The 72,089-nt window shown below is 39.7% G+C and overlaps 4 protein-coding genes across 4 annotated transcripts in view; all 4 read left to right on the top strand.

Moving 5' to 3' along the window:
• Positions 1-14,021: 14,021 nt before the first annotated feature.
• On the top strand, positions 14,022-15,541 carry LOC110161791 (shaker-related potassium channel tsha2-like). Its single transcript, XM_020926623.2, has one exon. It carries the CDS (start codon positions 14,056-14,058, stop codon positions 15,496-15,498), a length of 1,443 nt encoding a protein of 480 aa, XP_020782282.1. The 5' UTR covers positions 14,022-14,055; the 3' UTR covers positions 15,499-15,541.
• Positions 15,542-37,387: 21,846 nt separating this feature from the next.
• LOC110161793 (potassium voltage-gated channel subfamily A member 1-like) lies at positions 37,388-38,878 on the top strand. Its single transcript, XM_020926624.1, has one exon. It carries the CDS (start codon positions 37,388-37,390, stop codon positions 38,876-38,878), a length of 1,491 nt encoding a protein of 496 aa, XP_020782283.1.
• Positions 38,879-50,196: 11,318 nt separating this feature from the next.
• LOC110161794 (potassium voltage-gated channel subfamily A member 1) lies at positions 50,197-51,891 on the top strand. Its single transcript, XM_020926625.2, has one exon. The coding sequence runs from the start codon at positions 50,206-50,208 to the stop codon at positions 51,889-51,891; it is 1,686 nt and encodes a 561-aa protein (XP_020782284.1). The 5' UTR covers positions 50,197-50,205.
• Positions 51,892-67,570: 15,679 nt separating this feature from the next.
• Positions 67,571-72,089, top strand: part of LOC110161587 (CCR4-NOT transcription complex subunit 2) — a 7,145-nt gene continuing 2,626 nt past the window's right edge. The window contains exons 1-6 of the mRNA XM_020926353.2: positions 67,571-67,654; positions 68,801-68,932; positions 70,236-70,308; positions 70,485-70,632; positions 70,710-70,922; positions 71,171-71,250. Of these exons, the coding sequence (XP_020782012.1) occupies positions 68,813-68,932; positions 70,236-70,308; positions 70,485-70,632; positions 70,710-70,922; positions 71,171-71,250 (634 nt within the window). The 5' untranslated portion in view covers positions 67,571-67,654; positions 68,801-68,812. The remainder of the gene's footprint in view (positions 67,655-68,800; positions 68,933-70,235; positions 70,309-70,484; positions 70,633-70,709; positions 70,923-71,170; positions 71,251-72,089) is intronic.

Genomic DNA, 72,089 nt, shown 5'->3' with positions numbered 1-72,089 from the left:
ATGTGTGTGTGTGTATGTGTGTGTACATGTGTGTATGTTTGTGTGTACATGTATGGGTTTGTGTACGTGTGTGTGTGTGTATGTGTGTGTGTGTGTAGGTTTGTGTAGGTGTGTGTACATGTGTGTATGTTAGTGTGTACATGTATGGGTTTGTGTATTTGTGTGTGTGTGTGTGTGTGTGTGTACATGTGTGTACGTGTGTGTGTACATGTGTGTACATGTGTGGGTGTGTGTGTGTACGTATGTATACATGTATACATGTGTATGTGTACATGTGTGCGTGTGTGTGTTCCCTCACAACATTCATCATGCTTCTTCCATCTGAAAGTCTTTTTTCTCCAGTCCCTGCAGGACCAATAAAAAGGAAAAAATAAATGGGTCTATTTTCCACAAACTTTAATAACTATAGTTTACTTAAAAGTTAATACTGAGTGGGATCCACGTACAGTGGAGCCAACAAAGCACAGGTGCACTGTTTCACACACAGTGGAAGGAAATCGCATTTTCAAATGTTCATACAAGTTATAGTGAATTTGAAAAGGTGTCTAATTATCTGAAAAGATTCCTGCTTTGACCATTTAATACTTTTAGTGTGTCTTTGGGAAAGACACTTCAGTCTTACCCATGGGGCTGTGACTCATAAAGAAAAATGCACCTCTCTCTGTTGCATGAACTAATTGTAATATTGTAATATCTCACTGCCACAGCTCCATCAACCATAAAAGACATAAGAATATACCCTGCCACTTAAAAGCAACTGTCTCAAAGTCTGAAGGAAAAATGGCAGCTGTCCCCAAGAATACAACTTTCTGTTGGTGAGTGGACAGCCAGTTGTGTTCACTGCTGTTCAAGCAATCGCCACAATGCATATACAAACTGATCAAAGAGTTGTTGTGTGGTTATAATTAAATGCCTTGATTGTATTGGAATGAGGGCAGTTTTATCAGAACAGCTCCTGTGTTTCTTTGCCTTAAACCTACTGTAGACATGAATAGAGAATATCCAAAGGTTTGTTGTTGCTGTTGTTTCTGTGACAGTGGCAGGTGCGCAGGATGTTTTTCTGTATTTCTCGTGCTGTGGGTGGCGCTGCCTGTCTCAGTCTGACAGGGCCATTGGCATTGTAGCTGCTGGATACTTTTTAGCATGTGTCATCTGATTGGGCATTGTTTTCCCCACACTGAGAGGCACGGCAGGAATGCTTCAGTATAAAGTGGGGGTAGCATGGCTCTAAACTTAGTGGATTGACTACATGCTGCACCTGTCCCCATCACACTGCTTACAAAGTCCCGAAGAGAAATTATTTTTTCTTGCAATAAACTTAAGATTAAGATGGAGTGAACAGAGGGAAGGTAGTGGCACAATGGTGAAGAGCACTACTTTGCAAGAGTCTGGACTTAGACTTGAATGCCAGTGACTCAAGACTTGAATTGTGACATGAGATGATTTTATGCTTCTCTGTACATCTGATAGTTGGATAAACTTTCAGTGCATAATTTCACCGAAACAAAACAGATCATGTCTCTCCCCTCACCACATGCATAACTTTTAAACCAAAAGGGCCTGGAGGAGGGCCTTCACCTGCTTGCCTCCATGGTAATGTTGTTCCTTTTATAGCATGGCATAAAAATTATCTATGTTCCAAAGTACAGTTTTGACTTTCTGTTTCCATGAAATTATGATCTGCCATTTCTAGAACATTATGCAGTTTCACTTTAGGATTAAGGATCATTTACAAGAATCATATCAATTGTTGTAAATAAGTCTGAGGTTTTGAGTTTGATCTCTGTGCAAAAGCATGTCAAAGGATTGGTACTAAAAACTGTCCCAGACTTTACCATTATCATTTATCACAGCTGCATGACTGTTGTTTTTTGAATCAGCAGCAGATGACTGACAGCTTACACACTTCCCATAGTGCTACAGGAAGAGCCAATGACAGTTGTGACATACAGGATATAATGGACAGTAACGGACTGTAAAGACTGCAGCTCATGTGTGGTACTATAATGTAGTGAGGTGTGTTATTATAGGCAGTGGAAGTGCTATCAGCGCAGGGGCTTCGTGTCCTTGTCAAGGGCCTAATTACCTGCAACAGAAACCAGCAGCGCATAAAGACAGGGGAGAAATAACACCAAGTCTTCTCATATTCTTAATTCTACAGCCAATCGAGAGTGCGGCTCGTCTCATCACTTCTGTGAAATTTTATTATTATTTATATCTATTATTATTATTATTATTATTATTATTATTGTGTTCTGTATCAAGTCATCAGACAAATCTCTACACAATTGCTATTTCTTAATGTCGACTACTGTAAATACTGTTTGGTAATGACTCATAATGAAATATTTATTTGTTAAAAGAGTGTATGACCTGTGTGGACATTATAAGAAATGAGGGTTCTTATCACATCCTCGTTACATTTTAACCTTTTTTATCTTCCAATCAATTTTATTCAAATATAGCATCACAAGCACCAAACCTCAAATGATTAATGATTAAGTCAGAACATATCTCATTACTCATAGTCACAGTCCCACTGCAGCCAAAGCAGTCAATGTCAACTTCATCAGGCCTTTGTAAAAACTGAAAATAAACTAAAATCAATCATTGGCATTATCTTCTAAATCAGACACCTGTCGGGTCACAACAGGGGTTCCCCAACATTTCACAACTAGACCCACCAAGTGTAAAATGCAATCGGAGAGTCATCCATCCTTGACAACCAAAGCACTAAAATGCCAATCACATGAGATTTTACAAAGAAAAGTCCTGAACATTCAGAGTAATAAGGTTGTATGGAAAATATCTTAACAACAAGTTGATCCGAATGAAACCACATTGTATGCCAAAGTGCTCCAATCAGGTGGAGATTATGTAATGGGCACAGCCTGTTTTTATGTTATATATGCAGCAGCAGTACTGTATGGGAAGCATTTGTTTCTGTAGTGTCCATCAGATTTTGTGTCCTATTTACAGACAAGGAATACCCCCGGCTCACGCATGGATCAGTGGTAGTGGTATGACGAGTATGAGCTAAGTATGAGCTGAGTGGATAGTAGCTTGTATGTTGACATGGCTTCATTCCTGCATGTCTTTTCATCGTCATGACTGTCTCGTACATTTATTTTTTGCCTTTCCCTCTTTGCATGAGAAGACTGATTAGTGGCCAAGTTTGGCCTGTTTCTGCCCCATCACTTTTGAAGGACACTAGGCTGAAGAACACCTCACACTATAGGATAATTTGCCCGATTTTGGCCAATTCTCTTCTCCCCAACTTTGGGGAAGTGTTACCCAACTTTGAATCCTTGCATTCCTCATGTGTAGTGTCTGTCACATTGTAACTACAAAACATCACCACCACTGCATCAACGAATAAAACAAAGCATCAAGGGCAAAAGAGAATGACGGATACAGGAGCAAGATACCAACTCAAGAAATAGCAAAAATAATTGGGCAACTTATTATGCATCTCTCATTAACAAATTCTAACATTATACATTAGGATGTGTCCTCCATAAATAATGACACCCAGTCCACAAAACAGCAGTATCAATTCAGTTTGAGTTGTTCTTTAAAAGTAAAAAGGTGGGAGTAGATCCTCACATGTGTATTTTTACATAAATCCACACAGTGAGGATCAGGGTGAAGCTGCTGCTACAGTAAACATGATTCTACTTCATTTACCTGAACTATTGCACCACATTTCAGAAATAATAATAATAATAATAATAATAATAAAAATTGCCATACATTTTAAAGTAGAACTGCAGTGCTCTGATTTTTGAACACTTAAGAGTCTCAAAGAGAGTCACTTTACAGTAGACAGGAAGCAGGTAATGTGGGGTGTGCTATACTTTTGATAGCTCAAAACGATACAGTTTTTGTGCTCGGAGGATATAAGATTTATATCCTCATTCATTTCTCTTCACGTCTGTGGTCTGCGATTTTTGTTGCATGCTTAAAAATAGTTTATAACCGAAAAAATATATAGTAGGTTTTGATGTTTGATAAACAAAGAATTCAAACAATGTACTTTTGGGCATAATAAAGAGTAAAAGCAAAGCTGATGTTTGTGGCACTTGTAGCACTTTGTTTTTCTTTCTATTTAAGACCTGGTTTAGAACTAGGACCAGTTTAGATTTTTTATTAGTCATCCTTGGAGATAAAAAAAGTAAAAAGTTTGAGGTATGAGTAAATATAAAAGTATAAAAATGATGATTTTGATGCAGGAGTAATGCTTTATTACACAGAGGACATTGGGCTTGAGTTTCTGCCTGTATCCTGCTACTGACCACAGGGTAGACAAACCCAATGAGGACAACCTGAGAAGGAAAGAAATATGTTTGTTTTTTTTCTTCCTTCAAGGCGACCTCTACAAACCATCAGATACATAACCATTCACTCAATACCTTCTTGAGGAAGCACTCGATAAACTGTAATCTGTACGTGGGTATTGGCCGCAGCTGTCAGCTACTATTCTGCTTTTCGTTCATGCCTACAAAGACCTTGCACCAAAGGTATGTACTCAGTTCTCACACCAAGTGTCTTTGTCAGCTTTTTTTTTTCCCAAGTCTTGTGTTAAAATACATTTGACTAAATGCTATGTTTTTGTTTTTGCAAAAAACATCTAATAAAATGTAATTTATGTAGATAAAAAATAGGAAGTTAAAAATGTATGCAGTACTCAGCCACTGAATTATATCAGGTGAGACATAACCCATATTTGGGAAATTGTTTGTTTGAATGTCAATAATGACAGATTCACAGTCTGAAACATTATATATATATGTATTCTTCCAAAAATGCCAAAATGTATTTATATGAATTACATTACATTACATTATATTTATTAATCTGATAACTTCATCAGACTCATTACAGTGTCACTTTTGGCTGTATTCCATTAACTTCAGCCTTCTTACAGTAAAGTGTTATTTATTCTGAAGATGAGACTGGCCCGGCAGGGGCCCCTTACTCCTGACCTATAAAATGATCAGTAGATGATGAAACCACAATGCAGCAGAGATAGGGGTCGTAACATGTTGTCAGTGGTGACCTCTTGTGATTAATGTCACTCCAGACATGAGAGAGAACATGGGACACTAGAAGAAATGGAGGTCATAGTGCAATGGTTTATTGAGTGCGAAACAATACTGTATACAATTTCTAAATGTAGGTCTGAGTCCTTGTATATTTCTAATTTTTGATATTTGTTACATGAGTAAATACACAAAGTATATATAATATCAGGTTTGGTATTAACAGTGCTTCCAGTGAAATGTTTCAATTTGTGTACATTTAATTGAAGATGTCTGGGGCAAAACAGATACAAAGATATATGATTAGTCTACAGTATGTTGAAGGAATTTGTTCAAGTTTATTTCTGTCCTCTCCTACCCATTCCTTTTTATATTGCTGGTATTTCAGGATAATTACTTCTATTGAACAGCTTGATTGGGGTCATCTCTCTGTGGGTAATTGCAATAATTGTGGTCTCCTTTTCTCATTATGTTAGAGTAGAGAGGTTGCAGCAAGGTAAAGAGAAAACCTTCAGCAGGAAAGAATAACAAAGGATTTTGTTAAATTGGTAATTCATGGCCATTTGATTTTTTTTTTTTTAAAGAAGTAGAACAAAATTGTTGTCAATGTAAAATGAAAGTTGTATACTTAATCTAATAATTAATCTGCTATAACATACAACACACACACAAATATTGTATCACCTTGACAAGTCCCTACCTGAATAATGCTGTGACATGGTGATTTTGTGCATTTCTGTTCCTAAATACAGCCAGATGGTAATGAAAAATGTGCTCAGTGGTGCTGCATAGATGTTGTGATTTTGTTCACGATCATTACAAAATCCCAACATCGTAAAAAACAGACAAAAAAAAAACATCTATGTGTTTGTCAGTGTGACTTATTTTTGCTCTTAGAAAAAGATAGACTTCATGAGATGCCACAAGAGATCAAATATTCATTTCACAACATTCATTCTGCACATTTCCATTTATCACACGCATTACATTTATTGCATTAGGAACTCCACCTAATGTAAGACTCTTTAGACATTCTGAAAAACAGTCTATATGCTAAACATGTATTATCTTAAATTGCCTTAAGTGCACTGTGGAACTCATTTGGTGGAGAGTCCTTCAAATGCTTTTCTCCATGGAGATGTTATTGCTTTGTCTGGAATGTTTCACAGTATGGCATTAAATGGAGACCAAATGATCAAGAGACCAAATCAAACCCATGCCAAACATCCATCCATCCATCCATTTTCGTCCGCTTATCCGGGGCCGGGTCGCGGGGGGAGCAGCCTAAGCAGGGACTCCCAGACTTCCTTCACCCCAGACACGTCCTCCAGCTCCTCCGGGGGGACCCCGAGGCGTTCCCAGGCCAGCCGAGAGACATAGTCCCTCCAGCGTGTCCCGGGTCTTCCCCGGGGCCTCCTCCCGGCGGGACATGCCCGGAACACCTCCCGAGGGAGGTGCCCAAGAGGCATCCGGAACAGATGCCCGAGCCACCTCAACTGGCTCCTCTCGACGTGGAGGAGCAGCGGCTCTACTCCGAGCTCCTCCCGTGTGACTGAGCTCCTCACCCTATCTCTAAGGGAGCGCCCAGCCACCCTGCGGAGGAAACTCATTTCGAGCGCTTGCATCCGCGATCTCGTCCTTTCGGTCACTACCCAGAGCTCATGACCATAGGTGAGAGTAGGAACGAAGACTGACCGGTAAATCGAGAGCTTCGCCTTTCGACTCAGCTCCCTCTTCACCACAACGGTCCGATACAGCGACCGCATCACTGCCGAAGCTGCACCGATCCGCCTGTCAGTCTCACGTTCCGTCCTTCCCTCACTCGTGAACAAGACCCCGAGATACTCCTCCACTTGAGGCAAAGACTCCCCACCCACTCGGAGAGGGCATGCCAAACATGCCATGAAATATTCTAAGCAGAGCAATGACATATCCATAGAAACAAGCAGGTGACAGACCCTCCACCAGAAAAGTTACACAAAGGACCTTTAAATATGAAAAATATGAATGAAGTCAATAACTCTGCGATTGCTGTGTTTATGCACTAGTGTAGTTCCAAACAGGAGCAGAATCCCCCTATGGCCTGCTATCTTTGCATGAACATATTACATGCTAGATGAGATCTGACAGGTCAATCTCCGATCCAAGCCGTGCTGCGGAGAGGAGAGGGTTGCCACAGCTACCGACAGCCTGGCACTGAAGGTAGGTTTCCCTTGTCATGCCCTGAGGGAGAGAGAGAGCTGGTGAATTAATTTTACTTTTGATTTGGTTCCTTTTGGAGTCGATAGTGATGGTGATGGGTGTGATAGTGAAGCTACACTTATCCATTGTGAGCAAACTAATATGGCAGGAGCTCTCAGATATTGTCCATTGTCTGAGGCAATGCCAGTGCAGTGTATAGTATGGGAATGGGCCCTGATGACTAATGGCTGTGTACAGGGCTTCATTTATGCTTTGATTTGCTCTCACCTTGTGGCGTCCTGGAGCACCTGTCCCTCTCCCAGATAAAAACGCCCCTTTGTGCTTAACAAGGACAACTGCAGATAAGCTCCTGAAAATGCATATCATCAGAGTGCATCCGCTCCACTGCAACTGCTGTAACAAGAGACCTGCTGTGTCGGCCCAAGTAACATTAACCTGAATTCAATAGGTTATTGTAGTGACATTTTCATGAATTCAGAGCAAAGGTCTTTGCTTATAACACCGTAAGCCTCCATCAACAATCAAGCAGAGCTTTTAACAAATCTGGAAAATGTGTGAAAAAAGGTGTAAAACTGGAATCTTATACGTGAACTAATTTGAACTCATTTTCAATTATATTATCCCACTATTGATAGCAAAAAAAAAAAAAAAAAAAAAAAAAAGAATCAATTCTGTCAACTGGACAAAGGTTTTTGAGTGAAGTTTCACATCTCATCCAACCAAGTTCTTTTGCTATGGATCCTCCCTGGACAACTGAGCGATTACACAAACATTCCACTAGTGAGAGTTTTACTTTAGGATTGAATGTAGAAATCTTCATGTTGAAAATTCAGTAGTGGGCCTACTAAATGAACAGTTGCTTTTGGAATCAAGATAAAAAACAAACTAATATCACATTCTGAGACTAGACCAGGGGGAAGATAAGTCATTGTTATGTAGTATACAATGACACTATTCTCGGTTGTGTTTATGACGTGGCGTTCAGGGTGTGTAAGTGTAAAGTTTTTAAACAGGTCTTGATGATGGTGCTACTTATAGCAGCAAAAACCTGGCACAGACCAGTCCAGCTGCCTTTAGTGTGACACAAGCATCTGTCCAGTTGTCCTTAAGTTACTTTGACATAGTTTGAACCCCATGTGCACATGGAGGGGTGACATTGCCTTTTAATGGACCAATTAAGATTAGTAAGCCATTTTGTTTTCGATACAGTTAAAAGTCATGAAAGATCGGCAAGCACAAGTGTTGCTTGAACAAATGAACATGCATCTTGACTTGTTTCACATGAACAGAAAATGAAATAAAGAATTGCATGTTTATGATGAAGTCTCTTATCATTTTAATGAATGATTAAAGCCTGTCAAAAGAAAGTTTGTCTCAAAATATTGCCAAAAAAAATAAATAAATAAAAAATCCCTGTAGGGAGCACAAAATCTACCAGAAAGCGCGAACAAGGCCTCCACCAAATCATTGATGTTACTGTTTAAAAAAAATATATCATTAGCAGCATCATTTTACTTACTTCTTGTGTACTGAAGAGATGTTATATCATAAGCTTAAAATAGTATAAGAGTTAGAACAGTAAAACTTTGTTTAGACTCTTTGTGGCTGGATCCAATTGCACTGTTGACTCTTTTGGCTGCCTCATTGTGGACAATCACTAATCCCACTGGGTTTCAGAGTGATGCTATAAATAAGTCAAAACAAAATATTATATCTTTTAAAAGAAAAGCCATGAATAGTTATTTTGTATGACAACACAAAAAGGTATCATTAATTGCCCTTCAAAAAGTTCAGACATTTGTTGGCAGGAAAAGAAATGATTCACGAAAAAGATGTATCACAAGACTTCAATGTTTGTTTGTTTGTTTGATGCTTTTGCACTGATGCGTCCCATGCGTCAAGGTGACTGGCTGGGTAATTGGAGAGGCTGTGGAGAGAGGCCCGTGCAGAGGATGAGTCGAGTGTTGCTGCTGCTGCTGCATTACCAGATTACATGGTTCACTCCCAGTGTCTTAGCATGCAAACAGATGGGCTCATTTCATACGCCCCTCTGTCACAATAGCACAGTGGACCTGCTTAACACTTAAGGGCTGTAAATGCCACACTGCCTTCACCATTTAAGATCAGGCAAAGAGTCTCAGTATTTCTGTCTGAGGATTGGAAACTATATACTACTGTCAAATTTGTTGCTGTCACTATAATGCTAGTTGTGCAGTACCTTCAGAAGGCAGGGGTGAAAAGTTATTTGCATCTTTGAAGGTTTTCAAGCGGTTTGAGTATTGGCATTGAGGATGTTCATGGGTGTGTTCGATGTCTGTGAGCTAGGAATTAGACTACATGTTTGGATTTCAAGGTGCTCTTACCTGTGAGTACTTTGGGGCATTTCAATATTTTTGGCATTTGGTTGAAATGGTGAGTGGTTTGTGCAAGACTTTTCTCTTGCCATGGGTGTAAGTAATTTGAAATGTTCTATTGAGACTGAACTGGTCACTGGGTACTCACCTCATCATTCCTAATGTTTCACTCTTTTTTTTTGAAAAAGTCCAATCCATATCAATTGCAAAGGAGAATAGTTAGTGTGTCATGAAAGTAGGACATGAGTGCGCAGAGTACCTAATGAACACATGACATTTCCAAAGATGTAGGACACATCATACATGTGTCTCACATATATAATGTAATGTGTGTTTTTGGAGCAAAAGTCCATATATGCATCAGGTCCACAGAAAGGAGGGATCACCATTGTCCTGATTTTATGGAGCCTAAATATATAGTACATTGACTTGAGTCTGGGAGTCTAGTATAACCATTTGCTAACACAAATACTGTGTTTTAAAAGGGATTCTGAAACTATATATTTTTTATTCTTAGTTGATTGCACTAGATGTAGATACATAGCCGTACATGGCATACATAACAGACATGTACACTGTGAAGTTTTTCATGCAAAATTACAGACGGAGCAGCTTACTTTTCAACCACTCAAAATGTATGTGCAATTTCAGTTCCTTTAAATATTTTTTACAAAATGCCACATGACAAGTGTGTTGCTTTGAGTGTGGAGGGTTGAGTCATATGATGTGAAAGCCTTCAAAGCCCAAACTCATTACCACAGAACAAAAAGGGGGCTCCACAGCAGCTATTAACCATCAGGCTGAAAATTAAATGGACCTTTGTGGCCCTGTGCTGGAAAGGTGCTATTGAAAAATCAATTGTGCTATGGTTGTGTCCTCAGAGTGTGGAAACTATGGAGAAGATTGCAGGTTTACAATCATACCACTACAATGCCTAATCTCTTATCTCAGAAGCTAAACAGGGTCGGGTCTGGTTAATACTTGGATGGGAGACCATTCGGAATATACCAGGTGCTTTAGTAGGGCTTCAGTGGCTTTAGTGCATACTGCCATTTTGTCCTTAAACAAAACTCTTCACCCACCTTGCCTGGTATAAATGTGATATGTGTGCAAGTGAGTGGTTGTGGTTCGTTATTTAGTAAATCAAATGCATTATTATTCTTAAGTTTTATCTAATGCATTGTGCCATTTTAGTCATTTGAGAGGCTTTACTCATAGTGGCAAAGTTAGTTTTACTTTTTAAATGATAAATAAATATATTGTATAAATACATGTGAATTGAAATACATTGAAATACAACTGAGAGATATTCATGGACTCAACACAACACTCTGCAAGCTGCACTAAGAATTTTAATGTACAGTTTTATTTGCAAGCTGAACAAATCAGACAATGAAATAATAATGTCAGTCACCAATATCAGATTCAGTGCAATAACATATCAGTCCAAAATTTAGAGACGGTGGTATGGTTGACTTTTAAAAACATAAATGTCTATTGTTTTGTAATATCACTGTCCTTGTTTGTTTTAATAATGGACCATGAATCTGGAATAAAAATGAACTGAACTGAATTGAACTGAAGTCAGCAAAATATGGAGGGACTGCATTGCCCCATCTGTTCTGAAAGTGTAACATCCACTCTAGTCTGTCAACATGACTCATTTCATCAAATGAGACATTATTTCTTGCCAAAACATATCCACATAAAATACAGAAAGTTTCGTTTTGGGTTTACTCTTTATTTTAGGATGTGCAGTGTGCAATGTGTAGAGACATTAAGTTAAAGACAGGAATGCATTGGACTTGATAAAAAAATAAACAGCCGGTTGCGGTTGCCAGTTTTATGAAAATATATTTAGTGTCACTTTAATTGTTGTTCCTGTAGATTGGGCCCTGTCATGCATCAAATTAATTTATATGGTCCATGCTTCAGTGGTTGATTTAGATACCCCTCCCACAAAGCAATGTCTTTGGATATTTGATATTTTTGGCTAATCTGTAATTGCAAGATTTAAATGTGTGCACCTTTAATATAAGAAGAAACATGTCTTTAATAGTAAGATATCCATTAGCCTTTATTTAACCAGGTTGAGTTTTTGATGTTGTCCTGGCCATGTGACCTGCAGCACTTCTGCCTTGGACTGCTTGTAAACAGACTATGGGAATTCCTACTATGGGATGTCTACAGTCTAAGGGTCTAATGTCTAAGTTTTCATAGAGAGAGAGAGTGGTCAGACAGAATGAGCTGTTTTCTAACCCCAGCGTTCCCAGAGTATTTGGACAGCATTGGCCCAGTGATGGATGGAGCTATTCTCATTACACTGACCCATTACGTCAAAACACAGTCACTGGCTAAAAATAAGACCGCACTTTTTCAGACAATCGTTGTTTGCTTTGGAACAGCTCCCCCTCCTCTCTGCACACTCCCAGGCCAATACTAAATTAGTCACATTAGGGTGGGCCACATGCTCCTCAAGCTAAATGTTAGGCTATAGGCTACAACTTTGCTCAAGAGTGGAAAAAAGACTTATGGTCCTGTTCAAGAAACTGTACCAAAATGACCAGTGCCACTTGCTTGACACATGGAAATGTAATTTCTTTGTCTGAAATTTTATACAGTTTGACAGCAAAGACAAGCAGGTGATGCCACTGGCCAAGTTAGAGGTCAGACCTCCGGAGAGGCAGGCAAATCACAACAAGAACTAATGTCTCTCCAAAGGATTTTAACAATAAATTAATTGGTAACTGCATAAATTCAAAATTGATAATTTTAATGTCATACTATGGAACATTCCAGACATTTTCATCTCCATGAGGCCGACACTCCACTGAGAATATTACATAGTGCACCTATAAACAAGAAAACAGTACAATAAAAAAATTACCAGGAAAAATGAATGCATTTTTCCCAGTCTGCGTCACTCATTTGCTGCTATTCTATGTACTACAACAGCCTAAATAGTTCATAATGCAACCACTTACAAAAGTTGAGATTCAGTATACATTAAAAATAGTAAAAGTAAACTAAAGTGACCTTTCTCGAGTAACTCTTTAAAATAAAACAAAGCTTTACAAATCATTACACATCCGAATGTTCATCATTGCCTACCATCTGCAGCTAATATCTGGACTGAAACAAAGGAGGGTGCTGCCAGAGAATGCACTGGAGACCAGTGAGACTTTTGAATCTGCCGAGGAAAGACACGGGCAATAAGATCAGAGCATATTATGATACAAGATGTGTCAGGCATGTGACAGTCTCAGGGAGACCCCAATAAGAGTCCAGTAAAGGTATGACAACAAGCACAACAAGCCCCATCAAGCATGCAGGGGACTGTGTGACCTAACAGCTACATTCTCACAGATACACTTGATTTCTTGCACGGCACAAAGATGTAATTGTCCAAGCTATACATTTTTAATGAATGAAACAATGGTTAATTGTATGTCAACACTACAGTTCAAGCTAAAGTTTCCAGCCATTTGTTTGAATAATAGTTCATATGTTTCTTGTTGGAAGGCATTTTAATATTTGCTGTTCTTAGACAAATATTTTCATTAGGATACCCCTTCTCTCCATTCACATCTTTTCCTTTTTAGTGTATTTGCCTGTTTTTGGCCTTCTAGCTCCCTCCGGCCATTTCATGGGAAAAGAAACTTTGCTCTGGGAGAAATCCAGCTATTTATGGAAAACGGCAACGTCATTGCTTTAAGCGGTCCAGAAACCTCTACCTAATTTCCATCTTCCAGCTTTTTTGCACTTGTTGCACGTCTGAGTAGTTGACGTTAAAGCGAACTCTATTAGTGCCTTTATGGAGCAGACGGGAAATTGCGCACTGATTAGAGCGCAGGTCGTGTCGAACCTGTGGAAATGATGGTGTGGTCAGAGCAGCTGCGTGAGGGAGACGTCAACGGCGATTCTCCTTGAAATGTCTGCAACGTGACATTGCAAGCATCTTTTTCGTCTTTGCGCGCGCAATATACAGAGACTGAGAATGAGCCACTGTTTTAGGTTATTAATATGGCTCTTGATCAATTGTCTGTGCGTAAATCATGAGCTTATGAACGCATTCTGTGATAATGCTGTGGTCGTCACACGCGCGCAACGGATACAACAGGTTTTACGCACCATCTCTGTGCAATTGTTTCGCACCTGGAGCATTTTTCTTACCAAATAGCTGGATTGAGAATGACCTGTGCATATGTTGGTGCATGTGTGTTTTGTTTCTCTAAGTGAGAGAGCACACGTCAGCTCGGGGAGGGCAAAGCCTGCTTAAAATGCACTGAATGTGACAGCCCAGTCATAGCCCAGGCTTAAGCGGTGCATGGAGAGGAGGTGTGCGTGGAGGGGGCTGTAAACATGCCAGCCGAACCAGATCACCCGCAGACGTGACGCACGCTTCCACGAGACAGAGCCGAGACAGAGAGGACCGAGGTGCGCGCCCGGGGTAAAACATGACAGTGGTGCCCGCGGAGAACCTGGATGAGACCGTGGCACTGGCTGCTCTGTCTGCGCAGGATGTCTACGACCCGGAGCGCGCAGAGAACCAGGAGTGCTGTGAGCGCGTGGTCATCAACATCTCCGGGCTGCGCTTCGAGACGCAGCTCAAGACCCTTGCCCAGTTCCCATCCACACTGCTCGGAGACCCACGCAAGAGGATGCGCTTCTTTGACCCACTCAGGAACGAATACTTCTTTGACAGAAACCGGCCAAGCTTTGATGCCATTCTATATTACTACCAGTCTGGGGGCAGGTTGCGCAGACCCGTTAATGTGCCCGTGGATATCTTTATGGAAGAAATTAAATTCTACGAGCTTGGAGATGACGTGATTGAGAATTTTAAAGACGATGAAGGTTTTATTAAAGAGGAAGAGCGACCACTGCCGGAAAACGAATTCCAGCGTCAAGTTTGGCTTTTGTTTGAGTACCCTGAGAGCTCAGGACCCGCGAGAGGCATAGCCATTGTGTCTGTACTGGTCATCCTCATCTCCATCGTCATATTCTGCTTGGAGACATTACCTGAGTTCAGGGAGGAGGCAAGAACGTTTGAGGAACATCTCGTTGTGAACGGGACCTCGCGCGTAAAAAAGCCCAATCCGTTCACAGATCCGTTCTTTATTGTGGAGACGCTCTGCATAATCTGGTTCTCCTTTGAGTTGCTGGTCCGTTTCCTGGCCTGCCCCAGCAAACCAGCGTTCTTCAAGAACATCATGAACACCATAGACATTGTGGCCATCATGCCATACTTCATCACCCTGGGGCTCGAGCTCGCAGAGCACCAAGGCAACGGCCAGCAGGCCATGTCCCTGGCCATCCTCAGGGTCATTCGCCTTGTGCGAGTCTTCCGCATCTTTAAACTCTCGAGACACTCAAAGGGGCTGCAAATTTTGGGCAAGACTCTGCAAGCCAGTATGAGAGAGCTGGGACTTCTCATTTTTTTTCTTTTCATTGGAGTAATCCTCTTCTCCAGTGCCGTGTACTTTGCGGAGACGGACGACCCGGAATCGGGATTTTCAAGTATCCCGGACGCGTTCTGGTGGGCTGTGGTTTCCATGACAACTGTGGGCTATGGGGATATGTGTCCGGTGACTATCGGGGGTAAAATTGTGGGATCTTTGTGCGCCATCGCTGGTGTGCTCACTATTGCGCTCCCGGTGCCTGTCATCGTATCCAACTTCAACTACTTCTACCACCGAGAGACGGAGCATGAGGAGCAGTTTCAATACACGCACGTGACGTGCGGACAGCAACAACCACCTTTTGGAGAGTTCAAAAAGAGCGACAGCAGGCCATCTTTGACTAAGTCCGACTTTTTAGACAGCGATGAAGCGGACTCCATTAAATACACCAACTGCAGTCCACACAAGGCATACACCGGGAAACTCACAGACGTGTGACTCGTGCCCACTATGATGCTTGGCGCGCGTGCACAGGTCAAATGGCATCCCGCTCAAAGCAGCTCTGGTTTAAGTTGAGACTGAGCTCTGTGCATTATGACATCAAACAAAAGCGAATAGTTTCTCCTCTGTCTTCCATCAGCATAACACATGAGCAGTTTCGATAGCACTTTATGATTGAGATCCTGTCTATAGTTGTGACATTGCTTTTTTGCACTTCATATTTGACACGCAGTTACAACAAGACCAACTCTAAAACGTCATGGCACAGGTATTGCAATGATATTCCAGGTTTTACAATTGGGTTGGCTGGACTTCAGCAATGGGACAGTCAGTGTGCCCAATTGAACTACAATACAAAAGTAATCGTGTAGCATTCAGACCCATAGGCCTACTTTACTGCAATCTTATATGAGCAATTGATACGCTGTTCTCCAAATTTACATTGTGCAGAAGCGCTGGGAAAACAGATAGGGCAGGATGTAACAAGAGCGCCATCATGTGGTTATTCAAATACACCGCATCTTTACTGAAGGCAGTTTCTATAGCAACCTTCCAGACTTTTCTGTATTGTCTATGGAAAGAGCTCAGGCTGAAATAGATACCAGAAACCACCATGTTGTGGGATCCTCCATGTTGTTTGAACTGATTGTGTCTATAGACAAAAAGGCTACATCTTTAACATGATTGTAACAGTATAATTATTATACGTAGTCATCAGTGATTGATCACACTGATCTAACTAAAACTGTGATCCAGCCATCATTGCTTTAGGGATTAAGTAGAAACCTGGTATTTCAGCAATGCAAAATGAAAACAACAATGAAACACCTGCTTAAATTTAAACTTACGCTGGCCAAGACAATAACATCACACTACTAAATCTATCTACAAAACCTTGCTGACCTTGCTGTCAAACATGAAAAAAACAAAACAAAACAAAACAAAACATATATATATGAAAAGATTTAAGTTTTACACGAATCATTTCACACTTATAAAATATAGGCGTATTTTATTTCAGACAGAGCACAGACACCACAGATTGACTCTAAGAACTTGTGTGCTTTAAATGTGAATTCCCTATCCTCAGCACTATGCTCTAGCTTGCACCTTATCGGCATCTGGCTCCTGGAATAACAATATGAAACTGATGGGAATTAAAGGTACCTGTGGACATTCTGGATGTGAGGAAAACCTTTGGATTACTGCCTGGAATTTCTCCGGACTAAATCTGCGGGTTTCAACGCTCAGCCCTTCAGACGACCTTCACAGACTGTGTTTAAGTAGGCCTACACATCGACTGGTTAAGAGGTGAGTAGAAAGTGCTCTGTTTTTCAGTTTTCACAATTGTATGCCTTACTGTAAGCCTGACATTAGTTTTATACTAACACCTGACTCTGCAACACAGAAACTGCAGTTTGTATATTCGGCTCTTGGTGGCAGTGAGTCCTCTATTCACTGAGCAGATGCACGCGCAGCTGGGTGTTTGGAGGTCAAAGGAGTTGCACAACAATTTTCGACAATTATCGACGACGACACGATTTTGAACTTCGTTGTGTTCTAGAAAATTACCAGCAATTTTGTTTAAAGCCTATGTTTGTGACGGGATAGCATCCAGTCTGTAACTCTTGAATTGACAATATAGGCAATTGTGACAAGTAAAAGTACACTAAGCAACCTTTCTGGAGGAGTGCCTACCACCTGCTTGTCTCCATGAAGATGTTGCTGCTTTGCCTGTATGTTCCACACTACGACATTTATACATAGAGACAAGCAGGGGATACCATCAGGCCAAGTAACGGCTAGGTCAGATCTGTTGTTTTTCAAACTGTTTGGAAAAAATTAATGCCAAACTGTGGAACATTTCTGGCAGAACAATAACATCTCCCCCGGAGAAAAGCTGGTGGCAGGACACTTTCCAGAAAAGTTAGACAGTGTAGCTTTAAATCATTGGTTTTAAAACGTCTTAAGTCTATTCATAACTGTATTGACGTATGTAAATAGGCCTGTGATGCCTAATGAGCAAATCACCTTATGGCAGTGTGCATTCATGCTGGTGCTGAAGTTGCTTAAGTCAGCATCTTTTATCAGAGCAGACATGACAGCTATGGGGCATTGTGCTAAGTGAATGAGTGTTCCCCAGGGACTGTTTTGGTCAATGGCTCTCATGAACAGTCACCTCTGTGTATCCTGTCCACTGTGTCTCTTCTCAACATATGCAGACGAGGTAAACACAGTTGCTCTCACAGCTATTGTTAGTCTATGTGTCATTGCTGAGAGAATGTGTCCTGAGGCCTCAAATGGCCCACGGTGTTACCCCCTGTCTGACCCCCAGGTGACCCCCATAACTGCTCTTTCCACTTAGTATAAGGCCCAATGCAGGACAACACAACAGAAAAGAAGTGTGCATGGAAACTTGATACACTTATTATTGGCAGTGAAAATTAAAGCTATGTCAAAATAATTGAACAAGTGAGCTCAAATTGGAAATTTTAATCCAAAAGGATGCATTTCAAAACTAGTCTTACCTTTTGTTTTTTTCTTTCTGGCATCATTACAGAAAATCATCTACCTCCTGCAATAATTTTTTGATGTGAGATACAGTAGGTTTGACATCAGATGCCCTCAGCCCTTAGTCCTTTATTGCAATTTTTACATTCAGTCAAACTTTGAGCAAACTAAATGTAACAGATTTTTTGTAAACCTATATCATAAAGTGTTTTCATGCTAATGTTTTGTCAGTGTGTATTTGTGCACTTATGTCACTTGCACTTGATTAGTTCGAGTCATGAGACCTTGAGCGGTGCAACTCTAAACTTTCAGTGACAACAGCTGCAGGTTGCTACAGCAGAAGCATTACAATAACAGTGCACGCCACGGACAAAACATAACTCGAGACAGGGCTGCAATGATTACTGGGCTGTTTCCATGGCAACTGTGTGTGCGTGTGTGTCCGACTGAATGATAGTTAAAACCACCCTTAATAAGAGCTATCTAAACAAAACAAAAACTAAAAAAAGAAATCCCCAAATATTGTCCCTGATTGTTAATATTATGATGATTATTTCCATTGTGTTACTGGTGTGTTGAACAAAAGCATCAGAGTTCTTAAATAATGCACCTTAACATCTCCATCTGTTATAGTATATACAGTATATTGTTGATGTTTTAGTTTATTTTTTCCACACAGGCGTTAAAAATCCTTATTTGTCTTGTCAGTAACTTATCAGCCTGGATTAAACACTTTGCAGCAGATGTCATCAGCATCTCCTGGGGGTGTGAAGTTAACAGTAGACATTGCTCTGTCTGAAGCTCTGTTACTGAAGTTAGACTTTAATCTGAGCTTTGTTTTAATGCAGTCTGACCATAAAGAACTGATTTAGCTGGAAGAACAACAGGTGGGGTGATTTGTGTCACTCGTACCTTTGTTATTGAAAATCAAACACCTAAACAGGACAATGAAATTATGATAATCAAAACCACACAATTCTCTTAAGTATAATTAGGTATCTGTCTAGTTTACCCATAATAAATATTCAAATTCAAACAAAAGAAAAGGTGACCTGTGACCTCTAATAGCTAAACAAATTTCACTGGTCTTTTGACTGAATTGTAGAGTGGTGTGGATTTGCCCAATTACAGACAGCATCAGTGAATTATCGTACAAATAACAGTGAGAAGACAGCTGGTTACAGAGATTCTGTTTAGAATCCACTTCATCACAGGTCACTGGTCTGCTCTGCACTGTTTTCACCATCACAGTGTTTTTAGATTTCTCCCAAAATTGTGAATGATTGCCTTTATTTCACTATGGTTTATTTTAATCTATAATGTGAATCTCATTTTGTGTTGAAATGATGTATACTGATGACACTTTTCTCATCTTTTAGAAGGAGAACATTGAACAATCCCCTCAGCTCAGCTTAACTTGAACCAAAAGAGACCACCTCCCTCATCCACATTTCCTCTGGATTCACTATGGACACATTATTTGCAGGAACACCAGTTCAGTTTTCAGTTTTGCACAGAGCAAAGCTGCAGTCGGACCTTGAGGTACTTACTTGAATCATTGTGACATTGTTAGCACTTCACTGCAGTGACAGTATGCTTCTGTAGTATTGTGTATGTCCTGTGTGTATGTTGTGGAAAACTAAACCAAAACATGTCTGCATGCTTGGTAGAGAGCATCTGAAGTCCAGCCATAGTGTCAATGGCTCTGCATTTATTAATAATCTGGGAATAATAGTCACATGTTAGATGAGTTATTATAAATCTCTCTTAAACATATCACAATAGACCAACAAGTCTTCATGAACAGAAAGAAGAAATTGTTATAACTTGTTCTTTTTTTTTTAGATGTTTGCCTTAGTAAAAATTAACAACTGAATATGACAGAAGAGACACTCTTTGCCTGTGAAATGAATGTTGTGTGTAGTTTTAACAGTGCAAATACATAAATGCAGGAGTTACATTCTTAATTTCTTTGAAATGTTTTGAATGTTATAATTTTTTATGAAAATGCTGTAATTTTTGTGATAACATCTACCTCTTTCTGCATCATCAAAAAGTGAAGCTTTAACTGAACTCTATCACATACACAGTTGTAGCTTTGCATGGCTTTGTAAGAGTAGTAAGAAGAGATGCCCTAAAGATCACATAAACGATTTAACAATTGATTTAATTTTAAGTCACGGTTCTATACACTATCAAAGTCACCACATCAGGGACCAAATAGAAAACCCCACATACAGTTTGTTCATTGTAGTTTTGGTCATTTATCTGTCTGAAGTGTGACCATGAACAATTCATTTAGAAATTTCTTTAAAAATTCATATATAAATATATATTTGTGGCATGGAGGATGTAGTCATTTTGTGTATGATATATTCGTTATATACATTAGTATACACATATATATATATATATATATATATATATATATATATATATATATATATATATATATATACACACACACACACACACATATTATTTATTTATTTTTTATTTTTTTTCATTTTACAGCCCTTCAGTTGTTTAAGTGTAGTCAATTTTAAGATAGCCTTCATGTGTTGGTTCTACTGTCATCATTTTTGTGCCTATAAAAAGCAATATGGGGTAATGGTCACTCTTCTCCTCAAAGTATGCAATTTTTTCCTCCTTATTTTGAGCTTTGATCTTCATTTGTTTGGATCAAATAAATCTTTATCACCACATGTGATTGCACATGTACATGCATATGTTTGTGCTTCATTTATGTTTTTGCCAACATGATTTTCTGGATTTAGTCAGGAATAATGCTAAAGGCAGTGGTATCTTTGAGTGTCGTCATCTGTACAATGGATGTGCAACTGAGCAAACATCTAAATATGACTGAATAATAATATAGGACGCGTCATAAGAGATGACGTCAGTGCTTACTAAGAATAACTGTTATGCTCGAGGGCAGAGGTCCTCAAATTTGTCACCACAGAAAACATTAGGCATTTCAAGAGCTTCTTTAATATAATACAATAAACCCATGTTGATTTACTAATTTATTATCTATAATAACTATGATTTCAATCTGCAAACATAACATTTTGACAAAAAAATATATAAAAAGCATCTAATGCACACGATTTGTGTCACTGTTTATAGTGGTGTCACATAACTCTTGTCTTGAAGATTGTACATAGTGTTAAAATAATAATAATATAAAAATATAATATAAATAATATATGATAATCAAGTTTATCTTAACAAAATGAGCAATGAAGCAATGAAAAAGTCTGTTCAACAATATACTGAAAGTGAAGCACATTTTTAATATAAAATTTTGTATTTAACAATTTTTTTTTTTTTTTTTCTTGATTTTGAAGTTGGGAAAATAAAGGTTACACACTGAGTATACAGTAGAGATGAAAACTAAAACATGTGAACACACATTAAACCAGCAGATGTAAACAAATTATTCAGTTGTAAGCAATAAGAGTAATGTCACGTAGTGTGCTCATAGGTGTGTGTAGAAAACGTTCATAGTGCCTTTAACCAAACTTTCCGTAAATGCAGTTCAAACAAGAAGAAAGAGTACTTCTTTTACATTATGACATATAGTGTTGTAATCAGGTGAGTGGACACTGACATGGATGACGTATTGTAAATTAATGTATTGAATGTACAGTAAGCATGTCTTCCTAATAAGTGATGGAGTTATACTTTTTAAAATATAATTTTAGCCCATCTAAACATTCATACTGATGCATGTTTCAACTTCACATAACCAGTACATGATTATTCCAATTATCAATATTTTGCCATTACAAAAAATTGGCTGTAGGATTAAAAAGTAAAAATCTTCCAACATGTCTCACAAACTGAGTAAAGCATCTTTAACAAGACTTGAGTATTATGAATTTGATCTATGGGTTAGTGTGAAGCTCCATTTATTATTCTAACGATGCATTTATTTTTTTCTTACATAAATCTTTTTATATGCATGTTGAAGAAAACATGGAAATAGGTATTATGGACATGTCTTGTGATGTGGGTCTACGTCTTTCTATGCTGTTTGTTCTCCTAAAAACGACAAAGACACAATTCCTCTGTCTGCAAAAACTCAGTGCAAAGAATCTCAAGTCTCGATTTATTTTACCAGTGTATGCTAACCAGCTACCAGTATTACAAAGAAAACTGTATGTATTATGCACAGTCAATAGTTGTGTGACTATGTTTCATGTGGCCTTTTCTTTTTCAATGTGCTGCAATGTTGTAAATGGTTAATATCAGATATGTATATAAAAGTTAATGCTTTATGTTTCTAACACCTATGTTTAATAAATAAACTAACGTAAATTAATCCTTTTTTTTTTTTTTTTTAATTTCTATAAAAATATTACTATCTGTACTAGGGACAATATATTATATATTTTATTGAATTTGAATGTATTTGTTTGGAGGATAAGCCCCTTGAGATGTGTCACCATCTCGTTTTCAAGGGGGTCTTCATAAATACAATGCAATGTCTCCAAAATGAATTTATTTCAACCAGGAGAGACTATTAAGGTGCAATGGATGGTTAATGTTTATAGTTATTGGAAAATATAACCATGTGACCTGAAGATAGATAGACAGTCTGAAGACAGCCTGAAGAGGTGGATGGTTTTGGTGTTATGGGCGAAGGAGGGCTGCAACATGATGCTGAAATTATATGTGCTTTCCAACTCGAAGAGCTATGGTTTGAAATAAATGCTAGTCAAATCAGAGAAGAAGATACTGTCAACCACATTCACATACTTTCTTAGTATGTGGAATCTTTTTTCATCCTTTCATTTTTTTAAATTATATTTTATATTATATTTTATTTGGTTGTGATATATTAAAATATTAAAATCAAATGTAAGCTACCTCAATGCACCAAAAAAAAAAAAAAAGAAAAAAAAAAAAGAACAGATTGCAACCAACCCTTGATAACTTGTAAAAGTGTTCAAAAGTGAAAATTGTAAAGAGATTATGAATCCTTTCTGAGCTTGCAGAGTCATCCACATCCAGCAGATGACTTCACTTTAACATCTCATTCAAAAGTAATGATTTGGAGCTACGGGAAAAGGGATCCATTACATAAGAGAGTGAGAGAGTGAGTTTCAGAGTCAATGGAGACTGCAAACGGAAAGACCACAGCGAAGGAGAGCGCATTAGTCTGACCTGCAGCATCAGCACTTTGACTTCCTCTGCCTGAACTTACAGACACTTGATCCCACCCACAGCTAAACACTTAATGGTTTTTATATCGACTGCACCTAAAACCATTTTAAAGACATCACCTTTCAGGCAGCACATAGTAGGCTATAGGATGGGCTTGTTGAAGAAGAGCATAAGGCACATGTAAATCACAATAAATGGAAATTCTACATTTTTAAATTCATATTTTGTACTTCCCAATTCTCATTGTTACATATGACATGATTCTACACTACAAGCCATATGGAGTAGATGGAGCGGGGGGAAGCTGACTTTACACACAATGTCATACAACAATACATGATCACATAAATTAAAAGGTCTAAAAACATGACTTCAGATGTACCAAATTAGTATAATGCAATTTATGTATTATGTACTGGTGGCACGATGGCTAAGAGGCTGGCACTTTTGCTTCACTCCCAGAAGGTTGTTTCCTCCACACACTCCAGTTTCCCCCATCAACCAAAAACATGCTCTGCTCTGACCAAGCTTAGCTCATAACCTGGAGTTTGTGCTGCCTACTGCAACTGCAGGTTGTCACAGAGAACATATTTTCCTGTGGGAACAATAAAGTGTACCTTAATCTCAACATTTTATCTTTCTATTTTCTTCTTCTATGTAAACTGTAAAGGCTATGCAGTATATAGGGAATCCCTCCCCGTGACTGTGGTTTTCAGTGTTTTTACAGATGCTATTTTTAGCCTTGCTTTTTTCTTGGAGGGGATTCTGCAGTCTATTTTTGCAGTGGGTCTTGCTCATCTATACAATTTAACCATTGGAGGGTGACATTGGGGGATGAATAGTGCACACCAAATCACAATTTACACCAGTTCCCCAATCAAAACCTTGGACAATTACAATTAGGTAAATGGTGTGAATTAAATACATTTTGTAAAAAAGCAAAATACAAATAAAAATCTTGTATGATTAAATCTTTCCTTCAGCCCTTTGGGCTTTTGTGGAATGGTATGAGTCAAAAGCAATGATTTACAGTATTAGATGGACAATATTCAGTAGTATACAAACATGTAAAGGATAACACTATGAGTGTCCAGATAACATCCAACCACCTCAAATGAACAAGACCTGTTTGGGATTAGTGCAGATCTATTGTGAGAGTGAAGAAACATGCTCTGTAATGAAGCTGTGAGAGAAAATCACTTTAAAGTTTCATGTTATCAAATCAAGATATTTTTCGTGGGAACAAAATAAAAAAAAATTAAATATAATCACAGTCACAGTGTGAGTAAATCAGTGTTTTATGTGCATTGTTGATAAAATAAGATAAAAGATAAAATAGGATATACGAGAATACTTCAGCACAAAGAGGGAATGTGGACTGGGTGTTTTTCACAAGGACACAACAACAGTAGCACTTCTCCAGGTGCATTACTTGCCACTGTGCCATTGCTGCTACACTATAGAACCTAGTATTCCCAGTAATTTCTCATCCCAATACTAAACAGTCAACATAACATTTTACAATGGTTATATTTACAAAAGTACAACAACATCTTGGGTGAAGATTTTTATTTCACTATATAAATTGAGCAGAAAACTTTTAAACATTTGAATTTTAGGGCAATGAAGATTTTTTTGTTTGTTTATGCAGTTGTTGCTGTCTATTTTCACAAATTCTTTAATAAAACTTTGGTAGAAAACATTGGAAAAATGATAAGGCTCTGAGGTATATAAAACATTTTAGAGTGTCTACCCCTCCTTGAACCGTCACCTTATCGTGGTGGAGGGGTTTGAGTGCCCGAATGATCCCGGGAGCTATTATGTCGGGGGCTTTATGCCCCTGGTAGGGTCACCCAAGGCAAACAGGTCCTGGGGGACGAGTCAGACGAAGAACGGTTCAGAAGCCCCACATGATGAGTTACATACGGAGGCCAGTTACGTCGCCCGGAATGGCGTTAGCGGAGCCCCATCCTGGAACCTGGATTGAAATGGTGGGTTTTTCGTTTTTCTTCATACAAATTTGCTAAAATCACCGCGATATCAGCAGCGGTGAAACGCCGGAGGTTCGCCCGTGTAGACCGTGATCCTGAGCGAAAGGACCGACGCAGAAGTCCGCGCTCCACCGAGATAAACGCAGCTGACGCCCGATCGCACTCAGGGTTCTCTCAGGGGCGGTCCTAGATTCCAAGTTCTAGTCCAGGATTAGTCCTGGTTTGGTCCTGGTTTAGTCTTGGTTTAGTCCTGGTTTAGTCCTGGTTCAATTCTGGTTCAGTCCTGGTTTAGTCTTGGTTTATTCCTGGTTTAGACCTGGTTCAGTCCTGGTTCAGTTCTGCAGTTCTGGTATAGACCTGGTTTAGTCCTGGTTTAGACCTGGTTCAGTCCTGGTTCAGTTCTGGTTTAGTCCTGGTTTAGTCCTGGTTTAGACCGACCTGATTTAGACCTGGTTTAGTCCTGGTTTAGTCCTGGTTCAATCCTGGTTCAGTCCATATACGGCCCAAAAGTTCAGCATCTTAACAGTTCTTTTGGTGAGAGTAAATTAAAAGTGCTGCAATAGTCATATAATGTTTTACATTTTAAATACAGTAATATTGTAATGTAACAAATTACTTTGAAATGACAGTAACAAGTCATAAATAACACATTACAGTTTTAAAGTCACTTGTCCAACAGTGTATCTTGTAAAGTTGTTGTAAACTAGAAGTCAGTTTGAACATTAAAGGCAGCCTTTCATTTACAGATCTCATCTAAATATAAAATGAACTGAACTTTGAACTAGTTCAAAATTAAAATTGTGAACTATGAACGTGAACTATTCACTTTGAACAAGTGTGAACTGAACTTTGAACTAGTTCATGAAAAGTGTGAACTTGCACAACACTGATGGAATGTCACCTCACTGGGGGGGAAGGAGCCTGAACTTGTGCAGGAGGTTGAGCGTTACCGACTAGATAGAGTCGGCCTCACCTCCACTCACAGTTTGGGCTCTGGAACCCAACTCCCTGAGAGGGGCTGGACTCTCTATTTCTCTGGCATTGGCCACGGGGAGTGGCGGCGGGCTGGTGTGGGCCTGCTCATTGCCCCACAGCTCTGCTGCTGTGTGTTGGAGTTCACTCCGGTGAACGAGAGGGTAGCGTCCCTGCGCCTTCGGGTCGTGGACAGGTCTCTCACTGTGGTGTCGGCCTACGGGCCGAACAGCAGTGCAGAGTACCCGGCCTTCTTGGAGTCCCTGGGAGGGGTACTAGACAGTGCACCGACCGGGGACTCCGTTGTTCTCCTGGGGGACTTCAATGCCCACGTGGGCAACGACAGTGACACTTGGAGAGGGGTGATTTCGAGGAATGGCCTCCCTGATCTGAACCCGAGTGGTGTTCTGTTATTGGACTTCTGTGCTAGTCACGGTTTGTCCATAACGAACACCATGTTCAAGCCAACGGTGTCCATAAGTGCACATGGCACCAGGACACCCTAGGCCGGAGGTCGATGATCGACTTTGTAGTTGTGTCATCTGACCTCCGGCCGCGTGTCTTGGACACTCGGGTGAAGAGAGGGACTGAGTTGTCAACTGATCACCACCTGGTTGTGAGTTGGGTTCGCTGGCGGAGGAGGAAGCCGGAGAGACCTGGCAGGCCCAAGCGTGTAGTGAGGGTCTGTTGGGAACGTCTGGTGGAGCCCTTTCAACTCGCACCTCCGGGAGGACTTCACACAGATTCCGGGGGAGGCTGGAGATATGGAGTCTGAGTGGGCTTCATTCTTGGCCTCTATTGTCGATGAGACCACTCGTAGCTGTGGCCGTAAGGTCTGTGGTGCCTGTCACGGCGGTAATCCCCGAACCCGGTGGTGGACACCGGAAGTAAGGGATGCCGTCAAGCTGAAGAAGAAGTCCTATCAGGCCTTGTTGGCTCTTAGGACTCCTGAGGCAGCTGATGGGTACCGGCAGGCCAAGCATGCTGCAGCCCGTGCTGCAGCTGGGAGGAGTTCGGGGTCTCAGGAGGGGGAAGCAGTCCTTCACTAACACTGTTTACAGTGCGGGGGGAGAGCTGTTGACCTCGACTGAGGACGTTGTCCGGCTTTGGAAGGAATACTTTGAGGATCTCCTCAATCCTACCATCACGTCTTCCCAGGAGGAAGCCGAGGCTGGGGACTCAGAGGCGGACTCATCCATCACCCTGGCCGAAGTTACTGAGGTGGTTTGCAAGCTCCTTGGTGGCAAGGCTCCGGGGGTGAATGAGATCCGTCCTGAGTATCTTAAGTCTCTGGATGTTGTGGGGCTGTCTTGGCTGACACGCCTCTTCAAATCTCGTGGTGGTCGGGACAGTGCCTCTGGACTGGTAAACCGGGGTGGTGGTCCCTCTGTATAAGAAGGGAGACCGGAGGGTATGTTACAACTACAGGGGAATCACACTCCTCAGCCTTCCCGGTAAGGTCTATGCCAGGGTACTGGAGAGGAGAATCCGACCGATAGTCGAACCTCGGATTCAGGAGGAGCAGTGTGGTTTTCGTCCTGGCCGTGGAACACTGGACCAGCTCTACACTCTCCATCGGGTGCTCCAGGGTTCATGGGAGTTTGCCCAACCAGTCCACATGTGCTTTGTGGACTTGGAGAAGGCATTCGACCGTGTCCCTCGTGGTGTCCTGTGGGGGGTGCTCTGGGAGTATGGGGTCTGGGGCCCTTTGCTAAGGGCTATCCGGTCCCTGTATGCCCGGAGCAGGAGCTGTGTTCACATTGCCGGCAGTAAGTCAGACCTGTTCCCGGTGCATGTTGGACTCCACCAGGGCTGCCCTTTGTCACCAGTTACGTTCATTGTATTTATGGACAGAATTTCTAGGCGCAGTCAGGGGCCGGAGGTGGTCCGTTTTGGGACCACAGAATCTCATCTCTGCTGTTTGCGGGTGATGTTGTCTTGTTGACTCCATCAAATCAGGACCTGCAATGTGCACTGGGGCGGTTTGCAGCCGAGTGTGAAGCGGTTGGGATGAGGATCAGCTCTTCCAAGTCCGAGGCCATGGTTCTCGACCAGAAAAAAGTGGCTTGCCCTCTCCAGGTGGGTAGAGGGTCCTTGCCTCAAGTGGAGGAGTTCAAGTATCTCGGGGTCTTAATGGACAAATTAAAAAGTCCCGACGCGTTTCAGCCTATGGCTTTCCTCAGGGGACAAACAGAACTGAGAGCAAATCATGTGAATTAAATACAAAAAACCCACCAATAGGGCTGCTCCACCTGGAAGAGGAGGAGTGGAGACTCACCTGAAAATATCCCGTATGGACAAATGCAGCGTGTGCGGAGAATTTGTGATCAAGATTGTGATTTTGAAATAAAATCATGTGAGATGATGGACAGATTCCAAGATCGGGGATATAAGAAAGAGACCCTCCTAAAAGCTTACCATCGGGCAAGCCATTTAGACAGAGATGCTCTGCTTATTAGAAATCCACCAAAGACTAGCAAGGAACGTGTCATGTTTAGCACCAAATTCAGCCATGAGGCTTACAAAATCAAGCAAATTTTCAAACAACTGGGACATTATTGAGAGTGATGAGACACTGAAAGAAATCTTCCCAGAACCTCCCTTGGTTAGTTTTAAAAGAAGCCCTACTCTCCACGACAAACTGGTCCACAGCTACCAGCCACCAGCACCTAAACATACTTGGCTTGGACCTCGACCAACAGGTTCTTTTAAATGTAACAGCTGACCCCACTGCACAAACGTATGTCAAACCAAGTCATTTCTGGACTATCATTCACAAAAAGAATACACAATAAAACATTTTATCAACTGCAAAACAACTTTTGTTATCTACAGACTTGTAAGGTATTCTATGTAGGGATGACAAAAAGACGCCTACAAGACCGCTTGGCTGAGCATAAATATGCTATCCGCACAGTCAATATCAATTATCCTATGGCCAGACACTTTTTGGACTTTCATGACAGTAACCCATCAAATCTACAGATACAAGGAATTGACCATATACCAGACTCGTTACGAAAAGGAAACCGGATTGCTAAATTTAAACAATGTCAAACTTATTGGATCTTTAAATTGCAGGCAACAAAATATCCTGGGCTTAATGAAGATTTGGACTTCTCTGTGTTTTTATAACTGCGTGGCATTTTTTATACTGCATGGTATATTTTGTATATATTTTATTATTTTATTTTATTTTTTGTAAATATTTCGTTTTTATATTCTCTATGATGTTCTACTTTTTTCACACTGCCATCTTGTGGCGTTATTAGGTGGTGTCCACAGGTGAGTCTCCACTCCTCCTCTTCCAGGTGGAGCAGCCCTATTGGTGGGTTTTTTGTATTTAAAACCACTTACCATCCACCCGCCCGCCGGCGGGCGATTTTCCAATAAAAAATGTTCACTCTGTATATTCACCTTCATTATTGTTTTCACTACTGGCATGCCATACATCATTTGAAAGCTTAATTTATCAATAAAATAACCATATCATTCATTTTATGCCGTACAACGAGCCCGAATTTATGTGAATTTAAAAATTCACATCATAAACAGAAATAAGATACGCGTTTCTTACCTTTGAGCCGGTTCTGTCGGTCCAAAACGCGTTCAATCCATGAAAAGTTGTACTCAATAAATCCGTAATAATCCACAGAAAAAGAATATCAAGTTGTTTTTCCAAAAAATAATTCCATGTGGGGGAATAATCCAGAAAATCGTCGTCCGTATGAGTGGATGAATCCGTGAATGAAAATATTATGTCTCTTCTCCGCCTCTTCTCCCGCTCTCACTTCCCTTTCTCTCCCGCTCTTGGGTACGCTTGTTTTCCTCACACTCTTAGCTTCAAAATGAGACCCTCCCCGCTGTTGTCGGTGGCGGGGTTTAGGTGGGATAAGCCGCTGAAGAAGCTAACGCACTCACGTACTTCCTGGCTTTACGCACGCGTCATCAATTTGTTTACGGGAAATCTCTTCAGTCATTGGATCTCCAGAAAGTGATTGACATATTGTTTTAGCCTATCACCAGAGCTTTCAAACGGTGGGTGGAACATCCAGATTGTATTGGAAACGGACCCTGTGTTTATACGCGCAGCCGAGAGGGACCCGGAGAGAGACACAGAGAGCAGTGTGGCAGTGCAGAACTGCCAGTTGGAAGTCAATTTTGGCTACTTTTAGTTTTTTTTCTTGAGAAAACATGCCCAAAGCTCAGAAGAATTAGTATTATAATAATAACAATTATTATTATTATTATTATATTATTATTATTATTTTGGCACAAATTTGGCAATCTTGTGCCGAATTGTCATTTTGTAAACACAAAGGCTCACAGCATCAAAACCCTTTGTCCTAGAGATCTGAAATTCTACACAGTTGTTGCCAACAACTTGAACAATGAGTGTAGTGAGTCACAAATGCCTAGCATGAAGTATGACCAAGCTAAGGCCTTTATTTTTTTCAATTGTTTTTTCGAAGCAAAAAAATACAATTTTTAATTGACTGTACTGTAGGTTAGGCAGCACTCACAGTCTTCATGTACATATCTACAGAAACTAGAAGGCCTAAGCTTTAAAATGGTGCCTCACACAAGCATGTGGGTTCTAAGGTTTTCTTTTAATAAGCTATGGCATTTGGGTATGTCTTACCATTGTGCACACACCAAAATGAGGCGGGTGGTAACAGGTTAATTCACATGATTTGCTCTCAGTTCTGTTTGTCCCCTGAGGAAAGCCATAGGCTGAAACGCGTCGGGACTTTTTAATTTGTCCATTAAGACATGCCGTAAACTAATAAAGGTATTTTATTTTGAACCAGTGAGTGCCTTGGTTTTTTTGCATCTTTGTACTGACTTCCTTTCCCAAAGAGCACCACTGAGTTGGATCTACTGTGTATTATCCTCTGGAGGTCCAGGAAGCGCTTCTTCTGAAACATTTTTTATCTCGGGGTCTTGTTCACGAGTGAGGGAAGGACAGGCGGATAAGTGCAGCGTCTGCAGTGATGCGGTCGCTGTATAGGACCGTTGTGGTGAAGCGGGAGCTGAGTCGAAAGGCAAAGCTCTCGATTTACCGGTCAGTCTTCGTTCCTACTCTCACCTATGGTCATGAGCTCTGGGTAATAACTGAAAGGACAAGATCACGGATACAAGCGCTCGAAATGAGTTTCCTCCGCATGATGGCTGGGCGCTTCCTTAGAGATAGGGTGAGGAGCTCAGTCACACGGGAGGAGCTTGGAGTAGAGCCGCTGCTCCTCCATGTCGAGAGGAGCCAGTTGAGGTGGCTCGGGCATCTGTTCCGGATGCCTCCTGGGCGCCTCCCTCGGGAGGTGTTCAGGGCATGTCCCACCGGGATGAGGCCCCGGGGAAGACTCAGGACACGCTGGAGGGACTATGTCTCTCGGTTGGCCTGGGAACGCCTCGGGGTTCCCCCGGAGGAGCTGGAGGATGGGTCTGGGGTGAAGGAAGTCTGGGAGTCCCTGCATAGACTGCTGGTCCCGCAACCCGGGTAAGTGAAAGAAAATGGATGGATGGAGTGTCTACAGAAGTGTAATGCTGCCACACATGGCACCTTGAGTTTGTTAATTTGCATTTTATAACTTGATTTCTGTATGAACTAAAACAGTTGGATATTAGAATCCCTATGTTAGCAGCAGTAGAAATAAACCAGTAATATAAAATATAAAGTGGTTTAATAATGCCAATTCATCAATGCATTTGAAGTGAACACATTGTCAGTGCTGAAAAGCTGAAAAAGAAACCACTGATGACTTAAAGCTCCCAATGCCAGCACTGATCCGTCTGTTCATCTCATACTTCATCCTTTACTCTATCATCAACAAGACCCCAATACTTAAACACCACCCCTTGAGGCAGTGACTCTCCAACAGCCTGAGGAGGTCAAACTACCTTTTTACGCTCATAATCCATGGCCTCGGCAGCGGAGCCGCTTTACACTCGGCTGCACATTGCCCCAGTGCATTTGATGAATCAACAGCATCAGGAAACAGCAGTGATGACAGGCCATGGCTCCCAAAACAGTCCCTCTCTGACCCCTGGCTGTAACAATAAATGATGACCAGAGAAATAATAAACAGAAGCAGTGACAAAAGGCAGCCCTGCTGCAGTCCAAATGCACTGGGAACTGCACTACTCCTGCTCTGTTCATACATCAGTGAATGAGTGGAACAAACTTCTGGCCAGTTTGTGAACAGTGACATTATCAGCCATCTGAACAGACTCTCCACACTACAGAATCAATTTTAAAAGGAAAAAGAGAGTTTGAGAGGCCATTTTATTGTGCCTCCCTGTACATCACTGTACATCACTGCTTCTATAGTTGTCATTTATTTGTATTCTGTGATGACCTGTCAAAGCTGCCATCAGCTGCTAAATCTCTCCTGACATCAAACTGCTACTACCTGCCTTCTCACTGCCAACCCAAGTGCTCATATTGATCACAGTATTGATGAGGTGTCACACTTTGGTCAATGTTATGATGATGAAACTGATGATTGGACATGGATGTGGTCACAGTTATTAACTCTGACCCCTTGTTTTTAAATCAAATCCTACCTTCTCAAAGCCCACAGCAGGACATTTTTATTTGGTACTGAACCAGCGCGGTAAGTAACTGAATACAACATATTTTCATTGTTCTCTTCACAGTTCTCATCTGCCTTGCTCTGCTTTGTGTCCGTTACTGTATCTTCTCCCTCCCCCAAACTGTCACTTTGCTTTCCTCTCTCCTCGCTGCCTCTCTCATGACGTGACTCTAATAATAGCTCCCTGAAGTCGGCCCCGGCAGCACCCAAGGGCCCAGAGTTGGTCTTGAAGGGCACTGCATGAATTGGCCGTGCTTGTTCCCTTTCATGCTATAGGCACTATAAATAGTTCTAGAGAAATGGAGGATCTGCATAGGCATTATATACAGGCATGCATTATCCATGTGTTTATGAATGAAAGTGGGGGAGGAGCAAAGCTGTTTCATACATTCATAAGTTCTGAATCTAGCTGTTTGGACACTTTTTGTTCCAGCAGTACTCTATATGTGAAAACAAAAAACTAAATTAAGGTGTGTTTTCACAATTTAAAATAAACTGGGGGCTCACAGTCTCATACTTGATAGATGCATGGCATACAGACCATTCCCTCCTCAGGCCAAACTCAGAGCACAATCACATTTATTACGTCCGCCAAGGAGGTTATGTTTTTGCCGGCGTTTGTCTGTTTGTTTGTTTGTTTGTTTGTCTGTTAGCAACATAACTCAAAACGTTATGGACCGATTTTGATAAAATTTTCAGGATTTGTTGGAAATGTGAAAAGGAAGAACTGATTTCATTTTGGGGGTGATCCGGAAGAAATCCTGGATTCTGGATCACTTTGAAATTTTAGTTAACATTGTGGTAAATGGGGCCAAAATTTTTGTTTCTCAATATTTCTGTTAATTATTGACCAAACCCCATGAAATTTGACTCAGGGATGGACAATGGGATCCTCTTTCATATTCCAAAGGCTGATCCGGATCTGATCCAGAAGACAGATTTTATCGCAATTTATATAAAAAATGGGGGTAGTCCTTGGCGGAGGTCTGCGCTCTCTGAGTGCTTTTCTAGTTTATTTCTGTGACATATAGGAAACGGACAAACTTTCTCATCTCTGAGGAGTGAGGTGACTGCAATACTTTTCTTTAATCAATACTTAAATTTTCCATGTTTGTTATGATGCAGAGGAACCACGCTTTTATCTGGTTAATTTGCCAGTCAGTCACACGGCATAGATTTGTAAATTATAGGAAAAGTGAGAGTTAGACGAGTTGAGACGAGTTTCACTCCTTGTATAGACTGTAAGTTTAAACCTTTGGTATTTGATTATTCGTGCTCTCATTGTTTCGTGTTTCTTTCTTTGTTTTGTGTGTATGCAATTGGTCCGTGAGCCCTGGACTTATTTCAAATTAAATTGTTCCCAACTTCTAAAAAATTTAGAAGCATATATAGCAAATTCAAAATGATCAAATCATCCGAACCTTTTTAACTATACAAAAAAATCTACAGCCAGCCTATATGCATATATTTTCATAACTTCTCTCAGTATCATGACAGAAGCCTTTGGAGACCACCAATCAGAAACACACAAGAAACTACATCAAATATCAAATATTTATCAACTAAAATTGGAAATCAAATTATGTTTCACTTTGTTAGTTTCCACTCACATTTAGTCGATAAATATTTCATGCAGTTTCTTGTGTGTTTCTGATTGGTTGTCTCTAAGGGCTTCTGTGATGATGCTAAGATATATATATATATATATATATATATATATATATATATATATATATATATATATATATATGATGGCTGAAGAAGAAGTAGGAGCACTGGAGGATGAGAATGCAGAGCCCTCTGGAAAAGTGCTTTAATGAGTACGTTGGCCCTGATTTGGGCACGAGCATGAGGCACGAGATGACAGGCGTGTGCGTAGCTATGGGCCATGCTGACGTGTCTCTTTAGATGAAGATGTGGCATGCCTCCTCATCCTCTGCTGCATCTGTGCTGATCATCACATGCACATACAAAATGCAGACTAAGCGTACAACATTGGTTCTGTAGATTTGACAACTTTTCTTTACCTGTCTTGTGTATTTTTTTTTGATGATTTTAATTTTAAAGTCATACATTCGTTTAGTACTGCAGTCTGTATTATACATGCAGCAATGGAAACCAGCCTGGGGTTTGCAGTAACTGCCGCTGATTAGCTGAGATGCTGATAAAGGGGGGAGGTAAGAGGCGTCTTAAAAGTTCAAGTGCACATTAAACTTTCAGCTCGCTTTTGAAAGGTATTTTACTCTGGGTTTTGTCTTCCATCTTCAGTTTCAAAGCAGGATAAACAGCTGTAATGTGAGCCTCAGACAGTTATAGCAGTCGCAGCAGTAGCCTTTTGTATAGCAGCACCCTGCACATATCACCTAACATGAGATAAAACAATAAATGACACCATGTCCAAGTAATATGAGTGAGATTTGTGCTCCTGTCAAATGTCAGTGTGTTCCTAATTTCATTCATTTTACACAATTTGTTTCAGTTTATTGTGATTTTAGGCAGACTGTGTACAGATACACTTGCATATTTGTACTAATAGGCCTATATAATCTGAATATGTATATGTCTTACCATTTATTTTCACGCAAATAATGTGTTGAGTGAAAACAGGCCCCTAAGTAACTTAGTTTATTGCTGTAATAATGTAAGATCTGGACTGCATTTTCAGTAACTAGACTAAATGGCTGCTAGACCTTGGCTTTGTCACAAAGACATTACTCAACAAAGTCAAAGTGGATTACATATTGCCCTTTAAACCTCCCAGGACAAAGGATATAAAAACATATGGTTTGAGCAGGAGGCTCATCAGTAGTTTGTGCCATGTGTGCAGATTGGCTGAATATGCATGGCTGATCACAAAGCCCTTTCTCTATAAGGCAAGGTCTCCTTCAGACCTCAGGGTGAACGTATGAGAGCTTAAATGCAACGCTGGCTGCAGTACATGCACATGTGTTTACTGTATGTGATTGTGGACACTTCCTGTAATCAGAGTAAGCTTCGTTTTTTGGAACAGCCGCTCAGACAGTCTACCAGCTGTCTGACAGGACAGGGACAAAACCAGTGTAAGGACAAATATAGAGTAGACCACAAAACTGGGAAAAGGCCTCAGTCCAGTCTATGGTCTTTCATCCAAGTGCACAGGCCTCCGGAAGTGTGTGAAGAGCACTAAATGTTTTCATGGATTTTTATTTATTACTATAAGCTTACACTAGACTAGTCTATACATATTTGATTTATATTATGTATGATACATATAGGGTTTATCCTGTTTGGATGTTTTCTTTTAAACAGTTTAACCTGGAGTGGAAGACAATATTACCATTATTGCACTAAAGAGAACATCATTAATCAATTAAAATGTACATTTTTAATATCAATAACTCAGTCTGTGTTATCCAAGAAGTCTCCTCTGTTACCATGGCAACGGTAAAACTAACGTGTACAGCCCTACTGTCCAAACAGCATCCACCTCTCATCCCGCGGAGAAGCGCTCACGCACCAACTCTGCGCATTATGCGTGTGTTTGCGGGGGTCACCAGACAAAGAAAACATTAGCCTATATAAAACTCCAGGATCTGCCATCGCTTCTTTTTATCTACACATGAGTCTAGTTTAAAAAGGTCCAGAATTTATTCGAGATTTGCAGCGCCGCAGTAGCCTACTGTAGTATGAAGTGTGTTTTACAGTCTGTCTGCATTGCGTCGAACCCCCCCTCCTTCCGCGCGCCAACCCCTCCCTCGTCCACTCTCACTTCTTCCCCTCCTCTGAATCAAATCCTGCAATATGCTACCAAATTTCCCGGGACGGACCTGCTCTCCTCAGTCCGCTGTCACTGCCGGATCCCCGGGCACTTTTTTATTTCCAAAGGCTTCATATTTTGGCATTTTCTAGGCTGTCGTGTGCTTTTCTGCTGATGCGGCAGTCCAGTCCCCCCAGCTATCTCCATTAGCACCTGTGCTGCAACTTAGCTTCACCTCTCCACTGTTATTTTCAGCATGCTTTGGTCAAACTGTCAGCCCAGGATTTTACTGCCCAGCTGCGGTTTGGTGCCGTGCTCTCACGGGCTGCACCGATCGACACTGAAAACCTACACCATGAGGATACGGATGTTGACCAAGACAACATAGTCCATCAATATTTCAAGAATTGTGTAAAGCGATAACAGTATTAAAGCCGTGTCGTGGTGGGTGTCCGCCAGGTGTCCGCGTTTGCTTCTTCACAACTCCAAACAGGTAATTATCACTTAACACACAAAATATTTACACATAAAAATGTGTGTGTGCGTGTATGTGTGTGTGTGTGTGTGTGTGTGTGTGTGTGTGAGCGTGAGTAGTTTGAGCGTGGATACTGCAGTTGTGAAATGCGCATAGAGAACGCAACGGGACTGCAAACATGAATTCTCCGGTAAAAGACCCCACTGTATGTGACAGATCTGCACACAACATAAGTCTGTGGATGTTTGTCAGAGTGTTTGTCTTGTTTCAGGTGACAATCCTGAGAAGACCTGCTGCATGATGAAGATGATTATGGTAAAGAAGATGGGCTGGGGGGCTCTGTGCAGCTCCTGGCCCTAATAGGAGCCTGTTCACTCTGATCTACTACGTGCATTTGACGTCGCTGCCTCCTCCTGTCCCGCCCGCAGCAGGAAGGATGACTGTGGTGTCCACTGAGAATATGGACGAGACGTCCACTCTGCCAGGGCACCCGCAGGACCCCTACCCCCCCGACCACGACCTCGAGGAGCATGACTGCTGTGAGCGTGTGGTCATCAACATCTCAGGGCTGCGCTTTGAGACACAGCTCAAAACACTGGCCCAGTTTCCAGATACACTCTTGGGAAACCCTAAGAAGAGAATGCGCTACTTTGACCCCCTGCGAAATGAGTATTTCTTTGACCGCAATCGCCCCAGTTTCGATGCCATCCTGTACTATTACCAGTCAGGAGGTCGGCTTAGGAGGCCAGTCAATGTGCCACTAGATATGTTTTCTGAAGAAATCAAATTTTATGAATTGGGTGCAGAAGCCATGGAGAAGTTCCGTGAGGACGAGGGCTTCATAAGGGAGGAGGAGCGACCACTGCCAGAGAAGGAGTTCCAGAGACAGATCTGGCTCTTGTTTGAACATCCAGAAAGTTCAGGGCCTGCCCGGGGGATTGCCATAGTCTCTGTGATGGTCATCCTCATTTCCATTGTTATATTTTGTTTGGAAACGTTACCAGAACTGAAGGAGGATCCTAGAGATCGAGTACATACTGTGGGCAACACCACTTTATATTACCATCCAAATGTCCTCACTGACCCTTTCTTTGTGGTGGAGACACTTTGCATTATCTGGTTTTCTTTTGAACTAATAGTCAGATTTTTTGCATGTCCCAGTAAGGCTGCCTTCTTTAAAAACATGATGAACTCTATTGACATTGTGGCTATCATCCCATACTTTATTACATTGGGAACAGAGCTTGCTGATGATCAAGAGAACAGAGAGAGCAAGGGTGGAGGAGAACAGGCCACTTCTTTGGCTATACTCAGGGTCATTCGCTTGGTCAGGGTCTTCAGGATTTTTAAATTGTCCAGGCACTCAAAGGGGCTGCAGATTTTAGGGCAGACTCTAAAAGCCAGCATGCGAGAGCTGGGCTTGCTTATTTTCTTCCTTTTCATAGGTGTAATTTTGTTCTCCAGTGCCGTCTACTTTGCTGAGGCTGAAGACAAGGACTCCTTTTTTACTAGCATCCCGGACGCATTCTGGTGGGCCGTGGTTTCCATGACCACAGTGGGCTATGGGGATATGTACCCTGTCACCATTGGGGGTAAGATTGTGGGCTCACTGTGTGCTATAGCAGGAGTACTGACCATCGCCCTGCCTGTTCCTGTCATTGTGTCCAACTTTAACTACTTCTACCATCGTGAGACCGAGGGTGAGGAGCAGGCCCAGTTCCTGAATGTGAGTCAGCAGAACCTGGCTTCAGAGACCAACTCAAGCCGCCGCAGCTCCTCTGTAGTCAGCAAGTCTGAATACATGGAGATAGACGAGGACATGAATAACAGCATCGATAACTTTAGGGAAGCCAACCTCCGAACTGCCAACTGCATGGCTCCCAGCCAGAACTGTGTGAGCAAGGGCAAACTGCTCACTGACGTGTGAGGACGCTCTCGGCACCACTGTAAATAATGTAGAAATATAAGCAGCTTTTCTTCATCGTCTAAAAAAACTTCATTGCAGATAGACTACTCAGAAGAGGAGGATTAAGTCAGGGCAGAAAAAGTTAATAAGTGGACATTTTATTATAAAAAAGATATTTTTTATTATTTATTTCATTTTTAAGATGCTTGTAAAGCAAGACATTTTTGAAGAGCTTATAAAGTTGAAATTGAAGAAAATATTTTAACCAAAAAAAAAGATTTATTTTAACAGTGAATGACACAATTTTTTTTTCTTTTTTCTTTATTTATTTATTTATTTTTATCTGATGTTTCTCCAATTTGTAAACAAGCAGAGTCAATTATAGCACATTAAAAATTATTATAAATCACAACCTCAAACAGGTTGTGATTTCTACTAGTTGATAATGTGCACATGATGTATGATACAATCAACCAAGACATTGTTTGGATTATAGCCGTATTATTATTTTTTATGGTAAATATTTGAAACAGGATACTGATCAGGCACCTTAACGGACCGACACTGGGCTTTGTGGAAGACTTATACTGCTGCTGCTGCTACACACTGGAGGATGATGCAATGCAAAGCTCCTTTATATAAAGCTTGGAATGCGCATGTGGAGGATCTCTCCTGTCTTATAATGGCATGCACAAGCCATCACCTCATTTCATGTCTTTTACTCAACTCTGCCCATCCTGGATCACACTTATTTGTTTTCACCAAAAGTGCACTAGTTATTTTAATTCATTTTAGCATTGAGGTGTTGAATGTTAACTTATTAAGGGAACAGGAGCACTTTTCAAAGACCATGGCATGATCAAAAACAAAGCGTTAAGGCCTATTAGCTAAAGCTTTGTATACTCAGTGCATGATGTCAGGACAAGGGGAACTGTGACTCCTCATTACACATCAGGTGCATGACGGAGCTATCTGCTAAAGGACAAATCTGCTTCAGAAAATATCAAACGTTAAAAGACAATTATTCAAATACATCATCTTCCTTTATTTTTCTTCAAGGCTCTCTGATAGTCAAGTGCATGGGATTATATTTTATCAAATTGTGACCTACTTTTTATTTGACTTTAAAATCTTAAGAAGGATAGTTTTAATAGCAAAACAGATTTCATTGCTCTAACTAAAATTAGTTGCCTAGTGCCTTGAACCCTGTCTCATTTTAGAACTGAGTGAAGTGCCTCGCAAAGAGCAGCTCATCTTCTCCTGCCATAAAGATGCACTGCAGACACAAACATTCACATCACATTTTAGCCAGTCTCCTTCGCACCATGCATGAGGGATGACACATGGCAGCAATGCACAGCTATTGGAGGTAGTTTCTGTTAAAAGTTAACAAAAATAACTCCTAATAATACTGCCAAACTTTGCACTGCCTTCTCATGCAATCACTGCTCACTAGACACTATCGGTGATTTTTGAAACTGCCACGAATAAATTAAACAAGTCTCTTGATTGTGTTAAAAGGCAAGTGAAGAGACTACTGTCTGATCACAGTTTATGACACAACTGCCATAAACATCTGTGGGTTGTGTACAGACAAATGCTAATCTCAAAACTAGGTATAATGCAGCTTTAGATGCATTTTAAATTAATTGGAAGGATGCTTACTGACACAATGTATTGTAACAGTCAATAATGAATCTGATTTAAAATTGCTCTGAATCTGCAAATTTAAATATTACACCAGATTTGGTTATTTGTGATTTGGGACACAATTCTGACAACATGTAATTATCAATAATTGTAGTACCAACTGCTCATACAGAACATTCCTAAAGTCGATCAGCACATCACTGCCCAGAGACCAGAACAAACCCAGACCCATGCACAACGCCTGTATCTAAAGGCCTCACAGTAGCGTTGCATTGCTGTGTCATCATGCAGTTGTCATGAAAAAGATCCCTTTAATCATTTTGGATGGTGAGATGCTCCATGAAAAGCATGCAGTATATTATGGGGAGTTATCAAATCTGACCACATGTAAAAACAAAAGTTCCTACAACTAACAGGACCAAATGCAAATGAAGCATTGTTATTGCAGCAAAATGCAACATACAAAAGAAACAGTTTTCTTTGTAGAAAGACTTTACTAAATATAATTTTTTAAGTGCTAATTTAAATACAGTTTATAGATTAGACTGTCATGTCAGAATATATTGCAACTAAGCAAATGTTTTTTATTGATTTCACAATGAAGTCTACCTGCATGGTAAATGAAGCGAGAAATGCATGAAAATCATAACTAATGCTGGTGACATGTTTCGACTCAACTGGTGAAAAACAACTATTATTCTGTCTCTCTAAGACTTTAGGATGCATCTGTTTTTACATTTCTATGTTTTAAGTGTCTCTCTTTCAATTTTGCCAAAGCCATGTCCCTTGAAAATCAACATTTTTGTGATGGCCCACTTTGGGTCACCTACAACAGTTTGTTTAATAACCTATTCTTTTTTGCAATTTGCTGGTGAGGCATAGTCTATAACCTATGCAAGGTTCTTCAACAATAACTGTCCATTTTTATTTCTGATCAAATAAATTTGGAAGGAATGGTGATTAAATTGTTGCTTTGCTATTTACTATTTATTTTTCCCCAAACATCAACTGTTAATATAGCACATTTAGTATACGTTTTAGATTATAATTCATTTTCCAATAGACTGACTTGTTTTCCTTCATTTCAAATTAACGGTAACACTGCTGTAGAGTATGTTTTTTATATAGGAGGAAAACACATACATTGTGCATTGTAGACAGAATAGCTTGTGCTTTGAGCAGAAAGAGAAAAATCTGAGTCAGAGAGGACTGATCTAATAATACAACAGCATCATGCTGTGCTAGCAGCACAGGCATAACACTGAAGACACTTGTGTTTGGCTAATGTTTATAACTGCCTGTTTCAAACCAACAATGCAGTATACATTGATACATTTATACAGTAGAGTTGGTGAGATGAGCTGTCCTGGTCTGTTGGGAGGCTGATGGTAGGAGTGTGCTGAGTGCAGTTTAGGTAAGCGTTGGGTAAGTGTGGGAGGATGCACCAGGAAAACAGGTACACATAACGACCAGCAAATGATCAGTCATTTTTCACATATTCATAGAAACAATTATGTTAAGATATTGTTCAAATACTCATCATAAACTGACGTACTGCGTGACATCCACTGTGGAGCTATAGTTGTCCTCAACTTCAGAACTACTCCACAACAGTATTTGGCAACTCTGCTTCCTGATTATAGAAACCATCACCATTTGAGTCTTTGAGTTTTTTCCAAAAATACAGTAAACCTAAAACACTGGCTTTATGTACACAATTATTTTAGTTTTCTTACAACCATGAGTATTATCTATTCATCAGTTTGTAAAAGTGTAAGTTGCACAGCCCCACTGGCATTATCCCCAGCCTCTGTGTCTGGGAGCAGACAGACTGACATGCTGCACTAATGGCCTGTCTATCTCCTCCTGTTTCATTTTCCATCGCTGAGTTCCAGCTCTTACCTGAGCTGACATCACTGTATTCAGACTGAGTGTACTGAGGCAGGTATAGCCCTCTGCTCCACACAAAACACAGACCCACAGAACAGCACAGGGCAATCATTGAGTTTCACCTGTCACCTCCATATGGGCTAACAGCAGGATGCATGAGGGGGAGAGCTGGCCTCTGCACTACACACATCCAGAGCTATATTCTATTCACACTTTCATTTCGTTTGACTGTTTGTATTTTACTGGTGGAAATGAATGCAGTCTCTTCAGAGAGTCATCTAAAAATATTAAATATTCACAGGGACAATATTACATTTTATTTATATATTATATATTATATTTATATTTATTTGAAATTTTCTGAAAGTTTGGGCAAAATGATAATAGTTTTTAATGTTGAAATGATCTGCTGATCAGAGCACAGAGGCATTCCCTGATTTTTGGTCCTGTCCTTTACAAAGATATGTTTGTGTATTGTCAGAAGGTCAGTTTGTCAGCAGTAGCTCACTTTATCATCACCTGCGCAAGCATGTGAGTTTCACATGTCTGCTTTACAGCAACATGAGCTGTTAGCATTTTCCATGCCCCTCTCTTTATGAACTTCAATCTGCACCTGGCACGGGAGAAAGACAAAATAAATCACATCCCATTCCTGCGTTTCAGCACACTGACCTGCCTGCTCATGGTGCAGGTCGTGGCCTAACTATGATCATCATGTTCAGACATGGAAATATGGCTTTCACTTTCACAGAAAAGGTCTTTGAAATACTTGGTTAAATTAATTAAAACACAAGACCTTTACATCTTTATTTAAACCTGCATAAGGTATATTTGTTTCCAGGATGTCAGCCTGTGGTGAAAACAGGTAGGGGCACTCACCTCTGTGTTTTACAGCGGGCTGTGGCATGTGAACAACAGAACTAAATCATTGATACCAAACAAAGCTCTCCAAAGTAGAGCTGTAAATGATGGATGATTGAGGGCAGCAGTCATACAGACAACGCAGACTCTCCTGTTACATGGTGCAAAGTGCAAAACCCACTGCTGATTTTGTTGCCTGATGTGTGGTCAGTTTACTGTACCCGCACCAACACTTGTTTATGTGAGGCATGATTCTGAACACAATAAGGGGCTTTGTAATCCGACGTTAGGAGATACATGTAAAGCACTCTGTCCCTGCTGAGTACTTTGTTACTTATTACAGTATTTGGTATTTCAACACTTACAGTAGTTGGTATTTCAACACTAAAATTAGAGTTCTCTGTAATTGTGAGCTTGCTGTGTCCATTGTATAAGGTAGGATCCTGATGCTGTGTGTGGGTGGCCTACTCTTTGGGTTGCATAAGCGATGCAGGTAAAATGTTTCTATGAGGCTCAGAGTCCCAGAGCTATTATCACACATAAAACAGCTACCATGGTGTTGTGGAATTTTACATTCCAGCATAGCCTTAGCAAGGACACCTTCAGTTCATTGTTAACATGTCTCTGTGGTTAGTTCTACCTATGACTGGCATCATCCAACTACTACAGAATTTGTCCTTCTTCAATATTACCAATTTCCTTGGTCAACTTATCTGACTGAAGCGGTATGCTATGGACTTCTCATTTTATCTCAGCCAGCTTGTGTCCAAGCTGTCCTTCTTAGCTTCTATTTAAACCTCCTTGTGTAGAAGCATAGTCAGGCTTGAACAGCCAGTACTAACACACACTGTTGAGTATTACATGCCCGGGTCCAGGACTGATGGTAAATAAACTTCTCCTCCCTCAGACATCCTCTCTGTCTCTGCCTCTCTGTACAACTCTAGGACTCATTTGGACAATACTTATTTTCCCTAACACATGATGATATGAACTTTGTTTTTGTTTCAACATTTAGCTAATTATTTCTATGAATTATGTCACATTTAATATATTTTACCGTTAGTGACAAGCATAGCACTGAATAGGACATGATGATCTGACACAACAAAGTTGCCAATGTAAATGGACAGTGGAATGGTGTTGTGTGTGTTCTGACAGGTAAAAAAAAAGAAGAGCAAGAATAAAAGTTTCAAGGGCAAAAGGAGGTATCCACTCCTTGTTACTGATGAGGTTGTTTTCATGGGGAAGTTCATGTTTATGAGCATATTGCTCATATCAATAAAATGATTTTACACAACCAGTGCACACAAGAGTGCATTATTGAAATGTAAGCATTCTGGTATCGTCACATGTTTTGTAAGATTGGTGCAAGAACAGCTACATTCAAAAATAGGCCTAAATGAAAACACCAGTAATCTAGCTCCATCTTGTGGCATTTTTTAGTCATGACAGGTTTTCAACTTGAGAGTACATAAGAGGCACAGGTCATTGAATACAACATCAAATACTAAATCCATCACATTGCCGTGGGAGGGATGCTGCGCTCGTGCTGGAGACGAGCCTTAGAAACGGGTAGATAGACTGTGCGTGTCACCATGGAAACCCGTGAACTGGTGAGTGGAGATGCCAAGACTGAGGGAGGAAAATGACAGCTGGGAGACTAAAAACAAACAGGACTACATTTGAACATGCAATAAAAACATGCCTATATTTTGCTGAATCAGTTCACACATAAGATGACTTCGGCTCCCTCCTGTGGCTTTAATGAGTCATGTCCCGATGTGTGGCACGTTTTAAAACTGATAGGCCTAGGCATAAACCAGGGCAATCCTTTCTGTCCTGCTGGACACTTCATCATAGAAAAATTTACCTGCCTTTGCACAAACGTGCGCATTCAGCGAGGCCACAAGAGGCACTGCTGCCACAGCGGTCACCCACAGTTGACTTGATTTATTTTAATGTAACATTCAGAGGTGGTTATGTAATCCAGTGCTTGTAGCTGCATGGATTTTAGTATGCAAGAAAAAAAATGGATGCCTGCCTCTTTGCTTTCTATTACACTCATGTGAAATCATTATAGGCCTGTTAATAGGTATATCAAGAAGGCTATCCTATCTACAATATAATATCAGGCATACTATGTCTATTAGGCTACTATTACGCCCAGGCCTACTACAAGGTTATTACCACACAAAGCTTCATCAATTCTGGAGAACTGGAGTTGGCTACTCGTCCCAAAACCATCACCCAGTAGTTAAGCATGCACACAGGGGCTATCTGTATTATTGGTAAGACAAATCCAACATTTGTCCGAGGTATGGCTACCATGCAAATTTGTGACCTGACCACGCCGTGCTGCTAAGCGTGTTCTAATTGGGGAGTGTTGTTACTGTAGAGCTGAAATGTCATGTGGGGTGCACGTGAGGAGCGGGCGGCCTGTGGGACTGACAGTAGGCCTGAGTCACTCACTCTGCAACACCTGAGGCTGCGCGCTAACCCTCGTGCCCACCACTCTACATCTTCACACGGCTCTGAGTGTGCGTGCAGGACTGTGTGCAGGGCGTGTGCGTGGAGCTGTGGGGGTGTACTCGGCTCACCCATGAGTTTAAGGAGTCTTGACAGCAGATGCCTGCATAATAACATACAGAGAGGACATGTGCAAGCGGCAAAATCAAGGACACTACGTCATGCTTGCCAGTCATTTAAAGTAACGTTTTCCTCCCAGAGCTTAAAAACACAGATTATATGCAGAAAAGGCTGTCATGCAGCTAAATGGATTTGTAAAGCAGAGCTGCAGAGTGAAACCAAGGAGGATTTAAAAAATTATATTTCTGTATATTGATGGGGTCTAGGGTTGCATAGAAGCTTATCCTTTAAATATTAGGTCTTAGTAGAATCTACACACCTCCACCAGATTAACAATCCTATCCAGTGTAAATAAATATAAAATCTCTCTGTACTCCAAATGGACAGATCACAACAGGGTAAAGTGACAAACTGAAGAGGCTTGCTGTCAGCTTGTCTCCTTGATCATGTGCCAGCCTACGTGTGCTCACATTCAGCTTTGGAGAGATGGTCATCATGGACATGATGGCAGTGGTTTAAAACTCCTCCATACACCTCCTCCACACTGAGTGCATCTGCTCATTCCTGTATCTATGAACAGTTAAAGCTATCATAGTCAATTTGTATGTAAGTAATTGATATACCCCAAATGTACATTGCTGGCCTTGTAAACAACACAACCATAATGTGTGTTCCAAATCACATTTTTAGTTCTTTATTGTGCATATATCATGACACGCTTGAAGTTTGGAGAATGCAAATGTGTTAAATTAGTATAGGCAGCTCTCTGCTCTGTAAGTGTGCACATGACAGAATATTCTGACTGCACTGTGTAGGCTACTGAGAGCACTCAAAAGAGCCATATATGTGTGCACTTAAATGAGCAGTGAACTGGAAAATAACTGTGCATGGAAGAGCCAATCCTCATCCTCCACTGGTCACGAATCACACCTCTGGCTTTAAACATGCAGCGGTGGACCTCAACTCCAAAAATGGAGATCCACTGTGGAGTTCAGATTGGCTCCATGTGTTCTGAGGACCACAGAATCTAGCCAGATCACTAGATACAAGAAAAAGAAAAAAGAGAAAAAGAAATCACTTGTTTACTGCAGTCTAGGGAGGATATTAACAGTACACATACATGAATCCTCAGTGAGATAGAATAACACACACACACACACACACAAACCAACTCAACAAAGGCTGGAGGGGAGATTAGAGATGTCCAGAAATAATAGCATCCTCCTCCACCTGCCCCTTTGCCACTGAACACATGCATATGAATACTGCACAAGTGGACTGAGGTTGTCTGAAGGTAAAGGTTCATCCGTGTGCCCTGTACGGAGTGCCTTTGAGCAATGCACCGCGGGGGTGGCCAGGCGATGGATGGGACAGGGTGATGGGGGCGGGGCGTGGGTTGTGTCGAGGGATTCTAATTGACAGCTGTCCAAATCCCCAGACAGATTCTCTCTCTCTGACTGTGAGTGAATGCTGCCAGTGCCCCCTCTTGCTCTCAGACGGGGGTATTAAAAGGAAAGCATTAGGAAAAGTGTGGTATTAAAAGTCACACACATATGAATATGTACTTATAAATATATACATCCATGCATCAGGCACTAATGTATCTGTACAGCTGTAACATTATGCCACTGCTTCTTGCTGTCAGGCAAAAGGTTGCACTGTAACCATTTATTTTAGATTAGCGCATAATTTGTATTTATTTGAATTGGCGAAGCTTGTTTGCTTCAACATTGCATTAAATCACTTTTTTATATATAGTTTGCAGATCTTATTAGTAATTTAACTTTGTTTTAGTGTATGACATATGTTTAGTGTAAATCAATTATTTATGTTTTTATTATTATTATTATTATTATTATTAATATTATTATTATTATCATTATTATTATTATTATTAATTGGGCAGCATTTTTTGAATTTTGAGCACAAAATAGTGCTGCTGCTGATAAAGCTCAACATCTAAAACTATTCAGGAAAGAAAAAAAAAAGTTCTGATGTAAACTTGTCCTGTTCTAGTTCTGGTTAAATCCTGGTCTAATCCAGGTTGCATCCTTTGCATTTGACCCATACCAATACCATTGGGGCAACCTGTCAGGAGCAGTGAGCCACTGCCATACAGCGCTCATGGTACCCATCTCTGTGATCTTGAGCTAAACTCAGCATTACTTCAGCTAGAAGATTTTACCTGTTGTGTATGTTTTGGAATAATGGGAGAATTTGGAGTGCCCAGAGGAAACGCGGGAATCAAACCCAGAACCTTTTGGGTGTGAAGCGTGAGTGTTAGTCACCTTGCTGCCAGTGCTTTATTTTAATTTTTTACTTTTTGTTGTCATTTTATTTTATTTCCTTTTAATGTTGTGTTATGTCTTTCCTTGTTCATTGTCAGTTCTTCACTTTCATGCAGTGTTGTGGTGTGATCATCGGTCCATCTGGCCATGTGCAGCATTCAGGTGAATTTTAACTTTTAGTAAAATTCTTAAATCTACATTGTTATAGACAGAAGCAGCAACCACTGCAGCTCTGTAATTAGAGTGCTAATTTGTGCTGCAGTTGTTATGGATGGTGGTTGTTAGTGGTAACCCGTTGTTATGGTTACTGTTTTCCTCTGTAACTGGCAACCATAGACTGTATGGCAACAGGACCTGAAGAGACTCAGCTCTCTAGGTACGCATTTGTAGTTGACTTTTATACACAGAGGATATAACATTCAACTCATGTCCCATCCACATATGTATATATATATATATATATATATATATATATATATATATATATATATATATATATATATATATATATATATATATATATATATATATATATATATATATATATATATATATATAAATTTAGGAATGCACAGTAGGACTAGTACAGCTACATCACATGTTATTAGAGCTAACAGCAGTGTAAATCTAACTTTATTGTGAAAAACTCCTAATGGCCGTATCCAGTGCGTGAAATCGCAGTGTTGCCAGTGGGCACTCACAGTGAGATGTTGCTGGTTATTATTCATGGCTGCAGTCTGAGGACAGTGTACTAATCCAGGGGCGGGGAGATGCACATAGTTCTTATCATGATGAGGCTGGGGCATTAGATAAGGAAAAGGATAAATATAGTGCTGGTGCTTTGTTTTCCTAATCCATCCATGGGGCTAAGAAACTAACCTTTTAAATAGGTCACCTCTTCTACTGCTTTCAGAAACATGCCAAGGCTTTTTGAGTCCACTGTGTGAGTGAGTTTATCATACTATATATTTCTCTATAGTATAGTGTACATATTTGAGAGTATGGGACAAATTTATGTGGTGTTCAATATTATTATTATTATTATTATTATTATTATTATTATTATTATTATTATTATTACTACTACTACTATTATTACTAGTAGTAATAGTAGTAGTAAGAACTAAATAAAACTCCTTCCAACTTCACAGTTAGGAACAGTTAGGAATAACGAAATGGCTTGAATGTGACCCTGAGGCCATGCAGAATAGCACAAAGCCAAAAAAGAAAAGGAAAAAAAAAAAAAAAAATGACAGTGAGACTTGTTGATGGAGCCCTCATGTGGAAACTAGGTCTTTGTGAATGCACTGTAGAGAGATGCATTAGGACTGTGCGTCCAGCTGCAAGTACACGTGATTTTCAAACACAACATTTATCTAAACTAAGTGAGAGGATAAAAAAAATCATTATTTTTTTTTTAAGTGGCAACAAAAAATGCCTAGTTGGAACTATTGAGTAGTTAGGAAGAAATCAATTAGCCCAGGTACTATATGCAGCAGATATAACATAACTATATAATGTCAAATTAAGTTACACAAATTCGTCACGACAAGACTTTGGTAACCATTGATGTTTCCCTCAAATGCATTTGGAATCATAAATGCTCCGGTATGGCATTAGCATGGCTTCAGTTCAAGCGTCATAAAGCCAGAAAATAAACGAGTGTCCTATCTCTCCTCCCCCAGAGAGCGCGCTACAGTGGGGGGATGCTTGTCTCACATTTGCACGTTTGCAGACATTTCAGAGGCAGCTAAACGATCTGAACAGCACTTTTGACGTCAGGAATAATAATTCCAGTCAACTCTCTCATCTGGGTCTTCCTTTCGTCCTTTCTTCCGATGTATTGACATTTACATTCGGTGAACCAGCGCTGGATTTAAGCCTTAACAACAACAAAACAAGTACAACAGCTGTAAGGCTGGAGCAGCCACGGGTTTGATTCGCGCGAGTTCATCGCTCTTTCGTCTGTGTCAATTTGAACTTTTGTGTGCGTAAAAGTACCAACTATGTTGTCAGTGTTTCAACTCAACAAGTATCTCTCCTCTTGCCACCTTCCCGATTAATGGCTGCGGAATGGAGATAGCCTTGGTGAGTTTTGAGAACGGCGGCGCAAAGGGAAGCGGCGGAGGGGGCAACAATGCCGAGGACAGCTGCCGGAACGCGCTGGATGTCCCTCAAGCGGGTTTCGCGCAGACTGGACTCGGAGAGGACTACAGTAAAGAGCTGAATACTCACCACCACTATCAGCACAGCACTTGGAAAATAAACGACATGAATAACACACTAAGCTGCAGCGAAAACGCCATGGATGCGCTTTTACGCGCGGACCACAGTCCACATCTGTTTGATGAGGACATGTTGGACATGGACATGGACGCGGAAAGCAACGAAAGGGTTCTTATCAACATAGCAGGACTCCGTTACGAGACCCAGCTGGGCACACTTAACCAGTTTCCCGACACTTTGTTGGGCGATCCTGCCAAGCGGATTAAATATTTCGACCCGCTCAGGAACGAGTACTTCTTTGACCGCAACAGACCTAGTTTTGATGGAATATTATATTTTTATCAGTCCGGTGGGAAGATTCGCAGACCTGTCAATGTGTCAATTGACGTCTTCGCTGATGAGATAAGGTTCTACCAACTAGGAGAGGAGGCCATGGAGAGGTTTCGTGAGGATGAAGGGTTTATCAAAGAAGAGGAGAAGCCACTTCCCCAGAACGAGTTTCAGAAGCAAGTTTGGCTCATATTTGAGTACCCAGAAAGCTCCAGTCCGGCACGGGGCATTGCTATCGTGTCCGTCATCGTCATTACCATATCTATTATTACCTTCTGCCTAGAGACGCTGCCTGAGTTTAGGGATGAACGCGAGTTACCGGTAACGAGCCGTCTGGACAACAGCACAGCACCCCGACCCTCCCTAACCTTCACGGACCCTTTCTTCATCATAGAAACCACTTGCGTTATCTGGTTCACATTTGAACTTTTTGTGCGTTTTTTTGCGTGCCCAAGTAAGTCCGAGTTTTCTAAGACAATTATGAACATAATCGACATAATGTCCATCATGCCTTATTTTATCACCGTGGGCACTGAGCTGGTGGAGCAGCAAGACGAGGAACATCAAAACGGGCAGCAGGCCATGTCCCTGGCCATTCTCAGGGTTATCCGTTTAGTCCGGGTTTTCAGGATCTTCAAACTTTCCAGACACTCCAAGGGGCTCCAGATCCTGGGTCAGACTTTAAAGGCCAGCATGCGGGAGTTGGGCCTGCTAATCTTCTTCCTCTTTATTGGAGTCATCCTCTTCTCTAGTGCCGTGTATTTTGCGGAAGCGGACGAACCGGAGTCCCACTTCTCCAGCATCCCGGACGCGTTCTGGTGGGCAGTGGTCACCATGACGACTGTGGGGTACGGCGACATGCGTCCTGTCACGGTCGGGGGAAAAATTGTGGGATCTTTGTGCGCCATCGCTGGTGTACTCACTATTGCACTCCCGGTGCCTGTCATCGTGTCCAATTTCAACTACTTTTACCATCGAGAGACGGACCAGGACCAGTCTTCGCTTAAGGATGAACCTAACAGCGGCAGGAACAGTCCCGAACTCAAGCGTAAAGGCAGTAAATCCTCCAACAAGTCTCAGGATGTGGAGAACAATGACGCGTCCGCTTCAGTAGAAAAGGCGAACATTAAAGCTAACAGCAGTATGGATTTCAAAAGATCCCTTTACGCGTTTTGTTTGGACACACGGGAGACGGACCTGTAGCCCCAAACTAATTATGTACAAAAATCTCACTGTTGGGCTTTTTGCACACCCCATCAGGAGACGCTCACATAGTAGTTTATCTTTAGGAAATTAAGGAGTATGTTTTCTTTGTTTTTATTTTTGTTTTTTTCTTAATAAGCACACTTTAACCAGGGAGTGGGATATAGAGATACCAGAATAAGAAACACAGTGCAAACATCATCACGATTTTTAGGAACAGTTTAAAGTAGGTTTAGTTTATTTTCAGGAAAACAATTACATGCTTATTACTTGGACTGTATGAACACATGTATATAGTATAGGGAACAGCTTTTATTTTGATAAGGCCACGCTTGAAACAAGCTACATACATGAAGTAAACAAATCCTCATTGAACTTTTGTTTAAGAACTGGACCACAGCCTTGTAGTAGAAGTTTAAAGTCTATATTTTCCAGATGCAAATATCTCTTTCCTGTTGGTCTGCAGAAGATGGGCCTAACAAGGAGGGAGCCTTGCCCATTTCAGCCAAGAAAATTGTGTTTTTTACTAAAAACAGTAAACAACCTATGGGAATGATAAAGCCAAGGAAGAGGACAGCACAGAGACCATCTGGAGAGATCACGCAACACTAGCACCAGGTCAGTGCTGAGACAAATGCATTGTGTGAGAGGAGAGTTGTGTCAGTGCTTGGAGTAAGGAGCTGTCCTTTCAGCACCACAGTATTCACTATTCAGACAGCTACAGTCAGTCTGAATGACATAGGATTGGATCATTACAATTTTATGAAATCATAATGAGATAAGTAGTAGACCTTATTTGTTTATTTATTTAAGCATTTGTTTTGACATTTAAGTGTGAAAGAGATGGTTTAAGCTCTATTTACTGCAGTTTACTGTAGTTCAGAAAAAGGATCATGTTAATTGGTTTGTTGTGACCACATTTTCTGTAGTTCTTTCAAACACCAATTAAGTCTCAGAGTCAAGGCTGAAACGGCTGCATCTTAGTCCTTCTCGATGTTAACACCAATATACTGCTACATGATACATGACCTGACTGATACATCATTCACAATATATAATGACAACAGCTGTCTTTTGCTCAAGAAATTCTCATTATAACTTAACCAGTCTGTGATCAGAGCTGTAGGACAACACTAACCTACTGCCAACAGGGCATCATCTGGGTGCATTCAACCAAGCTCCAATGTATGTCGTTAGTCCACATCTTCAATTAATTTTATGTGATTTCACCCGGTAATTACAGCCTGCACTCTTGGGTATGCACAGTTTTGAAAACTGGCAAATGACACAAGTCTGTTAAACAAGATGACATGTCAAAGATACAGTTTTGAAAACAACAACAGAAGTACCCTGAATATGAGAGTCTATTGATATTTTTTAGCCGAAGAAGATTCACTATTCTTAAATGTTCTCTAGTTTTTAGTAACTGTAAGGTTATTGTTCTTTGTGAAATTGGAAAATTGGAATGGCTGATAGGATTTACTCATTTTCATTGTAATGATCAGTACAATCAGAGTAATCCACTAAACACACCATATGTGGAACTTTACATTGATGTTTCTGGTTAGACTTTTTACTATGCCCATTGCAATAACCTATATATTGAAATTAATCCTCCCCCCCTCCAGTATCCAATAATACCTTGATAACATCAATTATCCGGTTCAGATATGTCTGCTCATGACCGGTGCCACCACATGCCCAAGGATGTTTAATCTGCTGCACTGTCAAATGGGACAAAAGACCAGAACACCAAAACAAAGTTTGCACAAACTCTGAATCACAAAATCTCCTTGGAACGATCCTGGTTAAAAAGGTCAATAAATAAATAAATATTAAGATGATCTCATTGAGCAGTCTATCATCTCACTCAGGCACATCCACTGGACCTCAGCAGCAGATAATAACACATAACATGTAATTATAACACCACTACTGAGCCTTTTGAATTCATCAATATTGGTTGAAGGAAACATTTTTATCTGATCAACAAAAAAGATATATAGTGATATTAAAGAAAATAAATATGGCTTAAAAGAAATTACGTTCTCAAGGCAACCTAGAAATAATGACTGAATGCACACACACTTTTGGTCTTATCTGACAAATCTCGTGGCGATTTAAGATGAGAATGGCCCACCTGCAGAGATAATGCGCCAACAGCATGTGATTTATTTACATTTTATGGAAGAAACACTATAAGCACAGTAATTATGTTTTTATCTTTGCCAAGCCATTATATTACAATAAAACATTGAGAACATTTATCAGGGATGTTAAGGCTTGTCCTATCTGTCCTTTCATGCCTCATAGAGTGACAGGAGAATGTAAATCAAACTTGGCAAAGCTATGTCAACATAGCTCAGAGATTAAAACTCCATTATGACCAAAATAAACATAGAAGAAATTGTGACTGACACATGGTTTCAGTCATTATTAAAAGCAACTTGCAACACATACCAAAGCTCAGTTTCCATAATCACATTAATGATGTCTGACAGATTTCATGTTTCTATTTACAAATTCATAAAAAAAAAAACAACAACTTTTAAATCCTTGGGGAGTTTTCTATGATAGAAAACATCCCAAGAATATACTGGAGCTGCTGTTAAACCAGTTATAGTGCTTCTATAAAATCCATCAAAATGATTAGTTAACTCGAAACAGGGCTGACAAACTATTTTGTGGAGGATCATAGCAAACTGTAGTGAAGACGTTACATAAGAATGCATCTTCTCCAAAGATCTTAGGTCATCCTCCATCACATAACTACAATTGTACCTCTTATTCACACGGTGGCATGCTTGAGATGGTGACTCTGAGGTGTCTGACAAAGTCAGTCTGACAAAATGTTAGGCTCTAGAGAGTATGTTTTTATATCATGTGGATGCTACAAAATAGCAATCCATTACATGAGATAACTATGTAAATGAGTTAAATTTAATGATTTATTTCAAGGCACAAGTGTAAAACCTTCAAAGTAGACAAGTGTTCCCTCAATTAATTGTTTCAGTGACAGAATGTTCAGGGAAGCACAGCTGTTCATGTGCTATGCTGAAAATGTTCTTTGTAGCCAGATACTCGGTGGATAATTTACACATATAGTATTAATTAGGCACAACAACAACAATGAAGAAATATGGAGACTACTAATTAAAGAGAAAAACATATTGCATGCACAGATGAGTGACTGTCTGTTTCACCAACTTTCTGATGGATATATGCTAAATATGCTGTTTTGTGAATTTCCATAATATACAAACAAATAGTAGATCACAAAATGAAAATGTTTAACTAGAATAGAAAATATAGCTTTTAAATTCTGTCAGTTATGCATATACTATATGCATGCATGTATGTAAAAAAAAAAAAAGTACTATAATAGCCTGTTTTTGGACAGCAATGTGAAGAGAAAATTAATATTATGGTAATAAAATTATAATATATATATTTTTAAGCAAAGAGGCTTTAGGACTTTAATAAACCATGACAAGTTATCCACAAATAGAAAAGACACTAAAGCAACCCAGAGCAACATTTGGATTTTAGATGTAGTATACATAAGAGATACTTTGAATGGGCTGGAATTTTGAAAGTGCAAATGCACTTCAACTTTTGTCTTGTCACTGAATATTTTGAAAAATAGTGGTTGGGTTCTAACAGTGTAACAATGGCTGTGGTTACAAGCTCACCAAAATCTGATTAATATCTGATTTCAAGGTGTTTAAAATTATTTCAAGAACATGCAAACTGTACACTCCAAAATCAGATAACAATCAGATTTTGAGTGTGCATGTAACCACAGCCTTTGTTCCAATGTGACAGTAGTTCAAACCAATTAATACAATCAATAGTTCACTTATATTTAGAGTGAAGGAAGGAATATTGTGTCTTGTGCTATACTGTTTTAGGCGGGCTGCTCAGTGGGTTGGAGATCTGTAACATGGAAATGCAAGACTCTGATGATCTTACGTAATCTAATTGTTTAGCCTCAGAGGAAAGCAGTTATCGGGGAATGGACAGAGACTGGAGTGTATAAAATGTTCACAAACTGCACAGAGGAAAGGAATGAATCCCCTCTGCAAGTCTGCACTATGCTTCCTGGCCACATTCCCAACTCTCCCAGCTATTGGTCTCATACTTATTTTAGTGCATATGTCTGTATGATTTCAGATTGAAAACTAAAGATTGATTTCATTAAAAGTTTTATTTTAGACAAAATTTACTCTTGTGAGCTTTAAGCCATGTTAGAATGTTGTTACCGTCTCAGAAACATAACCTTGAGATGTTTGAGTAATCCTTTATTATTAGTCTGTCCACATCTACATTGAAAGTTCAGAATGCTCTGTTCCACCTTATAATGTCATGTAGCGGTAGCTTTCATGATAGCAGCTACTGTTTAATTTTAGTTCAGTACAGATTGGCAATCCCAGAGCCTATCATTATCCTAATGAGTGATGGTGTATGGAGTACTTCATTGATGTCATGTACATGACATCACAAGGTGCAAAAGAGTATTTTCAGTTTGAGAGAAGATCTCAGCCTAAATATGCAGGGCCTGTGTGTTAAACGTGTGAATGAAACAAAACACAACTCCAGGTATGATGAGGAAACAACATTATATAATACATACAGTGTAGGAACTTTAACTTAAGTGCATATAGATTTTATTGCATATTATTTTGACTAAAACACAATTAACATAATTATATCTAAGACTGGACTAAAAATATGGTTTCTTTTTAGATGTTTAATATTGATGAATCTTATTACTTAATTCCTGGTTGGACACAGGCTGCAAATGTGACATACATAGAGATAATTCCAGAACTATCCAACATAATATTAACAAAGGCAAAAACACCTTTTTTAGTTAAATGAAGGTTTAAACTGTCACAAAAATGCCTTGCTTGTGTACACATTACCCCTGCATTTTGGATGAAATGCTGATAACATAGGTAGATTTTCTGATTTAGAACTCATCGCTACTTCCTGTATTTTTGTACTTTTCTTTCTAACTCTACAATTAGCTAATTAACTGATATAAAACTACAATAAATATTTATCACAGGTCCTATCCTACCAAGTAATAATTAGAAAATAGATGAATCCCTGCCCCATGCACATTAATGAATATAAAAGCTTAGTAGTTGTTCATAGGAGTGGGCCTCTACATTGGCAGAGCTGTATGTAGGTGCAATGGATGCCTGTGGTGCTGCTGCTCTAGAGGCAGATGATGCAGAAATGATGGCACTGAGCGCTCATGTGGAAGCGTTGCATTCAGTCCCTCTGGTTAGATAACCTTCCTCTCAAGCCTCTTTGTTGCCTTATTTTCTGCTTCTATGATTTTTTTCTTTGCTCCCAGATGCCACGACTGACATTAGACCAGTACTGTCTTTTTTCTTATTCACTTCTTTTCAGAAAATGCAATGATAAACCTCGACCTCTTCACTTAAAAGTCTTGTTCACTCTCCTTCCATTGTACTTGCTCTCGCTTCTGGTTTGCAATAGTATAGTATAGTAGTATCACAATATTCCCAGTTTATTGTAAATTATATATGATGATCATTACAAATAGACAATATTGACTGTCTGTGTCATTAAATCCTTATAATGTGTCTAATCCTTTCATTACCAAGAGCAAAGTGCCTGTAGACTCCTGAGCAGTGCCAGCGTGTTCTCTGCAGTGACAAATCACACCTCTCTGTCTGGCAATCTAATGGGCCAGTCTGTGTTTTGAAGGAGGACTGCACTGTTGGTTGAGAGACAAAATGTAGTGAGGTTGCTTTACATTAAAGTGTGGTCCCTTTATTTTAATGAAAATAATTTCGAATGCTTCATCAGCTATATTTCATGTGTGCTTTTTTAGTTTAAGTCTTATAGGGATAGAGAGATCTGTAGTCTCTATAGGAATAAATTATACAATGTATATAAAAATAATAATAATAATCATAAATAACAACAACACACATGCACATTATACAACCACATAGAACCAAATAAATGTATGCAGTATTTGGCAGTATGGCCATACCACATTGAGACTGCCTGAGCTCCTCTGATCTCTGTAATTAAGTTGGGCCTGGTTTGTACTTGGATGGGAGACTGCTGAGAATATCTGGTGAGCAGCAGTGGCTCTAGTCTTAGGCAAGACACTTGGTCAGAGAATAGCACAGATTTGCAGACTTGTATCTGTCAGTCAGTCAGTCTACCCAGGGCAGCCGGGTGTCTTGAAAGGAGCTACATAAATCCAATGTAGGATTACTATTATGATTATGACATGCACTGCAGTAGCCTAGTATTGATACTTCTCAAGTGAAGTCTTGCCTATGGTAATTGGAATGCAATGCACATCAATTTTTCATGGCAGAGCATGAACACATTTGATGACATACATTTTGTCACAATACAATAAATCTTGGTAAAATACCAAATAATTTATTTTCTTTTACTACACACATCAGCATAATTTTTCCATTTATGATAATAAATGCATTTTTTTAAAAAAAACTTAAATGCTTCCATTGTCGCTGCAGCAGGTACCTCAAACTGGTCACAAGTTCCTGAATATACAAATATTATATTTGAAATATTTGTACTTTGACTGTGTTTGTGTGACTGAAAACTAAACTCATCATGAAAATGCATCAGAGATTCTGACATGCCTTTACACCACCACATCTGTACATGGCACAGACACTGGAGCATATGATTATCTCTAAATTGTACTTTCTGATTATAGGTCCCATTGTGCTAGCTGTTGAGAATAAATTTAAATATAATAAATTTAATAATAAGTAAAAAAAAAGAAGAAAACCAGGTATGTTATACTTTTGGGTTTGTCTCGTAAACAAGACACTGCCCTCCTATTATAAATACAATAGAGTGTAGAAGAATAGTGATTAATGATCAGCATATTGAAAGATCGATTGTCTATGACATAAATGAGAGGGAAAAGAACACAGTAAAGGGACTGTTCAGACATCAGAATTAAAACAAGTCAAAATGATGGGCAATTATAATTTAATTCCACTTATAATAAAATATGATGTGTATAAAGGCCATTATACTCATTTGGGTGATCATAGTGTCTTTAAGACAAACCAAAATTTCAGACGATTTATTTTTAGACAAACTTTACAGTAAAACATTTAGGACAAACTGCTGCTGTTTATAACTCATCTTGCCTCAGTTTAAGTATTTCCACTAAATGTGTTTTCAGATTTTCACCATTTACTTATTTAAACTTTTGCTTTCACCAACGGGCTGCAGCTCCCACTCCAACCTGTCCCATGGGAAATGAATGGTAGGAAGTGATTCACAGGACGCCCATCAACAAGCAAAAAACAATAATGGGGAAAGAACTTTACCATATTAGTTGTAATAAGGGAACTCTAAAGAGAACAGACTTGCCCTAATATGGGATACCATAATTATTCCAGTTTTTACTCTCAATGCAATAGATTAAGTAGATATACTGAGATTTAATAGTTGTATTAAATAATCTATGTAGTTTGTATACAGTATAGCTGTGGCCTGGTGGTATTGCGTACTCAGTGTTGGAAAGTAATTGAATACATACACCGAAAATACATATTCTGAATACTAATTTTGAGTATCTGTATTCCAGTACAGTTACTTTTTCATTTGGTGGTATTCAGAATACAGTTACTTTCCTAAGTTAAAAGGAATACAAATTTTGGCTTTGAACTGCATAGTATTAATGAGAAGTGTTTTTGCACTATAATACAACTTGGTGTAAATGTATTACAAGTATTCAGAATCCAGTACTCTGACTGGATCACGTATGGGAATACGTTACATATAACTGAGGTATTCAGTATTCTGTAACTAAATACGGTACATTTAAAGTATTCTTCCCATCACTGTGTAATGTACCCATTCATTTTTATGTTTCCTAGGTCACGATCAGTCACAGAGAGGTGACATAAAATAAATTACATTCAAACAGTTCTTGTGCAGGGAAATTGGTGATGTGATCAGACACTTGGTGGTGATGAGATGGTGCTGCATGACACTATTGCACTATGAATAGTTTTCCTGGTTCTTAATTGAAGTATGCAGCAATGGGCCTAGTGTCATGACTGAACAGAAATGACAAAGGGGATACAATCATTTAAAAATCAGGACAAACTGTTCCATTTCATTGGCTGTTTTTTTGTGTAGATGAACACTGACACATATAATTTCTGCCTGCAGTGTGATGCTGATGATGCCCTTGAGAAGCACTGCTGTCTGTCCACATTTGTGATTTCAGATGTGGCTGTCTACATCAGGGCATGTGTTGTACAACCTCTCCCAAACCCTCTCCTAATGTTTCACTTTGTCTGTAGATGCAGAGTCAATCCAAAAGACTCTTAAGTGACATCTGGTTCACAGTGTTGTTTGTTGGGCTTAAATAGGGAAAGTCCTATTCGTGGTGTATATGTGTTGTCATTATTCACAGACGAGGGGGCAGCAGTGCGTCACCCACACCTCTGTCTTTCTCAGCTCCATGTGCACGTTCTGCTCCATGTGCCACATCACTTATGCATGAACACACAGATTTAATTACTGCGTAATAATTTCACCATGTCTAACCCCAGATATAAATAGTATAAATATGACTGTCTCTGTGGCTGTACTGATGGTGATCAGAGGTCATGTGGAGTGTGGTCAATGTTTCCCGCTGGACAGTCAGCACAGCTTCGATTGACTTTATCACTGTTAACTAGACACATCCAACCAGCCCTCAGGCCAACCACTGTTTACATACATATTTATTCATGTATAACATATGTGAACTGTGAGGCACAGCTGTTAACACAGCTTTACCTTTGGGACAAAGGCTGACCTCTGCTAAACCCAAGGGCCATTTCTGGACACCGAGTCCCTGACTCTCAATCACTATGATTCTTAAGTATTGTGTCTCATGCATACAGACTTTTTGTGTTGCTATTGGCTTTGGGTAGATTGGCATGTGCAATAGATGTAAGTTATAATGAGCCACAGTTTACACTGACACAAGTCACATTTTTTATAGTTCACACAATCAACTCAAGATACACAATTGCAGGATTATCTCACACTAAAAATACAATAGAAATGTCCAAATAATTGGACAATAAGCACCTGCCTCTGTGAATTCATACAGCAAGATTTATAGCTGTGTGACTTTATTGAACATTTATGGAGCTGAGAGCCGCACCGCTCCTCAGCTCTTCTCACTTGTGTCTGGGTGAGGGAGCTGGTGTGAAGTCGTAGGATGCCGCCGACAAACAGAGCTGAATGTTCTTTCATTCATTTCACTCAGAGACTGAAGACAGGACTCAAGCACTGCAAGGGGTGACATGTGAAAAGGGGACATTTTTGCTCCATCACAGGAACAGTTTACAAACTTTACAAACTCCACTGGGCTTTGTGCAAGCTCCAACTTACTTCATAAAAGCCATTACTCAATTCAAAATATAGCTACTCTGATTGTTCTCAATGTGTGGTAGAGGTACATCTACAAATCTGTGGTATGAATACAGATTTATACCCAAAATTGCTCTCAGAATATTATAGCACTGCATATTATATGAGGATATGGCAGCTTTAGGCAAACACACACTAAACATGAGCCACACAGAGACTAGCTGGAGTTTGTGTCATTTACTGTAATGGCTACAGGGCACTTCACAAGAGCATATCCCTGTTAGATTTCCCATAAATCCCTTTCATGCAAAATGCAGCCAGATCTTGGGATTATGGAGGCTGGGTGTGAAAACAGATTTGGATAGGGTCAATTTTGTATCAGTCCATCCAGATTTAGGTCTTGTCTGTGTGTGCTTAGAAGTGAAGTGAGTGCATATACTTTTAAAACTTTGGCCTATTTGTGTAAATGTTCTCAAAAAACACTTTGGCTCAAGTTAAGTCTTGTGGCAGCAATGGCTTTGCTCTCACTGAATGTGAGGCCATGTTGCAGTTGGATTTGCAATAGCTTTTATCTAGTCCATAATGACATGCATCATGGGCACTGCCCTCATCTTCATTAGGTTCTGAGTGGGTCAGTACTCGTAACATACACTGACATATCAGTGCTTCTGTTACAGGTTTAGAAATGGCAAACTCACTGGAAAGAGTCCAGACCTCACCATATGGATGTGTTTCTGGTCTGCAGGGCAGTTGTGGCTATTGAAGTAAGTTGAGTAAATCACTCAAACTATAATAAAATCATGTAAGTGTTTAAGTGAAAATGTGGGAATCTTCTTTATCCTTTTGCTTTGCATTTAAGTTCCTTTGGCATAATAGTAAAAAGTAATAGTAAGGAGTTAATCTGTAAAGTATGTGATTTTATGGCAAAATTGACTCTTTATAGATGTTTGTACATGTGCACAGTTCTCAGTATCTCGGATTTGTGAACAGAATTGTAGTGTACCCAGGCTGTTATGAAATTATAACATATAATAATAATAATAGAATAGTTGACCTTTTGTCATCAAGATGACAATGCTCTCTTTGAAGGGCAAATTCCTTGGCTTGTTAGAGGTCAGTGCTCACTTTATGGCAAAATGTTTAATGTATTTACACAGTGTTTACTCAGGTTTGACTGGACTTTGTTTTCATAGAAATACTTAGAAACATGATGTGTGAGCTTATTTTTTATTTATTTTATTTATTTATTTTTTTTGCTTTTTGCCAATAACCAAGGCTCTCTGAAAAAAGATATACTGGAAACAAAAACAAAATTACAAGTTAGCTATAAGTGTTATCTTTTAACTCAGCAGTAGTGAGTCTCAATAATGTATAACTACATATGACTCTGCCTTTAATCTGCTTTGCAGCACTCAATGCAACACATTTATGCTTAAAATAGTCCAGAGGGGATGAGACTGCTAGAGTGAAAGAGCACCCAAATGTCATAGTTTCATCTAAATGTATAACAAAAGGTCAGCCAGCCTATGTGCAAGTCCTAACCTCTTTGTAGGTAATAAAACTGAGACCTACATAGTCTTTTCAGAATTGATGTCATGATCTCTCAAGAAGTAAAGATGTGCAGGAGGGTAAGTAGTATTAAAGTAGTATTAAAGTAAACAAATAAGAAGAGACATGGACAGCTCTAGCAAAGAGTCTCCCACACAGATATCCATGTGCATCCTGCAGCACCTCCTAGTGCCTATTCACAATATCAGCCACAGTAGATCTAATTGATGTTCCCTTCTTGGAAGACTTAACCTATTAAAAGAAGATCAATGGTGTACAATGGATAATAACTATACTGTCAGCCATATATTGTTCAGCTCAAAAGGTCTGTAGGATTTCAAAAGTACTGTTGCGCCACTTATGTTATCGCTCCCGCAGTTACCCAATTCTTTGTGTGGCTTTTGTGCTAGCGTACTTTTGTGCAAAGTTTGAAGAAGAATTAATTATATGTCAAGACTGTGAGATAAAAATAAATGTTTCAACTGTGCCTTGTAGTAATCAAACTACATGGTACAGTTTAAAACTATAAAAAAATAAATAAAATAAAAAAAAAATATATATATATATATATATATATATATATATATATATATATATATATATATATATATATATATATATATATATATATATAAACTAGTTAACTCTTGGAGGAGAATGGAAAGAAATGTACAACATGTGGAAAAGCACTCTACACTATCGTCCCCTAATGGTCTGGCTCTGCAAAGATCCTTTAAAGACTGAGACCCAGTCATCAGGGGATCATTGTTGATTGAGTAGTTCATTCAGAAAAAAACATAGACTAAAGGCTAGAATAAAGTGGTCTTTGGCTTGCCCCAAAGACCACTTTATTCTAATATTCAAAATGTGATATTCACATAAATAGAGCTACACCTCCAATAATTTCACTTTATTATTGCAAGGAAATTCTGGTAATTTGAGAATCATCAACAAGCATAAATATGCATATTTTCTGTTATTAAAATTCCTAAACTACCTCTGAATGGTTGAATCATTGTAAGATGGATGTTTTGAGTGGAGCTAAGTCCTTCTGGTTGTGTTTGACGCTTTTGGTGATGGAGAAAGTGAGGTTCTCCTAAATGCTGCTAAATGTGGCCTTGTGGGCTGTTGCATATGCTGTGCTGGATTACACTGATCCAACTTAATGCTTAAGACCTCGCAATCATTCATAACTACAGGAGCAGTTGAGGGAACATGCTTGCAGCACCATCTGCCGCTGTGGGCGGGATTAACTTCGAGGAAGATGCTGTGGGGGTGGGCAGCCTAGGGTCACATATAGACGCTGTGTGCATCAGAGACATGGCATACTCCTGTTACTATACTACACAAAGGAGCTGCCATGTAAAGTATGCTACTTGACAAATACTGTACTGTTTTGACATTAATAATTCACTTATCACATGTCTGTAACATGCTGAGGCATTCATGATTACAGGTGAAAAAAGGAGCTTTTCGCACTGAAATGTACTATCTCACATGCTCAACCCCAAGTTCGGTATCCACTGTCCAGACCTACACACAAAGAGTAGCAGAAACATAATTGAACACAATAACAATGGCATCATTAGAATTGGTCTATGTGATAAAATTAACATTGTTTTAATGCTCCACTTTTCCTGACTTGTGTTCACAGAGAGTTGAAGCCCTTCCAACAGGAGCCCTCATCTCCAGGACACTCTGCTGCTGCTCTCCACCAATGAAGTCCACCCAATTCCTTTTGCAACTCTGTGCCTTGAAGCAAATCATCAGTCTCACATTGGACACACTCGATACCATTATCATTGATCTCTGCCTGATTTGAAAGGATAATGTTGCTCTCATCATTCGGGGGGGAAACTAAGACAAGTGATTTAGGATCTATTTGGTATCAGATGTGTTCTTATCAATTAAATGGTGTCATATCAAAGAAGACATGTTGCTGTGCAATATCAGTGGGTCTTTACTGTCATGTGGATTAAGTTGTTTTTGTTTATTTTTGTAATGTTTCTTGATTTCTATTTTTCTAAGATTTTAAGCATGTTTGCGTCAGGTGAGAAGACTGAAAAGAAATATGAACAATGGATGATGCAGGATCTATTTTTTTTAACTGGATGCCCTCCTGCTTGACTAGGGCTTAAGCCATAGTCTATATGAGACAAATGAGACAAACTTCTCCAAAACTGCCATATGCATTCAGGGTTAAACCATTAAGAGCACATGTCCCAACTCCTCGTCACCACGTCTTAGCTGTGGATTCAGGCGACACTTAGTACTGTTTGGCTTGAATTTCAAGTATTTATTCTCTGCCTGTGTGTGGCCTGTTTCTCTTGCTGTCATTTTGTACTTCCTCCTACATATTAACTAAGTAACTATGTATGTAAGTATGAAATAAGAATGAGATTGACAGAGAAATACAGCGTACATTCTCAAATTGTGGCCCACTGACACAATCATCCATAAGAAATACACTGGGTAACTTTTGAGTCAAACTCCTCCTTTCAAACCAGATACAAAGCAAACACACATTCATTTAAACTGTTTATATTACCTGAAGTACAAATATGCTCAGACAAAGTGGTTAGTATAATGATGTTTAGTAATTACTTAAAATTGACATCAAACATGATAAAAGTTGTTTACTATAATTACTAAACAGTCAATTGCAAATACAGAATTATTTAAGCAGTTAGCTATTTAATTTCTTTCAGAATCAGATTCTTCACTCCTCAAATCCTCCTTTGCATTTACTGCATAAGAATAAGACATAATGATGTTCTGATCTGCTGAATACTGGCCATAATTTGAGAATTATGTGTAGTTTATTATCATGCATACCTCCTGATTTCACAGTTGTAAAGTGTGATCCTTGTGTTTCCTTGAAGCCGCTATCCCTCCTTATCCAGCCTGTTCCTAACACTGCCTCAGATAGTAAATCCAGTGAAAATATGAAGTTTGTGCATCTGAGAAAAGTCTGCAGATTTTTTGACTGCATCTTTGGATCTACTAGAAATGATTCTGTGTATTTACAACACTGAACACACTGAACACTACTGTTGATATGTGATTTTTCTCATGTTTAAACCAAAAAACAGGCACAGCTGTGCCACTGACCAAAAAGGCTTACTGAAGATCCCCAAAACCTGTGTTGTTAATGCCTTTGGGAAAATGAAACAAAAATGAAAACAAAACATGCAGAAACATTTACTCAGCAGTGTTGAGTCAGAATGCTCACTTCCCTGATTGACATATCATTTTGATCCAGAGCGTTTAGGGACTTTAGCAACGCTGTCGCTTTGATGGCATAATATTAAACATCTGAACCTGCCAGCTGCCTGATGAAAGCCAAGAGCACTTGACATACTGTTCCTTGACACAGTAGTTGAATATGCATGAAAAAATGAGTTTCCCAATATTCTATGACATGCTTTGTGGACAAACCCAATATATTATAGTTGTTTTAATGAAATGTAGGAAAATACCAAAACTAATCACTGAAATGGGTGAAATGTAAACACTGGATCCCAATCAAATGCTGTGATCCTGTGCTCAGCATGTACTGCCATATGGCCCATAAGTGTATTTTCTATCAAATAAAGAAACATTTGTTCCATTCTGACAGATTTTTCACTTTACCTCAGTGCATAAATGCATGATTTAATGGACATAAGCCCTTGAATCACTGTAACCCAGGGATATTGTGATAGTTCAGCCATAGAGGTGGTAGTGTTTGTGTATGGGGGAAGGCAATATTCATGTGTGTGTGAAGCTGCCTCCATTCATTGAGAACCTTTACTGGCACTATTCCCAAAAATATTGCTGCCAAATTGGTTAAAAGCCAAACTTTATCTGTGTATAAATGGTTTAAGTGTTTCACATGCTAAACCTCATCCTGTTAATGTTATATTGTGTTTTAACATGATTCCTGTTTGTTAAATTGTTGAACATATGCAGAAGAGTAATAAAATTAAAAATATGTCTCAAGTGTCTTGACAGCAGCCCAATCAGCCTTTTCAGACTCTAACATGAAACCCACACACCTCTCTCCATAAATAAAATACTAGCTATCTTTGTCAAAGGTATCCAGTAGTATATTCAGGCAGCCTATTGTCGAAACTTAACAGAGAAGAAGCCTAGTATGGCTGCATACAGTGGACAAACCTGGGCAAACTTATATGGCATCCTGTAGAAACAGCGCCCCAGCAGACAGAACAGAAAACTGCACCTATTATAAAGAAAGAGCCACTCATACGACACCACAACAGGCCACTCTTCAGTTAAAATGGATATAGCCAAATAGGCTCTATCTCCTCAAATTACCTCAGGTAGGTCGTGAGGACAAGAGAATCTTTGTGCATCCCACAATAGGGAAACTGCAGAGTTCCAACCATAGACGCGGTTGCAGCGCAAAGTACAAGAACATCATGAGAATAAAAGTATGCTTTTAAAAATCAAGATTAATAGGCTAAGTATTTAAAAATAGATTAATATTTTCTGTATCTGTGAAACATTCACATTGATATGCCTCCCATTGACATGCCTACCAGACACGGTTTGTCACCTAGGTGTAAAAATACATTGTTTGCTTTATTGTAGAGTTAGCAATGCCAATGAAATGTCCCCAAACGACAATCACGTACTGTTCATGTACTGTGCTGAAAAGTTGAGTTGAACTACACATTACCATGGTGTGAGTGATGGAGGCTCAGAGGTCAGAGGCGAAAGGCATCCCAGCATCCTCGCTGATTGGCGAAGGGATGTCGGCCATCTTGGATTGTAGCGGTGAAGAAAGATTGATGCGGTGAGTCTTTTTATTCGTTTTAAAGCCTTTCTTTTTTCAGAAACTACATGCACCGTAATCCCTTTAAGATGTGCCCGTGCGATATAACGCCACTGTGAAATGCTTGGCATGTGGGTACGCACATTTTGTTTGCTAAAACAAGTAGTCGCTTTCTGTTGTTGTTGTGTGGAAAACTCACGGACGGAGGCGCAGTAGGCCCAAACACAAATAAACAGTATTTTGTTCGTCAACTGTCAAAGTTGGACCCAAATTACCACTCATTTTACATTATAGTCGCTGTAGTTGTTTTGTCATTCCCTGTTGAGGTTCCCTTTATGTGATATTTATCTAAAATGCATGCATTGTACAGTGTGTTAGCTCATATGCTAACATGTATGTTGATATAAAAATAGCTGTTAACGTTAGCATAGAGCGCTAGTACACAGCATGAGCTACTTCTAATATTTATCACAGGTTGTTCGTGTTATTTAACTGTGAAGTATACAAACAACCGGTTACACAGTGCTCTGTTAAGTTTGTTCAAGCTATGTAGTTCTTACTATGCAGCCTTTTTGCGACAGTGCTGCACCATGAAATGAGCACTTATTGTTTGATCTTTTTTAATTAAGTACCGCTGTCAAAGCAGTAGTAGTGCCAAAGTAGTCTTGTGTACTGAGACAAATATAGGTCTCACTGTGGGCAGTGAAAATAGACATATACTGCAGAAATTGGGTCCGAAGAACCTCTTGATAAATTATATACACAGAACAAGAAGAATCAACCTAAACAATATCTATTTTTTTCTCCACAAGATCTATTTAAATGGAATTCTAGTGACCACCTTTTGTGATATTATGTGGCTAATCCTAATTTGTCCATTTTAACAAGTTTTGGTTCCTGTTATCTCTATTTGGGAATTTATACTTTAAAAGCAGCACATCTTGCAATCCCAATAACTACTTGATCACATGTTTGTGATACATTAAGGTATATTTGTAATTTTATTCACAAATGATTTTCCATCAAAGAACTTGGTAATCCTTGTGATTCCACAGAAGTCCTCTTGCATTGCTCAGCTCTAACAAGTGACTAATAATGTTCTAAAAAAGAATACACACAGAATACATATTTGAAGCTGTTGCTATGTTCAAAATGTGTGCTTTGCAGGTGACACACGGCATGTTTGGTGCTAACCGGAAGAAGTTTATGGAGGGAGGGGTAGAGAGCGATTACACAGATGACACCAGCCTCTACTACAGCCAGCAATCCATGTTCCCTCCTCACCGCGCTGACAAAGATGTGAGCTAATAGAATATACTCAATTAACAACCATACCTGTGTGCAAAACCTCACATTGAGTGCTGTTACTAGATAGAAGTTACAACACCTTGTACCTTTCCTCAGCAGCTTTGATAAGGTAAATTCAGAGGAGATTTTCCACTTCATAATAAGATGTTCCAGCTGGAGATAATTTCAATCCATCATTGTTGTGGTTCTGCTATTTTATGTCATTGTTCAAAGAACATGTTTGTAAAGCATTTTCTCATTTCTCTTGGGTTATATAGTCATATTACATAGTTACTGCTTATTTTTTTATTTCCTAATTAAATAGGGCCATATTCAGTGCTTTACTGTATGCTCGTACTCACCAGCTTTTCTCCAAGACTCCTCAGTTGTTCATGTTTCTGTGGATTTAACCCAGTGTGCTCCATTCTGAAAAGAATTTGTAAATGATGGGGAATCCTAAAATATCACAGCCTCTGAACCTTAATTAAATAAAACAAAACAAAAAAATACTACAAGTAAGGTATGTTTTTGTATATTTCCACGCATGTTACCCTTATATATCTCTTGTCTCCAAATCATATCTGTATGATTGAACAACATCACCACTTTTTAAATTTAATATGACACAATTATTTCAGGGTACTTAATTTATGCTTGGCTCAGTCATGTTAACCGTTGAACTGCTCAAACCATATGTAACAGTAAAGTCCATAGATTTCTTTTTGGCTGCCTACCATATTTTAACCTATGGGCTCTTTAAATTATCATCACATAAATGCAGCCTAATCCAGAAAGGTGGTTGGCTCATCAATCACAGAGCAGCATTGAGGTTTGTGGTGAAGTCAAGGGCGAAACACCCAAACGAACCATAGCCTCTATGGACTATTTTGTGAAAAACGAGCAGAAGGTAAGCACTTTGTGCATTTCTGGACACTGGACAGGGAAGATGTCTATGCTTTTCTCTCTACTGGATGTGACAAATGTTAGATTTTTCATCTTGTTCTGCTGTTGTGACACTTCAACCAATTAGATTCAAACAATCGTCATGACATTACACATTTTCTGATTACTTTCATGGAAAATCATTGCAGATTGACAATGTATAGAACTCAATTCAGAGTGACACACATATCAGTCTGGCGTGTATGTTTGATCAGTTGAGAAATATTTCACTGCAACCCATCTTCGTGTAGTTTTTTTATATATATTTTTGATCAAAACATTCAGTTGTACTGTATGTGGAAAAAACACCTCTGTTTTTATATCTGTAATGCTGACATGTTGTTTAACTGAAATTGTATTGTTTTGCATCCAGATGTTGACATCATCTTCTGCCTCCTCAACGAGTCAATTGTCGCAGCTAGGAGCCAGCTTATATGGCCCGCAAAGTAAGACAGACTTTTTGTCAAATTTTAATAGTTCTTTTTGATTTATTTTAATACAGAAAATACCTGCTTGTGCTACTTTACTTAAAATCTGGATTTAATATAATTGTATTTTTGCGTTGGTCCTAAGGGCCGCATAATATGTCCACACAATATACAATGTTTCTTTGTCTGTACAGGTGCTTTGGGTTTTCCTATGCGTGGTATGAACAGTGGTGGGACGCCTCAGCTTAGTCGAACTGGGTTGAACCAATCTGCCAGCCAGCTTTCCAGTCATGCCAGTACACCAAACACAGGCACAATGCACACGCCACCTTCTCCCAGCAGGTACACTCTCAGGACCATACTTTTCGTGGACCATTTTGTTGAATTCAAAGCTGTATAATGTTCTTGTTTTGCTGCAGGGGTATTTTACCTATGAGCAGAGGCAATGTCTTGAACCATAGTCAGCAGGTCGGCGGTCCTACGGGGCAGTCTGGAGGTATTGGAACAGGGGGAGAGCGAGGTGGAGGCAGTGGTGGCAGGAGTGGCAGCATGGGCAGCCCAAGTCGGTCGTCACCAAGCATCATTGGGATGCCTAAGCAGCAACAAGCACGGCAACCGTTTACAATTAACAGGTAAGCCATAAGCATCAATTCAAAGCTATTTTCAATGCTATTAAACATTTACATTTAGTTTATTATAAAATGAAGAGGCGGTTTGTCTCATTAGATAGTGCATATCAAATATCGACTCCCCATTAATGCAAAAACATGTATATTTGGTTTACAATTACTACATATGTACAAACATAGGCTACTGTTTCTATATAATAACTTATTTTTCAAAATAAATAAATTATGTTTTTGTGTGTGTTTCTGCCCAGTATGTCAGGGTTTGGGGTCAACAGGAATCCAGGCTTTAACATGAACAACTCCTTATCTAACAATATCTTCAATGGCACAGGTAAAAGTCCTATCTTATCCCACTTAAACCGGCTGATCACTAGAGGTTTTTAAGGTCTTTGTCATTTTTAAGACATTACACAAAGTGTGCAGACCACAGACAAGGTATTTTTCCAACAATCAATTGTCTCTGCTTGTGGAGAGCCAAATCAGGTCTTCATAGTCCTCTTAAAAATGCAGCCAATTAAGCCACACTACAGGGTCATTTGTTTGATTTAGGACCCGATTTGCTTGACTTTGGGGAGGCATGACGTGATGTTGTATTTTACCTTGTGTGCTATTTTTGAGCCACTGCACTCCTTGTGTGTGGTCTCAGTGTGACATTGATCTGCTCTGTCATACCATAACCACAAAACCTCACATTCACTGCACCAAACAATAAAACAGAGCAACAGTTGACAGACACACTCAATTTGTCCCTGATGCAAGAAAGTTAGGACACAGCGAAAATAAAGATAAACTGCAGCATTCTCATCCATTTTATCCATTAGAATGTGTTCTCCACAAAATAATAACATCCAGTCTACAAAACAGTCCAGTTGGAAGCGTTCTTTAAAAAGTAAAAAAGTGAGAGTAGATCATCACTTATCTGTTTATAAATCTACGCTGCACGGATCAGGGTGAAGCTGCTGCTATACTAAACACAACTCTACTTCCTGTCTTATTTATTTGCATCTAAACTAGAAGTGCAGTGTTCTGATCTTTTGAACACTTAAGTCTCAAAGCAAGTTGTTTTACTGTGGATAGGAAACAGCTGATGCAAGGTTCATCAGCTTGATGGCTCACAACTTTTAGCTTATGGTTCACTGTCTCATCTCTATAGTCTTTGTGCTCTGAGAT

This window comes from Boleophthalmus pectinirostris, unplaced genomic scaffold, assembly GCF_026225935.1.
Source record: "Boleophthalmus pectinirostris isolate CB_2022bp ecotype Guang Dong unplaced genomic scaffold, ASM2622593v1 HiC_scaffold_18, whole genome shotgun sequence".
Lineage (NCBI taxonomy): Eukaryota > Metazoa > Chordata > Actinopteri > Gobiiformes > Gobiidae > Boleophthalmus > Boleophthalmus pectinirostris.
The sequence above is the reverse complement of the archived record's forward strand: the minus strand, read 5'-3'. Positions and strand labels throughout refer to the sequence as shown.

Coding starts and splice junctions, on each gene's coding strand:
- LOC110161791 (XM_020926623.2), top strand. CDS start 14,056: ATGACAGTGGTGCCCGCGGAGAACCTGGATGAGACCGTGGCACTGGCT.
- LOC110161793 (XM_020926624.1), top strand. CDS start 37,388: ATGACTGTGGTGTCCACTGAGAATATGGACGAGACGTCCACTCTGCCA.
- LOC110161794 (XM_020926625.2), top strand. CDS start 50,206: ATGGAGATAGCCTTGGTGAGTTTTGAGAACGGCGGCGCAAAGGGAAGC.